The following is a 72,089-nucleotide window of genomic DNA, read 5'->3' on the forward strand; positions in this document are numbered from 1 at the left end:
AATCAAGCATCTTGGGGTTACCTGAAATAGGTCAAAGTATATATTTTAAATGTTCTAATTTATTTAATCTTTATTTAACTAGGCAAGATGAACTTAACAACATCGACATAGACACAAGTTACCTGCTATATTTGGGGAAAAGGATTAACACAGAGAGAACTTGGCAAAATACAATGCATGCTTCTGTAGTAAGAGTAGGTATATACAGTATCATCGGTAACAATTGTGTAGAAGCCACCTAGTTAATAAAATACTGGGGCTTGCGGTCATTAGTTACATTTCAACCACAGCGATTGCCCAATTGAGAGGCAACAGAGTTCACCCGCAAATGCAGGTACACCGGAAATAATAACTAAACCAACGAATGAGAAATGGTGGAAGCTACCAGAACGAAGAGACATTTTTTTCCGAATAAACGTGGTGAAAAACGTAATTACATAGCTCACTCCCTACCCGGTATCTAATTCTACTGTTATTCGACTCTACATGCGTTGTTTGTTGGCAACCTTGTTATTTACGAAGTTTTTGGAACGTTCCACAAATTATACCCACCCAAAACAACATTTACGAGACAGACCGCACCCTGAAGAATAATTGGTTTTGCTATGGACAAACATTACAAATAAACTTCGTGGTAAGTTGATGCCTATTCGGCTTCTAGTTAGGTGAATAGATCGTGCTGCGATCTGTCGTCCAACAACATCATCATCATCATATTTAACTGCCATGACCAACAAAATGTCTGATAACGACATTTGATTTTGTCGTAGCAATAGAGTTGCTACATTTAGCCAATAAACAATTTTGCTATAACTTTGTCGGGCGATTTAGGAAGGAATATCGCCATAACTTCTAACGGCCTAAGACGTACAATTTCCCATCAAAATAATAATTATTGTGAGCTAATGTGACTCAAAGGAATGTTTATATGTTGCAAGAGAAAAAAATACGCCATTATTAAACTTAAAAAACGTTAGGCTAAATTGGCAATTGTGCCGTTATGTGGCAGATGGTAAGACTACAAACCGTTATAAATGGTAGATTTGCATAGATTGACTTTTCCTTTCAATAGGCATAGGCTAGACATAATGACTAAACTATGTTTTTGTGTGTATTTATAATTCAACGTTACCATGGTTTGGTTAGCTATCTGAAGGTAGCATATAGCCCCTCTCGTTGCCAACTAATTTTCAGGGTAAATTGTTGGAGGCAGGTTGATTTGTTGCTAAAAGTTGCTCAATTACGTTGTGATGTCATTGCGTGATAACGTAAAACTGCCTCATTACGTAGAATACACAATACCGTTACTCAAATTGACTGGCCATCTCGGCGAAAAATATGATTTGACATTTGTTTAGGTACAGATTCCCACTCTTTTGTGTATTTCTGACTGTACAATTTTGATTGGGACATGTTGTAAGTTATGTTCAAGTGCTGCATGTTAGCGTTTGAGTCACCTTTCAAAAGTTGCTAAAAGTTCCAAATACATTTTAAAAGTAGCTAAATTTGTTGCTAGGTGCTGTTTGAAAAAAATGTTGCCAGGGTAGTCTGAAAAGTTGCTCAATTGGCATCACTGTTCAGATAGGCTACAGTACTGCCCTCCCAAGCAAAAAAGCAGTAACTGCTCATAGAGTGGAACTGAGAAAAATGGCTTCAAAGTTTAATTGTCCAGCCAAATGAATTCTAGGGAGATCATTGGAGAAGTAATGATCTGTTGCCTTACTATGAGTACATTTCTTATTCATGTTGACCCTGACCTCTGGCATGACATTTGACCCTTAAATGCCAGTTATTGCCTTCTTCCTTGGCATGATATGTTATAAATTGCAGGGTAAAACCAAAGCAAAGAGCAGTATCTGACATTTTAATTTGTTAGTTTACTATACTTCTCATCATGCTATTAATACAAGAGCAGTGTAATTACCGACAGTGTAACAGAGTTTAAACATCCTTTGCGTGTCTTTCACTAAGATACCAGTTGCATTTACATAGAGATGTAGGTAATGCGTCAGTCTCATTACATTCTGTGTTTGACAAGTAGCCCATGTCTGGTTATAAGAATACATGTGAAAAGCAGCACTGCAATTGTTTGAATTACATGAAATGATTACCTGTCTTGTAATATATAATGATGGAACATGATAGAAGTATGACATAGGGTAATACAAATGATAAGAAATGACCATGAGATTGTTAATAACATTTTATTTGTATTTTTTCAAATTACACTTTTGAATGAATAAAAAAAAAAAACAACATTAAGAATACATTTTAAACATATTTACATGTTTATATTCATAAGAGGACCCAAATGACATTTAGCTACAATTGATAAAATGCTGAATAGTTACATTTCATTTTTAAGTAAAACTTATTCAGTGCTCTTCCATATCACTCCTTATCCTCGGCATTCCAGAACTGCCTTCGATGTGCAGGCATCAGAGGACACCGCTTGGTGATTATGCCCATCTTCTTGGACTCTTCTGTCCCTCTATCCTGTGTACGTAGTGTCGAGGGTGTCTCTAGAGTGACTTTCTTCATGATGAAGTCAAGGCTTTCGGTGTCCAGTCATTAAAGTGGATAACAGGTTAGTTTTGACTATTGCGCTGATAAGACAGCACCATCTTTTTGAAGGTCCTAGATTTGTTAAACAACAGGTTTATATTTTTACTAAATTAATGCAACAGGTTGAGATGATTAGATTACCGGAATTACTGATTCCTTACACTGAGACATTGACTACATTTGCAACAGAAAAAAGTATTACATTTAGAGGTTACAGGAAACATCTAAGGCAAAACCACTATTCTATATGTTGTTGGACATTGGTCTAGCAATGATGCCAGGATAATTTTACATGGTTATGGAAAAAAGAGACCTGTCATATAAATGGGAGTTAATCGTTAGACTCGGTGGCGAGATACATGTTGCAGTGTCTGAGGGTAGCACATGCTAAATTAAGTGCAAATAAACATAAACGTTGGGACACATTAAAACAAATGATTTGAGGGAGTACAGTGGACTTATCAGGTTTTGTTTGTAGTTTAAAACTTTTCAGTTGCTGAATCGGTATAGTGAATGCTAACTAAATGTGTTGTTTTTTTTCAGGGAAAAGTGGGGTTTCATTTTCTCTTTGTAATGTTTCCTGGGGCTCTGGTCTTGGGGAGTGCAATGAGTGAGATTGAGGCCATAAACTACCAAATTAAAAGGCCTGGCTATTTTTGTTTGTTTTTAGCTTAGAGCTACCCCTTCTTTTTTAAATTTCCGCCTGAAGACACCCAAATCTAACAGCCTGTAGCTCAGGCACAGAACCAAGGATATGCATATTCTTGGTACCATTTGAAAGAAAACACTCAGAAGTTTGTGTAAATGTGAATTGAATGTAGGAGAATATAACACAATAGATCTGGTTTAGATAAAGCAATGAAAAAAAACATACGTTTTTTATTTTTTATTTTTGTATCATCTTTAAAATGAACAAGATAAAACAAACATTCAGATAGGATGATGGGGTCAATTTCAGTGAAATATATAAGAGGGCAACAGTACTTGTGCAAAGTTTCAGAATGATAACTTCCAAAATGAGTGTGCTTACATGACATTTATCATGAAGTCACCCAGGTGTCCCACACAAGTAGCCCAAATGTACCCAAGTGGCCAAATTGGTGAAGGTATACATTTTGAAACAAATAACTATATACAAAATACCAAAATGGTCTTCTTAAGGATCGGCGTCCCGTAAATCATGCAGCGTGTTATGTCAAGATCGCAGATTTTAGAGAAACAACTAATGTCGGTACATATAACTGTCTTATGTCGGCTGAAAGCTTAAATTCTTGTTAATATAACTGCACTGGCCAATTTACAGTAGCTATTACTGCGAAAAAATGCCATGCTATTGTTTGAGGAGAGCTCCTAACAACTAAACACTTTTTTTCACCACGATAGGTTTGATAAATTCACCTCTGAAGGTGAAATGTATATATAAAAATCGGCCGATTAATGGGTATCATCCTTTTTTGGTCCTCCAATAATTGGTATCGGCGTTGAAAAATCATAATCGGTCGACCTCTAGTCTTATGTCTATTTTCCTATGACGATATGGGTATACTTTTTTCTTTATGGAGTTATGGGTAGTGTTTCTATTTCTAGTTTGACCAGTAGTGTATTAATTATTATTATTTATTTTTTTACACATTACTCACATGGGAAGTTGTGTCAAAATGGGGCAGGTAACAGTCCTGAGGTTTTGGATTGAAGTTTACATGCCTGGAGTGATATGTGAAGGAGTGTATTGTTGTGTTAGTTGTTTTTTTTATACAAATCTAGCCAGATTAGGTCTGCTGGATTGTTGGGATTTCTCCCGATGGGTTATAGGTCTTCCTGAACCTGCGGTTCTGCGGTGAAGTTGACAGTGTGATGGGGAGTATAAGCCAATTTGAAAAAAATTGTTTCAATAGAATGTGTTATTGTCTTTACCATGTTATAGACATTGTTATTAAGAATAATTGGTAAAAGTCATAATTTATCATATAGTCGATGCTTGTCTGGATTTCCTGAATTAAAACTGAACTGAACTAAACTGTTCTGATTTGTTCTTTCCTGAGGTTATCATGAAAGGTGACATATCTGTCTTAATGCATGAAAGAGAAAGTTGGACCGAACAGTGTTTTTACCTCAAACCCCAACTAACCGGCTAAAGAAATGTTGTTCAATACGGCCCTGTCCGCACCACTTTACCGAGAGACCTGAGTCCTGAGCCAGCAACCTGTGTGCAACGTCCAATCGGATCAAATCAAATGTATTTGTCACATACACATGGTTAGCAGATGTTAATGGGAGTGTAGTGAAATGCTTGTGCTTCTAGTTCCGACCAAGAAGTAATATTTAAGAAGTAATATAACCTAACAATTCCACAACAACAAGTGTAAAGAAATGAATACGAATATGTACATAAAAATATATAAATGAGTGATGGCCGAACAGCATAGGCAAGATGCAGTAGATGGTATAGAGTACAGTATATACATATGAGATGAGTAATGTAGGGTATGATAACATTATATAAAGTGGCATTGTTTAAAGTGGCTAGTGATACATTTAATTATATCAAGATGGCAAGATGCAGTAGATGGTATAGTGTACAGTATATACATATGAGATGAGTAATGTAGGGTATTTATATCAAGTGGCTAGTGATAAATTGATTAAATCAATTTCCATTATTAAAGTGGCTGAAGCTGAGTCAGTATGTTGGCAGCAGCCACTCAATGTTAGTGATGGCTGTTTAACAGTCTGATGGCCTTGAGATAGAAGCTGTTTTTCAGTCTCTCGGTCCCCGCTTTGATGCACCTGTACTGACCTCGCCTTCTAGATGATAGCGGGGTGAACAGGCAGTGGCTCGGGTTGTTGTCGTCTTTGATCTTTCTGACCTTCCTGTGACATCGGGTGGTGTAGGTGTCCTGGAGGGCAGGTAGTTTGCATCCGGTGATGCGTTGTGCAGACCTCACTACCCTCTGGAGAGCCTTACGGTTATGGGTGGAGCAGCCGACGTACCTGGCGGAGATACAGCCCGACAGGATGCTCTCGATTGTTCATGTGTAAAGATTTGTGAGTGTTTTTGGTGAAAAACAGAATTTCTTCAGCCTCCTGAGGTTGAAGAGGCGCTGCTACGCCTTCTTCATCACGCTGTCTGTGTGGGTGGACCATTTCAGTTTGTCCGTGATGTGTACGCCGAGAAACTTAAAACTTTCCACCTTCTCCACCACTGTACCTTCCATGTGGATAGGGGGGTGCTCCCTCTGCTGTTTCCTGAAGTCCACAATCATCTCTTTTTGTTTGGTTGACGTTGAGTGTGAGGTTATTTTCCTGACACCACACTCCGAGGGCCCTCACCTCCTCCCTGTAGGCCGTTGTTGTTGTTGGTAATCAAGCCTACCACTGTAGTGTCGTCCGCAAACTTGATGATTGAGTTGGAGGCGTGCATGGCCACGCAGTCGTGGGTGAACAAGGAGGGCTCAGAACGCACCCTTGTGGGGCCCCAGTGTTGAGGATCAGCGGGGTGGAGATGTTCTTACCTACCCTCACCACCTGGGGGCGGCCCGTCAGGAAGTCCAGTACCCAGTTGCACAGGGCGGGGTCGATGTAGTCGATGAACAGCATTCTCACATAGGTATTAATCTTGTTTTCATTATACCAGAGAATCTTGTTTCTCATGGTCTGATGGTTTGCCTTTTAGCAAACTGCAAGCAGGCTGTTATTTGCCTTTTACTGAGGAGTGGCTTCCATCTGGCTCTCTACCATAAAGTCCTGATTGGTGGAGTGCTGCAGAGATGGTTGTCCTTCTGGAAGGTTCTCCTATCTCCACAGAGGAACTCTGGAGCTCTGTCAGAGTGACCATCGGGTTCTTGGTCACCTCCTTGACCAAGACCCTTCTCCCCCAATTGCTCAGTTTGGTCGGTGGGCCAGCTCTTGGAAGAGTCTTGGTGATTCCAAATTCCTTCCATTTAAGAATGATGGAGGCCACTGTGTTCTTGGGGACCTTCAGTGTAGCAGAAACGTTTTGGTACCCTCCCCAGATCTGTGCCATGACACAATCTTATCTTGGAGCTCTACGGACAATTCCTTTGACCTCATGGCTTGGTTTTTGCTCTGACATGCACTGTCAACTGTGGCACCTTACATAGACAGGTGTGTGCCTTTCCCAATTTGTTCAATCAATTGAATTTACCACAGGTGGACTCATCTCAAGGATGTTGTAGAACATGTTTCTACAGTTGTAGAACCATCTCAAGGATGATCAATGGAAACTGGATGCACCTGAGCTTATTTTTGAGTCTCGTAGCAAAGTGTCTGAATACTAATGTAAAATGATTGTGTTTTATTTTTTATAAATTAGCAAACATTTCTCAACCTGCTTTCCCTTTGTCATTATTCGTATTGTGTGTAGATTGGGGGGATATTTATTACATTTTAGGATAAGGCTGTAACACAATTATGAAAAAGTGAAGGGGTCTGAATACTTAACAAATGCACTGTATGTAACTTGTTAAGCACATTTTTCCTCCTGAATTTATTTAGGCTTGCCATAACAATACTTATTGACTTCAGACATTTCAGCTTTTCATTTTTAATTCATTTGTAAAACTGTCTAAACATAATTCCACTTTGACATTATGGGGTATTGTTTGTAGGCCAGTGACAAAACAAATTGGCATTTTATCAATTTTAAATTCAGGTGGTAACACAACAAAATGTGGGAAAAGTCCAGGGTTGTGAATAATTTCTGAAGGCACTTTTATACAGTATGTTGCCCTTAGAGTTGTGCAAAGTTATTAAAATCTTAATGAAAATGATTTATCCATGTATGATATTTCATTTTTTGGGGGGGACATTTTCTATACTTTCTTTCACTTTCAAAATGTGGAGTAGGTTGTGTAGATCTATAGGATAATTCTTTCCCTCAAATGTTGGAAAAAAATGGAAGGCAGCAAAATGTGAAAAGTGCAAGGGGGTGTAGAGCACAACAGTTGGGTATCAACAATTGCAACAACATTACATCAGAATGTAATATAATTCTATAATTCCATTTTTCCTAGTGACCCTTGCAATGAGAAGAGCAAAGCATGTCACGGAAGCTCTTCTATGCTGTGTGACTCTACTCGTCATCCACAGGAGTTCAGACAGTAGGTTTCCAATTTATGTCATAAAATCTCATACTATTGAGCTCAAGTTTTTTATTTTTTGACACAGGGCAGGCAATAACACACACCAAACACACACTCCCATCATTCTAGACCTTGTCCTTTTAGGAAACAAGGCACACACATCAGCTCAGTATGTTCACTATGTTTTGAGACGTGATGAACATGCACAAGCATCTGGAATGTCTTGAATATCTTACTCTTGAATAACGGTATGAACAGAATCAAGGTTTTTATCTTATTATTCGAATAGTATATTCACTACGTAGCTTCAGCCTGGACTGGGCACAGATCTGAATATGCTTTGGCCATCTCTGACTATGGCTGCCCAAATTGGATTAAGGTCCAATATGTTTTTGCAATAGTCGTACACAAATGTCTGCATCAATAGGAGATCATATTTCACAAGCACAGCTATATATAAACAATTCTTATTTGTGTATGTTTAGGTACCATTTCTGTAAATTATTATTGATATTTTTTAGTGTAAGCATCTATTCTACAGGTACATTTTTGAATGTTTTTTGAGCCTATGTTTTCTCAAGGTATACGGGTGATTGGAGGAAGCATGACTGTGGTACAGGGAGAGGACGTGGACTTATCCTGCAGACTGCTAGAGACAGATGAGGAGCTTGAACAGATAACATGGCAGAAAAGGACTCTGGAAGAACCAGAGAACCACAATTTCTTGCTTATTTATCCCAGTGGGGTTACTGACTTTATTTCACCGAATGGATTGGAAAATAGAGTCCAGTTTTTTGGGAACCAGACAGAAAAAATTGGTTCTATTCGAATAACTGCTGCCAGACTGTTGGATGAAGGCACCTTCACATGCGTCTTCAGTGTTTTCCCAAGTGGAGTATACAGTATAGAGATACCTCTTACTGTGCTAGGTAAGAACACTTCCTTCTTTGCCTCACTGTTTCTACTTTTGACAGAAAGAGTGTGAAATAGCAATACCAGAAAGTGGGTAGGGGTTCATTATTAAAGTGAAGTAAGAGCAGAGACCTCATCTACACATTTCTGTTCTTTGTTTTTTTTAACCAATATCCTCTTACTTACCACCGACGTTGTAACGAGAGCACATCAACTCTCAATATACTCAGTGGTCAGTTTATTAGGTACATCCATCAAGTACCTGGTCGAACCACCCTTTGCCTCCAAAACAGCCTGAAGTCTTCGGGGAATGGAAACGTTTCTCAATTGGTATCAAGGGACCTAACGTGTGCCAGCAAAAAATGCCCCACACCATTACACCACCGACACCAGCCTGTACCGTTGAAACCAGGCAGGATGGAGCCATGGACTCATGCTGCTTACACCAAATTCTGACTCTGCCATCAGCATGATGCAATAGGAACCGGGATTCGTCAGACCAGGTGATGTTTTTCCACTCCTCAATTGTCAAGTGTTGGTGATCGCGTGGCCGCTGTCACACACTTTGTAATCGGGTGTGGTCGTCTGCTACAGTACCCCATCCGTGACAAGGACTGATGAGTGGTGCGTTGTACTACGCCGTTATTTGCCTGTTTATGGCCCGCCTGTTAGCTTGTAGGATTCTTGCCATTCTCCTTCGACCTCTCATCAACGAGCTGTTTTCTCCCACTGGACTGCTATGGGCTGGATGTTTTTTGTTCGCCACCTTTTGCTGCGATTACAGCTGTAAGTCGCTTGGGGTATGTCTCTTATCAGTTTTGCACATCGAGAGACTGAAATGTTTTCCCCATTCCTCCTTGCAAAACAGCTCGAGCTCAGTGAGGTTGGATGGAGAGCATTTGTGAACAGCAGTTTTCAGTTCTTTCCACAGATTCTCGATTGGATTCAGGTCTGGACTTTGACTTGGCCATTCTAACACCTGGATATGTTTATTTTTGAACCATTCCATTGTAGATTTTGCTTTATGTTTTGGATCATTGTCTTGTTGGAAGACAAATCTCCGTCCCAGTCTCAGGTCTTTTGCAGACTCCATCAGGTTTTCTTCCAGAATGGTCCTGTATTTGGCTCCATCCATCTTCCCATCAATTTTAACCATCTTCCCTGTCCCTGCTGAAGAAAAGCAGGCCCAAACCATGATGCTGCCACCACCATGTTTGAGAGTGGGGATGGTGTGTTCAGGGTGATGAGCTGTGTTGCTTTTACGCCAAACATAACGTTTTGCATTGTTGCCAAAAAGTTGATGAAATTTTGGTTTCATCTGACCAGAACACCTTCTTCCACATGTTTGGTGTGTCTCCCAGGTGGCTTGTGGCAAACTTTAAACAACACTTTTTATGGATATCTTTAAGAAATGGCTTTCTTCTTGCCACTCTTCCATAAAGGCCAGATTTGTGCAATATACGACTGATTGTTGTCCTATGGACAGAGTCTCCCACCTCAGCTGTAGATCTCTGCAGTTCATCCAGAGTGATCATGGGCCTCTTGGCTGCATCTCTGATCAGTCTTCTCTTTGTATGAGCTGAAAATTTAGAGGGACGGCCAGGTCTTGGTAGATTTACAGTGGTCTGATACTCCTTCCATTTCAATATTATCACTTGCACAGTGCTCCTTGGGATGTTTAAAGCTTGGGAAATCTTTTTGTATCCAAATCCGGCTTTAAACTTCTTCACAACAGTATCTTGGACCTGCCTGGTGTGTTCCTTGTTCTTCATGATGCTCTCTGCGCTTTTAACGGACCTCTGAGACTATCACAGTGCAGGTGCATTTATACGGAGACTTGATTACACACAGGTGGATTGTATTTATCATCATTAGTCATTTAGGTCAACATTGGATCATTCAGAGATCCTCACTGAACTTCTGGAGAGAGTTTGCTGCACTGAAAGTAAAGGGGCTGAATAATTTTGCACGCCCAATTTTTCAGTTTTTGATTTGTTAAAAAAGTTTGAAATATCCAATAAATGTCGTTCCACTTCATGATTGTGTCCCACTTGTTGTTGATTCTTCACAAAAAAGTACCGTTTTATATCTTTATGTTTGAAGCCTGAAATGTGGCAAAAGGTCGCAAAGTTCAAGGGGGCCGAATACTTTCGCAAGGCACTATTAATATACAATTTTCAGATGTAAGTAGTATTTCTTCAAAAGTCTTAAGTTCAAAACTGTAAGGTGATGACACTTGTAATGCTCCCTATCTTATGATCAGAACCTTTTTATTTATTTTTATTGAACACATCTTGTACTCCCGAGTCATTCATGCAAAATCTTAAGTTTTCTATGAAATACCATGGGAACATTTTGTTTTGTCACCAATACAACAGATAACGATAGTCTCACTGCAAAAGATACAAGATACACATTACAAAACTGTTATTTTTGAAGTGCTGAATAGTAGATAGTAAATATAATATTCAATACAGTATTTGACTAACCTGTCATCCAAAACCGAATTTGCATACCAATTTCTTTCTATCACTTTGGTGCAATTTTCAGGTATAAACTATTAGCAAAAAAATCTAAACAGATCATCAAAATGGCTTATGTTGCAAAAGTCTATTTTTAATTGACAAACAAATACACAAAATCATTTGTTCACTGCACCAAATCACTCTTTCACTTAGAATACATTTTCAAGTATAAGTATCTGCTTTCACAATGCAACACTCACTTACTTTTGAAATGACTTGACATTTAACTATGACTGAATCCATCAGTTCAAAACTGATACCTACTGAATCAAAATTGTAGAAAGGTCAGTTTAGGTATAGAATTGCTGAATACAGTAGAATTCTATACTTTTAGATAAGATCCTATTTTATTTGACACAGTCTACACCTGTTGGTTACGAAGTAACAGTGAAATGCTTACTTACGGGCCCTTCCCAACAATACAGAGAAAAATAAAATAGATAAATAATAGAAAAGTGGTAACACGTAATAATGATAAAGACACAATGAGTAACAATAACTTGGCTATATTCACGGGGCACCAGTACCGAGTTGATGTGCAGGAGTATGAGGTCATTGAGACCGATATGTGCATATAAAGTGCATTTGGAAAGTATTCAGACCCCTTTAATTTTTCCACATTTTGTTAAGTTACAGCCTTATTCTAAAATGGATTCAATAGTTTTTTTTCACATTTACATAATTATTAAGACCTTTTACTCCCGAGTGACGCAGCGGTCTAATGCACTGCATCTCAGTGCAAGAGGCGACACCACAGTCCCTGGTTCGAATCCAGGCTGAATCCCATCCGGCTGTGATTGGGAGTCCCATAGGGCGGCGCACAATTGGGCCAGCATCGTCTCCTTTCCATCGCATTTTCAACTCTACTGATAGTTTTGTCAGAAAACTATTGTGTTAAAATGTACCTACTCTGGTCTTATCATTTGCGCTCTAGCTCGCAGATATTGTGAGGGATGTCTAGTGTGCATGATGAGATTATTATGGATAAGAGCGGGAATATTTGTAAAAAGGCAGACAAGCATCGATTATCATTTCACCAGAATAAGATCCTTGATATTTATTAGAAAGCAGCATCAAGCTCATCACCTTGCACTTTCACCACCCTGTGAAACTTAATATTTCCGGTGCCGGTACCTCACACCAGAGGGTGAGTTTAAACAGGATTTGCTGTACAGTAAATGTGTAGATACTAATGATGCTTATTGCAACATGAGCATTTGAATACGTTTCACATGACTGGCTGTGTGTTTGTTTTTTCACTGAAATTTACAACTAGTTCATATTTTCTGTTCTCTATTTGTTTGTTTGCGGGTCATAGTACCTCCAGTGATGAGTGTTACAGTCGATGTCCCTCCTGTCATTGGAGAGAATGAGGTTGTCTTGGCATCCTGTTTGGCTGCTGGTGCCAAGCCACAGGCAGAAGTGAGGTGGAACACGGATGCATTCGGCAGTTTGGTGAGGACGGTGACCAACTCCACCCAGCACGCCAACGGCACCACCACGGTTGTCAGCCACCTGCTCGGGGTGCCAACCAGAGCAGCCAATCAGCAGCAGGTTCCGTGTGTGGTCAACCAGTCTGCCCTGGCAACAGAGAGGACCCTGGCCTACACAATCAACATCAACTGTAAGTATGAACTCTCTGCCTTCACTGGCTGTGGGCCTAGTAGCACCTCTAACGTGTGTGTGTGGGTGTGTGTGGGTGGTAGGCCTCTACTCTACCCATGGAGCCTGTTCTGTGGCTTCTGCCCTGACCACATTTGGCAGGAGGTTAGGAAGTGCAACTCAGTTTCTACCTCTTTGTGGGCATTGTCTTCTCTTGAGAGCCAGGTCTGCCTACGGCTGCCTTTTTCAATAGCAAGGCTATGCTCACTGAGTCTGTACATAGTCAAGGCTTTCGCTAATTTGGGGTCAGTCACAGTGGTCAGGTATTCTGTCACTGTGTACTTCTTGTTTAGGGCCAAATATCATTCTAGTTTGCTCTGTTATTTTGTTAGTTCTTTCCAATGTGTCAAGTAGTTTTCTTTTAGTTTTCTCATGATTTAATTGTGTTGCTTTTTTGGATTTAGATATTTAGCGGATATCGGCCTAATTCTGCTCTGCATGCATATATGGTGTTTTATGTCGTACACTGAGGATATTTTTGCAGGATTCTGCATGCAGATTCTCAATTTGGTGTTTGTCCCATTTTGTGAATTCTTGGTTGGTGAGCGGACCACAGATCTCACAACCATGAAGGGCAATGGGTTCTACAACTGATTCAAGTATTTTTAGCCAGTTCCTAATTGGGATGTCGAATTTTATGTTCCTTTTAATGGCATAGATGGCCCTTCTTGCCTTGTCTCTCAGATCATTCACAGCTTTGTGGAAGTTACTTGTGGCGGTAATGTTTAAGCCGAGGTATGTATAGTTTTTTAGGTGTGTGTATAGATTGTGTATAGATTGTGGTGTCTGTATTTGTGGTCCTGGCAACTGGAACATTATTTTTGTCTTACTGAGATTCACTGTCAGGGCCCAGGTCTGACAGAATCTGTGCAGAACATATAGGTGATGCTCTAGGCCATCCTTGGTTGTGGACAAAAGCACCAGATCATCAGCAAACAGTAGACATTTAACTTCAGATTCTAGTAGGGTGAGCCCGGGTGCTGCAGACTGTGCTAGTGTCCTCACCAATTCCTTGATATACACAGTGCATTCGGAAAGTATTCAGACCCTGTTACTTTTTCCACATTTTGTTACGTTACAGCCTTATTCTATAATGTATACATTTTCCCCTAATCAATCTATACACAATACCCCATAATGAAAAAGGAAAAACAACTTTTTAGAAATGTTTGCAAATATACAAAAATAATTAAATATCACATTTACTTAAGTATTCAGATCCTTTACTCAGTACTTTCTTGAAGTACCTTTGGTATTGATTACAGCTGTTAAGTATTCTTGGATATGATGATACAACCTTGGCACACGTGTATTTTGGAGTTACTCCCATTCTTCTCTGCAGACCCTCTCAAGCTGTCAGGTTGGATGGGGAAGAGTCACTGCACAGCTATTTTCAGGTGTCTCCAGAGATGTTAGATCGGGTTCAAGTCCGGGCTCTGGCTTGGCCACTCAATGACATTCAGAGACTTGTCCCAAAGCCACTCCTGCGTTGTTTTGGCTGTTTTCTTAGGGTCGTTGTCCTGTAGGAAGGCGAACCTTCGCCCCAATCTGAGGCCCCGAGCGCTCTGGAGCAGGTTTTCATCAAGGATCCCTCTACTTTGCTCCCTTCATCTTTCCCCCGATCCTGACTAGTCATCCCCCCATCATAATGCTGCCACCACCATGCTTAACCATAGGGATGGTGCCAGGTTCCTCCAGACGTGATGCTTGACATTCAGGCCAAAGAGTTCAATCTTGGTTTCATCAGACCAGAGAATCTTGTTTCTCATGGTCTGAGAGTCCTTTAGGTGTCTTTTGGAAAACTCCAAGCGGGCTGTCATGTGCCTTTCACTGATGAGTGGCTTCTGTTTGGCCACTCTACCATAAAGGCCTGATTGGTGGAGTGCTGATGGTTGTCCTTCTGGAAGGTTCTAACATCTCCACAGAGGAACTCTAGAGCTCTGTAAGAGTGACCATCGGGTTTTTGGTCACCTCCCTGACCAAGGCCCTTCTCCCCCAATTGCTCAGTTTGGCTGGGTGGCCAGCTCTACGAAGAGTCTTGGTGGTTTCAAATTCCTTCTATTTAAGAATGATGGAGACCACTGTGTTCTTGCAGACCTTCAATACAGCAGGCATTTTTTTGCCCCTCCCCAGATCTGTGCCTCGACACAGTCCTGTCTCGGAGCTCTACGGATAATTCCTTCGATGTCATGGCTTGGTTTTTGCTCCGACTTGCACTGTCAACTGTGGGACCTTATATAGACAGGTATGTGCCTTAACAAATCATGTCCAATCAATTGGATTTACCACAGGTGGACTCCAATCAAGTTGTAGAAACATCTCAAGGATGATCAATGGAACAAGGATGCTCCTGAGCTCAATTTCAAGTCTCATAGCAACGGGTCTGAATACTTATGTACAGTTGAAATTGGAAGTTTACAACATCATTTGAGGTGTACCTGTGGATGTGGATGTATTTCAAGGCCTACCTTCAAACTCAGTGCCTCTTTACTTGACATCATGGGAAAATCAAAAGAAATCAGCCAAGACCTCAGAAAAATAATTGTAGACCTCCACAAGTCTGGTTCATCCTTGGGAGCAATTTCCAAATGCCTGAAGGTACCACGTTCATCTGTACAAACGATAGTACGCAAGTATAAACACCATTGGACCACGCGGCCGTCATACCGCTCAGGAAGGAGACGTGTTCTGTCTCCTAGAGATGAACATACTTTGGTGAGGAAAGTTCAAATCAATCCCAGAACAACAGCAAAGGACCTTGTGAAGATGCTGGAGGAAACAGGTACAAAAGTATCTATATCCACAGTAATACGAGTCCTATATCGACATAACCTGAAAGGCCGCTTAGCAAGTAAGAAGCTACTGCTCCAAAACCGCCATTAAAAAGCCAGACTACGGTTTGCAACTGCACATGGGGACAAATATCGTACTTTTTGGGGTAATGTCCTCTCGTCTGATGAAACAAAATAGAATTGTTTGGCCATAATGACCATCGTAATGTTGGTAAGATAAAGGGGGATGCTTGCAAGCCGAAGAACACCATCCCAACCATGAAGCACATGGGTGGCTGCATCATATTGTGGGGGTGCTTTGCTGCAGGAGGGACTGGTGCACTTCACACAATAGATGGCATCATGAGGGAAAAGTTAAACAATTAAAGGCAATGCTACCAAATACTAATTGAGTGTATGTAAACGTCTGACCCATTGGGAATGTGATGAAAGAAATCTTTCTCTCTACTATTATTCTGACATTTCACATTCTTAAAATAATGTGGTGATCCTAATTGACCTAAGACAGGGAATTTTTACTAGGATTAAATGTCAGGAATTGTGAAAAACTGAGTTTAAATGTATTTGTCTAAGGTGTATGTAAACTTTCAACTGTAAATAAGGCATCCCTGTCTCATCCCACGTCCCTGTGAAAAGAAATGTATGTGTTGCCAATTTTAAATGCACACTTGTTTGTGTACATGGGTTTTGTAATGTTGTATGTTTTTTCCCCCAACACCACTTTCCATCAATTTGCATAACAGACACTCATGCCTCTCTCTCTCCCTCTCCATAGATCCACCTCAGACAGTGAACATTACTCTTAGTGAGGGCACCCCAGCCACAGTGTTCCTATGTGTAGCAGACAGCAACCCAAAAGCCATCTACACCTGGACCAGGTAGCCTATGCTTTCACACAACTACAGTGCCTTTAGAAGGTATTCAGAAGCCTTGACTTATTCCACATCTTGTTGTTACAGCATGAATTCAAAATGGATTAAATGTATTTATGTTCTTCTGCACACAATACCCCATAATGATAAAGTGAAAACATGTATTTAGTCATTTTTGCAAATTTATTGAAAATGAAATGCATAAATATCTTAAGTTTTTCCACCCCTTAGTCAGTACATGTTAGAATCACCTCGGCAGTAATTAAAGCTGTGAGTCTTTCTGGGTTAAGTATCTAGGGCATTTGCCCATTATTGTTTATAAATTGTTTAAGCTCAAATTGGCTATTTATCATTGCTAGACAACTATTTTCACATTCTGGCCATAGATTTTCAAGTAGATTTAAGTCAAAACTTTAACTTGGCTTGTCTTCTTGGTAAGTAATTCTAGTGTAGATTTGCCTTGTGTTTGAGGTAATTGTGCTGCTGAAAGATGAATTAATCTCCCAGTGTTTGGTAGAAAGCAGACTGAACCAGGTTTTTACCTCTAGGATTTAGCCTGTGCTTAGCTCCATTCGGTTTCTTTTTTATCCAGTCCTTAACGATTACAAGCATACTCATAACATGATGCAGCCACAACTCTGCTTAAAAATACGGAGAGTGGTACTCAGTAATGTGTTGTATGTTTGGGGCAAATCCAATAACACTTTGTATACAGGACAAAAAGTGAATTGCTTTGCCACATTTCTTTAGGTATTACTTTAGTGCCTTATTGCAAACAGGATGCATGTTTTGGAATATTTGTATTCTGTATAGACTTCCTTCTTTTCACTCTGTCAATTAGGTTTGTATTGTGGAGTAACTACAATGTTGTTGATCCATCCATCCATCTCCTATCACAGACATTAAACTATGTAACTGTTGTAAAGTCCCCATTGTCCTCATGATGAAATCCTTGAGCGGTTTCCTCACTCTCCGGCAACGAAGTTAGGAAGGACACCTGTATCTTTAAAAAAATATATCAATAAATGGTGGGGGGGTAGATCATCTTTAATATTGAAGTTAAATTGAAGCTTCCATCAATATAATTGTCTAAATAATTTTCAATCCCCCATATATATATATTTTTTTGTATGTGTATATACATATATACTGTACATACAGTGTCAGTCGAAAGTTTGGACACATACTCATTCCAGGGTTTTTCTTTATTTGTACTATGTTCTGCATTGTCGAATAATAGTGAAGACATCAAAACTATGAAAAAACACAATGGAGTTGTGTAGTAACCAAATAAGTGTTAAACAAATCAAAATATATTTTAGATTTGAGGTAGCCAACCTTTGCCTTGGTGACAGCTTTGCACACACTTGCAATCCAATGTTTATTTTTTCATTTCATGCTGTTGGTGGTAAGTGCATTTGATTTAGTGGCCCTAGCGTTGAGAAGGCAAAGTGTTCCCATTTTGAACTATTTCATATGTTTGAAGGTAAAACTCTGCCTACCAAGCAAGTCCAGAGAGCAAATCAAGTGCACCTATAGGCGTACCGCTGACCATTCAGATCACTGTGTCTGCAGTTTTCTCATGCCTTAGACTGTAAAAAGAAGCCTCGAACGCACAGCAAAATTGATCATGTGAGATTTGAAAACTTTTAAACCCATGACTAGAGAGAGACTCAACGAATACAGCAAGGAGCTGCTGTTTTTGAGTATGGACATATTAAAGTTGTTATTCATTGACCCCGACATATACATTCCTTATACATGTAAAGTAATCAATATGTTTTAGCATGATAACGTGAATAACTATATTTCAAGCTAGAATACAACAGTCCCTCTTTTTTTAATAGTAGCTCCATACTGTTCAAAATTATATAAACTTTGAAATTACTTATAAATGAACAGAAGAGAAAACATGATTAATATTCTCAATTGATTTGTATGTTTACACCTCCAAGACTTATGGCCTCTGACTATGTAATATTCTTCCATGGCTTAAGGCCCTGGTCTCAAACTTATAATCACACTATACACACTCTTACCCCCCACCCCCCTACGTATCTGCCATTACCCTTCCTGTTGTACAACTGATAATGAATTTCAGCTGGAGCTTGTGCCTTTCTCTTCCTTCGGGTTCCTAAGAGAGTGATAGCAAAAGTCTTGAAATGAACAAGAAAACACAAAATATGACAAGTATTAGTAATGCCTTATACTATGCATATTCATATATAGCAAAAACCGAAGTGTGATACCATGACGATGCCCACCTTCCTTAGCCTGACTCTATACCTTCGGGATACTGTTCTGCTGGGGTCCACAAAAATGAAAGCCCTAAAATAAAATCACATCATCCAGTCTTCCCCGTCAGTTAGCAGGTGTTCCCACGCCATATCACCGTCACTTCTCCCTCTATTTGCGTACTATGTGCAGTCGACTAATATAATACTAATACAAACCCTTCCCCCTCCTGAGTCTAAGATGTGCAATGCATCTCTGTGGCTAGGCATTTGGTGTTATTGTCTCAGACCAAGTGCAGAACCTTTGGTACTCCCCCACACATCTCCTGGTCTTCCTATCAGTCAGGAGAAGCCTTGAAATTAGGAAGTGCACATTCTTCCAGCCTGACGCAGTCCACTAGTTTCAGAGATGGGCCCTCTCCGGCCACAAATACATTTGCACATAAATCATTCCATCTAACCCATAACACATTAACTACTACTGCTAGGCCCGGTGGTCACTCTGACAGAGCTCCAGAGTTTCTCTGTGGAGATGGGAGAACCTTCCAGAAGGACAACCATCTCTGCAGCACACCACCTTTATGGTAGAGTGGCCAGATGGAAGCCACTCCTCAGTAAAAGGCACATGACAGGCCACTTTGAGTTTTCCAAAAGGCAACTAAAGACATCTGACCATGAGAAACAACATTCTCTGGTCTGATGAAACCAAGATTGAACTCTTTGGCCTGAATGCCAAACTCCAGTCACGTCTGGAGGAAATCTGGCACCATCCCTACGGTGAAGCATGGTGGTGGCAGCTTCATGCTGTGGGGTTGTTGTTTAGCATCAGGGACTGGGAGACTAGTCAGGGTTGTGGCAAAGATGAACGGAGCAAAGTACAGAGAGATCTTGATGAAAACCTGATCCAGAGTGCTCAGGACCTCAGACTGGGGTGAAGGTTCACCTTCCAACAGGACAACAACCCTAAACACACAGCCAAGACAACGCAGGAGTGGCTTCGGGACAAGTCTCTGAATGTCTTTGAGTGGCCCAGCCAGAGCCCAGACTTTAACCTGATCGAACATCTCTGGAGAGACCTGAAAATGGCTGTGCTACAAACAATTACTCACAATATTAACTCCTGTAATTTCTCTAGAGGACCCCTCCTCCCATTCGCCAATTCTATAAAGCTATTTCAGAATAAGATGTAATAAAGTGTCTCACGAAATTAAAAATGCGCAAGGTTTTCTGAGCTCGCAAGGAGTGTTTTGTCGTGCCAATTGTAACTTGTTACCGAATCCATTTCCCTGGCATTTCGCATTTGAGTTCCCCAACCGTCGCAATGTAAAATTATTACTGGACCTATGGTCAGAGACATGGGTAGGAGTTGTATAACTTTCTATTCTGCCCGTTACCCTGCTAATCAAATTATTTTCTATTGTAAATTTTGCCAATTTGACGACGGCCAAATTCCGCTATGCGTTACTCCCAACTCCGGCCGCTTTCAGGAGTGCTTGCTGTTTCTCACTAGTCAGTGAAGAAAATGTCTACACAGCCGCACTTACCCCGGAATGAGTCAGTGCAGAGGGCTCAGGCACCACCATAAAGTTTCTTGCCATATTTGCCGCATTTGGTGACAAAGTTCAGTGGTTTTTCACTGCCGAATGTATTTGTTGTACATTCTCCGCTTGATATAAATTTTCTTTCTCTTGAATTCATTACTGGTTTCTGGGATATGGGTAACAGTGAGAAGAATTAGATTTCACTCTCAATGCCCTCCATTACTTTAAGACGTGAAGGTCAGTCAATACGGAAAGTTTCAAGAACTTTGAAAGTTGCTTCAAGTGCAGTTGAAAAAACCATCAAGTGCTGTGATGAAACTGGAGAATACAGGAGACCTAATGTCTTATCCTTTCTGGGATATGTGGGACGGTAGCGTCCCAACTGGCCAACATCCAGTGAAAATGCAGAGCGCCAAATTCAAATAAATTACTATAAAAATTAAACTTCCATGAAATCACACATTCAAATTAAAGCTACACTTGTTGTGAATCCAGCCAACACATCAGATTTCAAAAATGCTTTACGGTGAAAGCAAAAGATGCTATTATCTGAGGATAGCACCCAAACAAACAAACACAGACCATCATATTTCAACCCTACAGGCGCGACACAAAACGCAGAAATAAAGATATAATTCATACCTTACCTTTGACGAGCTTCTTCTGTTGGCACTCCAATATGTCCCATAAACATCACAAGTGGTCCTTTTGTTCGATTAATTCCGTCAATATATATCCAAAATGTCCATTTATTTTGCGCGTTTGATCCAGAAAAACACTGGTTCCAACTCGAGCAAAATGACTACAAAAGTTACCTGTAAGCTTTGTCCCAACATTTCAAACTACTTTTGTAATACAACTTTAGGTATTTTTACGTAAATAATCAATAAAATTGAAGACGGGATGATCTGTGTTCAAAACAAAGTGTAGCTATCTTTCAGGTCACGCGCCTCTAACAAAGAGTACAATTCTCTCTGCCCTCATTCTGAACATTTCTCAGAGGAAAAACCTCAACCAATTTCTAAAGACTGTTGACATCCAGTGGAAGATATAGGAACTGCAAGAAGGTCCCTTAGAAATCTGAATTCCCAATGAAAATCCATTGAAAAGAGTGACCTAAAAAAAAAAATCTGAATGGTTTGTCCTCGGGGTTTCGCCTGCCAAATAAGTTCTGTTATAGTCACAGACATGATTCAAACCGTTTTAGAAACTTCAGAGTGTTTTCTATCCAAATCTACTAATAATATGCATATCTTAGCATCTGGGCATGAGTAGAAGGCAGTTTAATTTGGGCACGCTTTTTATCCAAAATTTCAAATGCTGCCCCCTATCCTAGAGAAGTTATACCAGTGTCATGCCTCTACTATCACTGTTGTTGACAACACACACAACCAAAATTATTCACAGTTGTCTTCCTATTTCCACATAATCTGTTACTGTTCCCCACCCCAATAGTGCATAAACCAACCTCTATCCTTATTGATAATGATAATACACACATCACTTTTAAAAATGTTCCAATATTCTATCGCTTTTCCAACCATGGAGGAGGGTCTCCTCGAGAACTTATAGGCAAACTTCTATCGCCATCCACATTCCCACTCACTGACAATTCCCACTCACTGACAATGTACAATGTTTAATTTTTCAGAAATCTCCTGTTCTCCACCGTATGCACTTCCTTCCTTTGTCCTTCTACATGGACTACTACTCTACAACCTACCATACTAGTACACAAGCACGCCAATATATCCATAGACACACACGCACACTACGGCCTTACGGCCCACCTTACGGGTCTAGCAGGGAGCCTACCCCACTCTGGATTTACCCTCAGCAGGACCACCCTGTTCGGGACTTACCCTTCCAAGGACCTACCCTCCGCAGGGACTGTTCTGTTCGGGACAGACCCTTCTGGAATTTACCCTCCGCAGGGACTGTTCTGTTCGGGACTTACTCTAAATCTACGCCCAGTTATAACACACTGGGCTTACTGAATAAAAAAAATAACGGTATGGAGCTTAGCACAGGCAAAATTCTAGAGGAAGACCTGGTTCAGTTTGCTTTCCACCAGATACTAGGAGATGAATTCCCCTTTCAACAGGATAATAAGCTTAAACACAAGGCTAAATCTACACTGGAGTTTATTACCAAGAAGATTGTAAATGTTCCTGAGTGGCCGAGTTAGTTTTGACATTAAATCTACTTTCAATCTATGGCAAGACCTGAAAATGGTTGTGTAGCAATGAACAACAACCAATTTGACAGACCTTGAAGAATAATGGGCAAATGTTGCACAGTCCAGGTGTGGAAAGGTCTTAGAGACTAGCCCAGAAAGAATCACAGCTGTAGTCCTTGCCAAAGGTGCTTCTACAAAGTATTGACTGAGATTTCTGTTTCTCCTATTCAATAAATGTGCAAAAATTTCCCCAAACATGTTTTCACTTTGTCGTTATGGGGGTATGTAGATGGGTGAAAAAAAATGATTTAATCCATTTTGAATTCAGGCTGTAACACAACAAATGTGGAATAAGTCAAGCGGTATGAACACTTTCTGAAGGCACTAAAAAAACATTAATAAAACATTACTATAACAACTTTTTGTGTCACTGAAGGGCTGTACACTAACCAGAATGATTTACAGCAAACCATTTCACACTTGTCTAGATAGGTTCATCCTTCACATGGATGTGTGGTGGGTGATCATGATGGATAAGTCATCAGCTGATCATAGACAGTGATAGTGGAACAAACACACAATATGACATCCTATCTAACTAAATTAGGATTTAGTCATTTTAGTCATCTAGCTAGCGAACTACCTAAGTACAATAACAGTACAATAGTAGAACAACCATATCAGAGAACCTGATGGACTGAAGCATAGCTAGACATGGTAGCTAGCTATATTCAGAGATATTTTTCTACAGTATTCACAACATATTGACACAATTACAATATTTTATAGAATAACATTTCATTTCATCAATTACATCAATTACATCAATTACATGTGGAAAAAATGTATTTGTGTGAACATTAGCAAGCCGGTTAATGTGAATTCTCTCCTCGCCTTCCCTCTCCCCGCTGTTAGCTTTCAGTAATCATTGTCTAGCTGGCTAGGTTTAGGATATTTACTAGCCAAAACCAGTGACAAACTAAGCTATGCTATCGACATATGGCAGTACATAACTTGCTTATTTTGCCAGCCAGAAAGAAATGGCCACACATTCATTCAGAAACAGAGGGAGAGGATAGATAGCTAGCTAGAGCAATAGCTAATGCTACCTGCTGCCTCTTCAAGCAGCATTGCAACTAACATTATTCAGCGCTGCAAATACAGACCTTTTTAACCAAATTACTTAGTCTTTCAAGTGACATTATTGATAACATTGTCATAACCTATTTGACAATCACCTACTGGGGCAGTTAGGCTAATGGAGGATTTGCTCAGGGACATTTCATTGAAGTAAAAAAAAGTTGCGGAACATAAATCCCTAAACCTATTATCTATTTTTAGCTCATGTTGTCAAGTGTAAATGGCAGTTTTCAGAAATAAAATCTGTGATTGGACGGTAGTGTTAAGGCTTTAAACAATCAAACTTTATTCCGAAATTAGAACGCTCTGACTGGAAAGGGTTTTAAACATGAACTTCCTAGTGACCAACTGTCATTAAGTTACAGGACAATGCATAGTAACCTCTTAACAGTGCAGCTCTTCATTGTCACAAGAGCTTGCAAAGATTGTAGAACTGGGAGTGGACAAATGAGATGCTCAACCTTTTATCAACAAAGCTATAAAACACTTCCACTAACGGATGGCACAAATGCAACAGAATTGTTGCCCCGAAATATGAAAATGAGCCCATGCCAGCACATTGCCCCCATCAACATTTCAAACTGCAGTGAATGTAAGGTAAACACGTAATTTTCCAAAATAACACCTGATTTCAACTGTAAAAATACAATATTTTTTACTGCAACTCAGTAGCTTGTAACTTTCTGTCCAATGACAGGTAATATTTAAGTGTGTGCCATTAGCGCGTCTGAAGTATCCTATAAGTATAACTGTAGAACCTGTCATTTGTTCTACCTGTAACCAGAGGGTTCTACATGAGAGGGTTCTAAATGGAGTTCAAAAGGGTTCCCCTACCTACAGGTACAAAACAAAGGGTTCTATGTTGTGATGATAGGTTTGATACCGAAGCTCTGAGGCATGTGCCGAAATCACTAAGCAGCTAACTTCGAAGCAGTGTGCAGATGCATATCACTTTATCACAAGTACGCCAATGGCGTCCAAAGCTTAGTTTGAACACATGCTTTTTCAAAATGCAAGATCCCACTGATTTTCGCAATAGTTCCAGTGCTTTCATCGATTCCAAGCTGCTTTCAAACACCGACCTCTACTGGACACCGTACTTACAAATATTGTAAGGATTTTGTACATGTAGTTTCACCTGACCGGTAATTTAGCAGGTAGAGTAGGGTACTATGGAACATTCAGGGTTATGAGGGTATGAGGTTGAATCCCCTTGAAGGCACACTATTTTGAAAATTGTTATATTTATAAATATTTTGATTTATTTAGTATAGTATACCCTTCTGTCTGAAGCATCCTAAATAATGCCATATATTCCGTATATTCCATTCTGAATGCATATTGTGGGTGAATAAAAGTTCATTATTGGATATTGGATATTATATGCTGGTACACTGCTGACCAGTATTGAAAACACAACCAAGGCTGGTCACCAGTAAAAAGACTACCAAGCCTGGTCATGCGCCAAATGCAATCTTCGCTCTCTCTCTCTCATCTTCTATCCTATCAACTCTCCCTTCTGCTAAATCATTCTCCCTCCTGTCCCCTGATTCTGCCTATTCGACCCTACTCTCCTCCCAATCCGCATCCTATTGACTCACACTGTCTCCTTTCCTCCCTGCTGGCTCGGCCCTCCACTCCTGCTCCGTGGCTGAGTGACTCATTGTGATCTTACAGAACAGGGCTGTTGGCAGCTGTGCGAAAATGGAAGAAAACTACATTTCCATGGGACCGATCATCCTTTCACACCTCCTCTCTACCTTTTCGCTGCTTAACCTTTTTGGGATAGGGGGCAGCATTTTCACTTTTGGATGAATAGCGTGCCCAGAATGAACTGCCTCCTACTCTGTCCCAGATGCTTATATGTTCATATTATTATTAGTATTGGATAGAAAACACTCTGAAGTTTCTAAAACTGTTTGAATGATGTCTGTGAATATAACAGAACATCTCTCTCAGAACAAACTTCTTGACCATAACCAGTCAGGATTCAATACTTTGCCTCCCGAGTGGCGCAGTGGTCTAAGCAGTGCTAGCTGTGCTACTACAAATTCTGGGTTTGAGTCCAGGCTCTGCGACCGCGGCCGACTGCGACAAATGGGGCGGTGCACCATTGGACCAGCGTCGTCCAGGTTAGGGGAGGGTTTGGCCGGCAGGGATGTCCTTGTCCCATCGCGCACTAGCGACTCCTGTGGCGGGCCGGGCGTAGTGCATGCTGAAACGGTCGCCAGATGTACTGTGTTTCCTCCAACACATTGGTGCGTCTGGCTTCCGTGTTAAGTGAGCATTGTTAAGAAGCAGTGCGGCTTGGTTGGGTTGTGTTTCGGAGGATGTACGGCTCTCGACCTTCGCCTCTCCCGAGTCCGTATGGGAGAGTTGCAGCGATGAGACAAGACTGTAACTACCAATTGGATATCATGAAATTGGGGAGAAAAGGGGTAAAAAAAAAGAAATAAAGGATTCCATACTGGTCACTAAACAAAAACTGCTCTTCTCTGTGTCGCGGAGGCTCTCCGCACTGCCAAAGCTGACTCTCTCATCTGTTCTCACCCTCATTGATCTTTCGACTGCCTTTGACACCCTCTCAGGGCTGGGTGTCTAGGGCTCTGCATACATTTGGATTGCATCCTACCTGGCAGGCCGCTTCTACCAGGTGGCGTATAGATGATCTGTGTCTGCACCACATACTCTCACTACTAGTGTCCCCCAGGGCTCGGTTCTAGGCCCTCTTCTCTCTATACACCAAATCACTCGTCTCCGTCATATCCTAACATGGTCTCTCCTGTCATTGCTATGCGGATGACACATACTTTTTCCCTTCCCCCTTCTGACACCCAGGTAGCGACACGCATTTGGCAGATATCTCAGCTTGGAATTTCGTCCCACCGCCTCGACAAGACAGAGCTGATCTTCCTCCAGGGGAAGGCCTGCCCGCTCCAAGACCTCTCCATCACGATTAACAACTCCACGGTGTTCCCCTCCCAGAGTGCAAAGAACATTGGCATGATCCTGGAGAACACAAACACAACATCGTTCTCTGCGAATATCAAAGCAGTGACTTGCATCTGCAGGTTCATGCTCTACAACGTCCGTAGAACATCCTAATCCAGGCACTTGTCATTGCCCGTCTGGACTACAGCAACTCGCTGTTGGCTGGCCTCCCTGCTTGTGCCATCAAACCCCTGCAATTTATCCAGAAGGCTGCAACCCACCTGGTGTTCAACCCGCTCCTCCGCACACTCCACTGGCTTCCAGTCCAAGCTCGCATCCACTACAAGACCATGGTACTTGTCTATGGAGCAGCAACAGGAACTGCCCCTCCCTATCTTCAGGCTATGCTCAAACTGAGTGCCACAGAACTGATGTTACAGAAAAAAAACAAGATAAAAATCCAATCAGGAAGTGCCGCATTTTTTGAAACCGCCTCATGGCAATGACTCCTTATATGGCTGTGGAGGAGCTAGGAGTCAGCTTACGTTTTCCACGTTTTCCCCAAGGTGTCTGCAGCATTGTGACGTATTTGTAGGCATATCATTGGAAGGTTGACCGTAAGAGACTACATCTAGCAGGTGTTCGCTTGGTGTCCTCCGTCGCAATTATTGCGTAATCTCCAGCGGCAGTATTTTTCCGTTTGCCTCTGATGAGAAACCCACTGCCACGAATGATTTATCATCGAATAGATATGTGAAAAACACCTTGAGGATTGATTCTAAACAACGTTTGCCATGTTTCTGTTGATATTATGGAGCTAATTTGGAAAAAAGTTTGGCGTTGTAAGTGACTCCATTTGCCGGTCTTTTTCTTAGCCAAACGTGATGAACAAAACGGAGCTATTTCGTCTACACAAATAATCTTTTTGGAAAAAATGAACATTTGCTATCTAACTAAGAGTCTCGTCATTGAAAACATCCGAAGTTCTTCAAGGGTAAATGATTTTATTTGAATGCTTTTCTTGTTTTTGTGAAAATGTTGCCTGCTGAATGCTAAGCTTAATGCTATGCTAGGCTATCAGTACTCTTACACAAATGCTTGTGTAGCTTTGGTTGAAAAGCATATTTTGAAAATCTGAGATGACAGTGTTGTTAACAAAAGGCTAAGCTTGTGTTTCAATATATTTATTTCATTTAATTTGCAATTTCCATGAATAGGAAACGTTGCGTTATGCTAATGAGCTCGAGGCTATGATTACGCTCCCGGATACGGGTTTGGAGTCGCAAGAAGTTAATGAAGGAAACTCCAAAACTAAATCAGAGGACCGTCCATGAGCACAGTTATGGTCTGGCGTCTTGGGATAGCCCCTTTTCTGCTCTTCCGAATAAAACCCCACCCAGGTTTTCAATCACCAGAGCATGTTTCTCTTAATTACGAGAGGACAAAGGTTGCAAGCCAGCTAACTTCGATAACAAGAGGGCCAAGGTTTGAGACCAGACTGCTGAATCTTTTAACCATCCCACGTGATTAAACTCTTAGACTATCGATACCGACAGAATAAGAACAAGTCTTTGATATTAATTATGAGTCTGCAGCTAAGAATTCGGTATCATTGAACGCGAAGACCGACAACCGCCGAAACATCTATTCTATAATGAGAGACCAGAATGCTGAGACCAGACTTTCTTTTGAAGGAATTTCTTTTGAAGGAATTGGAGATTCCTTCATTAAACAGTACAAAATCACATTACACAATTTCACAAACTGTATCATCCTCACTCATTCACTCTCCAACAGAAACAAACTTCAACAGAGATCCCGACGACACACTGAGCGTAAATATATATATTGATTGCAATTGTTCCCGAATGAGTGAGCGTTCATGTGCAAAGGATTAGCATTTCAATTGTTATAATTATTGGGGCGGCAGGGTAGCCTAGTGGTTAGTGCGTTGGACTAGTAACCGGAAGGTTGCAAGTTCAAATCCCTGACCTGACAAGGTACAAATCTGTCATTCTGCCCCTGAACAGGCAGTTAACCCACTGTTCCTAGGGTGTCATTGAAAATAAGAATTTGTTCTTAAGCCTAGGGCTGAATACTGCCCCCTTTGGAGGAAGTGCGTGCCCATAGTAAACTGAAAATATTTTTCCCCAAAATTGCTAATATATGCATATAATAATTATTATTGAATAGAAAACACTCTAAAGTTTCTAAAACCATTTAAATTATGTCTGTATGTAAAGCAGAACTCTCAGGGCAGCCTTTCTTCCAAACACCCTCTTGGCAACAGAAAAGTTGGGTCAACTTTGACGTCATCGCCCCCACCCTTCCCAAGCAGCTACGGATCCAGGAACAGTTTCTATGTGTTCAGCGCGATGTCTGCTTTCAATTGGCACGTTCATTGTTTGAATTTCGCGCGCCCTCGTCCTTTGGCGGGCTAAATCGTTCGGGTCACTCTCAAATACATGCACTCTATTGCGCGCGGCCGATTTGGGGAACGTTCTTTTGTTTCGGTGGTGGTCTAATATAAATGTGTGCTATGTTTTCGCCGTAAAACATTTTAGAAATCTGACTTGCTGGGTAGATGAACAAGGTGTTTATCTTTCATTTGAGCTATTGGACTTGTTAATGTGTGGAGGTTAAATATTTCTAAGAATATTTTTTTGCATTTTGCGTTATGCTAATGAGCTTGAGCCGTAGTCACGATCCCGGATCCGGGATGGGTAGCATCAAGAGGTTCTGACTTGCCTAGTTAAATAAAAAAAAATTTATTTTTTTTATCACTCTGTTCAACAAGCCGGTTTAGCCCGCTGTGGCACATCCCCCTATCATTTCTTTGTAAACATATCTATTTTGTTTGTTTGTGTGATGCATTTCTATGAATTTCTTATTTAGTAAATAAATTATTTTAAGACAATTGATGTATGGATGACTCATAGTGAAGACTGGGTTCGTGCAGATAACCAACAATTTACGACGTTTGGAATGAGACTAACGTGAGGTAAAGAATAATTAATTAATCGGAAGACTAAGTGATCAGATATTAAAAGTTCAGTTTAATTGCAGAGTAATTTGATAAAGATTCATCTTCAGTTTAATGATGCCAAAGACACGACACCCCCTTACTAGCTCTGTGTTTACTGATAGCTACTTTATTGAGGAAAAATGTGCTTACTTTGACTGATATGTGGTTGTCCCACCTAGCTATTTTAGGATGAATACACTTAAGTTGCTCTGGATAAGAGCGTCTGCTAAATGGCTAAAATGTGAATGTCACCAGTGAAAACAAAGGCTTTTTACTAGCTAAAACACAACGAAGGCTGCTCACCAGCCTATGCTTGTCTGATGTCTTTTTCAGCAGGGTCAGGCCTTCTCCTCACCCTCTCTCTCTCTCTCTCCCCCCCAGAGTGGGCCAGCCATGGCCTCAGTCTGCAGTGAGAGCAGAGGGAAACACACTGCACCTCATCAGCCTCAGCTCTGAGCTGAATGGCCTCTACAGCTGTGAGGCCTCCAATCCTTACGGAAGAGCGACTGGCTCTCAATATGTGCATGTCACATCCTGTAAGAACACCTGAGAGAGAAGAAATAAAAAATACACACACACACATGCAGGCACACACACACAATTCATGATGGTTGCTTTACTGGCTGCTTATACTTGAATTGTTATATTAGGGACAATTATGTGAAATGTAATGTAGCATGTATGTATACCAAAGTTGAGCAAAATGCTCACTTATATTTCACTGCGTGTGTTAGTATCAGACGTATGGCCTCAAATCTTTTTCTACAGGGAGATTTAAAAACTAAGACTGTTATGGTGACCGTATTACCGGCACAACGGCGGTCACGAGTCATGATGGCAGTCAAATTCCATGTGACCGTTTAGTCACGGTAGTTAGGCTTCTCCAAGCTCTGATGCTGCTGGACATTATTAGCCTACCAAACTTGCTAACTGCCTGGTACTCAGCACTATTGTCCCTCTAATCACTCAAACATCAATGCAATTGTAATTAAAAATCGAATCAAACACTTCATGAGAGCCCTTGAGCTCATGTTGCAAGACATTTCTATTGGCTATGCAATTGCGTGAGAAAACAGTGATGGCCTGTATTAAAAAGAGGATCCCATCAGCTTTCTATAGGCTAGGCCTACTATATTTCTTTATGTGTCAACTTTCCTAATATTAAGCACATTGCGTATCTTTACTACAGGAGTATAGCCTACCTGGCTGGCATGAAAATGAATCACGGGAAAAGCGCCCTCCATTCGCATTCACTATTTAAGTGCATAGATTTTTTTTCCCCTGCCCCTGTTTCAATACAGGTGCATGATAATGGTCCATTCTAAATCAAAACAAATTTCATAGATGATTTAGTATATGTAAAGATGAGGTTAAATCAAGAATTGTCTGATGGGTGACAATATTAGCCTATCTTTTGTGAATGATGCCCAGCTTGTGTGCAGTAAGACACTCATTTTGCGACTTTTTCAAATCATAGTTGCACACCTCATGCAGCCTAGCCCATAGGCCTAAGGTTTGTATCACAACTAAAGTGGCAAAATAACTTCTTAAAATTAAGCGCATTAATCTGCTTTACAACTGGTGTAGAGCCTAACTGGCATACAGATTTTCACCTTAAAAATGCACCTTATAATTTGTTTTATTTTTTTCTGCCTTATAGGCAGATTTGCAAAGGAAAAGCCATATCTCAGACTGACAATTAAAAAGAAAATATTAAGATGTGCAAAGGAACACACACACTGGACAGAGGAACTCTGCCTAGAAGGCCAGCATCCCAGAGTCGCCTCTTCACTGTTGACATTGAGACTGGTGTTTTGTGGGTACTATTTAATGAAGCTGCCAGTTGAGGACTTGTGAGGCGTCTGTTTCTCAAACTAGACACTCTAATGTACTTGTCCTCTTGCTCAGTTCTGCACCGGGGCCTCCCGCTCCTCTTTCTATACTGGTTAGAGCCAGTTTGCCCTGTTCTGTGAAGGAAGTAGGACACAGCATTGTACGAGATCTTCAGTTTCTTGGCATTTCCTTTCATGGGGATAGCCTTCATTTCTCAGAACAAGAATAGACTGACGAGTTTCAGAAGAAAGCACTTTGTTTCTGGCTGTTTTGAACCTGTAATCAAATCAAAGTCTATTTGTCACGTGCGCTGAATACAACAGGTGTAGAACTTACAGTGAAATGCTTACTTACAGGCCCTAATCAACAGTGCAATTCTTAAGTAAAAAAATAGGTATTAGTTGACCAGTAAGTAAAGAAATAAAAAACAACAGTTAAAAGACAGTGAAAAATAACAGTAGCGAGGCTATATACGTTAGCGAGGCTTTACCAGTAGTGAGGCTATATACAGGCACCGGTTAGTCAGGCTAATTGAGGTAGTATGTACATTAATGTATAGTAAAAGTGACTATGCATATATGATAAACAGATAGCAGCAGCAGCAGTGTAAAAAGAGAGGTTGTTGGGGGGGAACACAATGAAAATAGTGCAGGTAGCCATTTGATTACCTTTTCAGGAGACTTATGGCGTGGGGGTAAAAGCTGTTAAGAAGCCTTTTGGTCCTAGACTTGGCACTCCGGTACCGCTTGCCATGTGGTAGTAGAGAGAACAGTCTATGACTGGGGTGGCTTTGTCGTGCCCTCTTCACGACTGTCTTGGTGTGTTTGGACCATTCTAGTTTGTTGGTGATGTGGACACCAAAGAACTTGAAGCTCTCAACCTGCTCCACTACAGCCCTGTCAATGAGAATGGGGGTGTGCTCGGCCCTCCTTTTCCTGTAGTCCATAATCATCTCCTTACTCTTAGTTACATTGAGGGAGAGGTTATTATTCTGGCACCACCCGGCGAGGTCTCTGACCTCCCTATAGGCTGTCTCTTCATTGTCGTCAGCAAACGTAATGATGGTGTTGGAGTCGTGCCTGGCCAGGCTGTCACAGGTGAACAGGGAGTACAGGAGGGGACTGAGCACGCACCCCTGAGGGGCTCCAGTGTTGAGGATCAGCGTGGCGGATGTGTTGCTACCTACCCTCACCACCTGGGGGCGGCCCGTCAACAAGTGCAGGATCCAGTTGCAGAGGGAGGTGTTTAGTCCCAGGATCCTTAGCTTAGTGATGAGCTTTGAGAGTACTATGGTGTTGAACGCTGAACTGTAATCAATGAATAGCATTCTCACGTAGGTGTTCCTTTTGTCCAGGTGGGAAAGGGCAGTGTGGAGTGCAATAAAGATTGCATCATCTGTGGATCTGTTTGGGTGGTATGCAATTTGGAGTGGGTCTAGGGTTTCAGGGATAATGGTGTTGATGTGAGCCATTACCAGCCTTTCAAAGAGATGGCCGCCTCGCTTCGCGTTCCTCGGAAACTATGCAGTTTTTTTACGTGTTATTTCTTACATTGGTACCCCAGGTAATCTTAGGTTTCATTACATACAGTCGGGAAGAACTACTGAATATAAGAGCAACTTCAACTCACCATCAGTACAACCAGGAATATGACTTTCCCGAAGCGGATCCTGTGTTCTGCCTTCCACCCAGGACAACGGAATGGATCCCAGCCTGCGACCCAAAACAAAGACGTTGTAAAAGAGGGAAACGTAGCGGTCTTCTGGTCAGGCTCCGGAGACGGGCACATCGCGCACCACTCCCTATCATACTACTCGCCAATGTCCAGTCTTTTGACAACAAGGTTGATGAAATCCGAGCAAGGGTAGCATTCCAGAGGAACATCAGAGACTGTAACGTTCTTTGCTTCACGGAAACATGGCTCACTCGAGAGACGCTAACGGAATCGGTGCAGCCAGCTGGTTTCTTCACGCATCTCACCGACAGAAACAAACATCTTTCTGGTAAGAAAAGGGGCAGGGGTGTATGCCTTATGATTAACAAGACGTTGTGTGACCACAACAATATACAGGAACTCAAGTCCTTCTGTTCACCTGACTTAGAATTCCTCACAATCAAATGTCGCCCGCATTATCTACCAAGGCAATTCTCTTCGATTATAATCAGAGCCGTATATATTCCCCCCCAAGCAGACTCATCGATGGCCCTGAAAGAACTTTATTTGACTCTTTGCAAACTGGAAACCACATATCCTGAGGCTGCATTCATTGTAGCTGGGGATTTTAACAAGGCTAATCTGAAAACAAGACTCCCTAAATTGTATCAGGATATGGATTGCGCAACCAGGGCTGGTAAAACCTTGGATCATTGCTATTCTAACTTCTGCGACGCATATAAGGCCCTCCCCCGCCCTCCTTTTGGAAGAGCTGACCACGACTCCATTTTGTTGCTTCCTGCCTACAGACAGAAACTAAAACAAGAAGCTCCCGCGCTCAGGTCTGTTCAACACTGGTCCGACCAATCTGATTCCACGCTTCAAGACTGCTTGGATCACGCGGACTGGGATATGTTCCGCATTGCGTCCAACAACAACATTGACAAATACGCTGATTCGGTGAGCGAGTTCATTAGACAGTGCATTGATGATGTCGTTCCCATAGCAACGATTAAAACATTCCCAAACCAGAAACCGTGGATTGATGGCAGCATTCGCGTGAAACTGAAAGCGCGAACCACTGCTTTTAACCAGGGAAAGGTGACCGGAAACATGACCGAATATAAACAGTGTAGCTATTCCCTCCGCAAGGCAATCAAACAAGCTAAGCATCAGTATGGAGACAAAGTAGAGTCACAATCAACGGCTCAGACACGAGGTATATGGCAGCGTCTACAGTCAATCACGGATTACAAAAAGAAAACCAGCCCCGTCACGGACCAGGGTGTCTTGCTCCTAGGCAGACTAAATAACTTTTTTGCCCGCTTTGAGGACAATACAGTGCCACTGACACGGCTCGCAACCAAAACCTGCGGACTCTCCTTCACTGCAGCCAACGTGAGGAAAACATTTAAATGTGTTCACCCTCGCAAGGCTGCAGGCCCAGACGGCTGTTCCCACATGCTTCAAGAGAGTTACCATTGTCCCTGTTCCCAAGAAAGCTAAGGTAACTGAGCTAAACGTCTACCGCCCCCTAGCACTCACTTCCGTCATCATGAAGTGCTTTGAGAGACTAGTCAAGGACCATATCACCTCCACCCTACCCGACACCCTAGACCCACTCCAATTTGCTTACCACCCAAATAAGTCCACAGACGATGCAATCTCAACCACACTGCACACTGCCCTAATCCATCTGGACAAGAGGAATACCTATGTGAGAATGCTGTTCATCGACTACAGCTCAGCATTTAACACCATAGTGCCCTCCAAACTCGTCATCAAGCTCGAGACCCTGGGTCTCCACCCCGCCCTGTGCAACTGGGTACTGGATTTCCTGACGGGCCGCCCCCAGGTGGTGAGGGTAGGAAACAACATCTCGACCCCGCTGATCCTCAACACTGGGGCCCCACAAGGGTGCGTTCTGAGCCCTCTCCTGTACTCCCTGTTCAACCATGACTGCGTGGCCATGCACGCCTCCAACTCAATCATCAAGTTTGCAGACGATACTACAGTGGTAGGCTTGATTACCAACAACAACGAGGCGGCCTACAGGGAGGAGGTGAGGGCCCTCGGAGTGTGGTGTCAGGAAAATAACCTCACACTCAACATCAACAAAACAAAGGAGATGATTGTGGACTTCAGGAAACAGCAGAGGGAGCACCCCCCTATCCACATCGACGGGACAGTAGTGGAGAGGGTAGTAAGCTTTAAGTCCCCGACGTACACATCACGGACAAACTGAATTGGTCCACCCACACAGACATCGTCGTGAAGAAGGTGCAGCAGCACCTCTTGAACCTCAGGAGGCTGTAGAAATTCAGCTTGTCACCAAAAGCACTCACAAACTTCTAAAAATGCACAATCGAGAGCATCCTGTCGGGCTGTATCACCGCCTGGTACGGCAACTGCTCCTCCCACAACCGTAAGGCTCTCCAGAGGGTAGTGAGGTCTGCACAACGCATCACCAAACTACCTGCCCTCCAGGACACCTACACCACCCGATGTCACAGGAAGGCCATAAAGATCATCAAGGACAACAACCACCCGAGCCACTGCCTGTTCACCCCGCTATCATCCAGAAGGCGAGGTCAGTACAGGTGCATCAAAGCAGGGACCGAGAGACTGAAAAACAGCTTCTATCTCAAGGCCATCAGACTGTTAAACAGCCACCACTAACATTGAGTGGCTGCTGCCAACACACTGACTCAACTCCCGCCACTTTAATAAGGGAATTGATGGAAATGTATGTAAAAATGTATCACTAGCCACTTTAAACAATGGTACTTAATATAATGTTTACATACCCTACATTACTCATCTCATATGTATATACTGTACTCGATACCATCTACTGCATCTTGCCTATGCCGTTCTGTACCATCACTCATTCATATATCTTTATGTACATATTCTTTATCCCTTTACACTTGTGTGTGTATAAGGTAGGAGTTTTGGAATTGTTAGGTTAGATTACTCGTTGGTTATTACTGCATTGTCGGAACTCGAAGCACAAGCATTTCGCTACACTCGCATTAACATCTGCTAACCATGTGTATGTGACAAATAAATTTGATTTGATCAAACCCACAAATGCTGATGCTCCAGATACTCAGCTAGTTTAAAGAAAGACAGTTTTATTGCTTCTTCAATCAGAACAACCGTTTTCAGCTGTGCTAACATAATTAGAAAAGGGTTTTCTAATTATCAATTAGCTTTTTAAAATTATAAACTTGGATTAGCCACCACAACGTGCCATTGGAACACAGGAGTGAGGGTTGCTGATAATGGGCCCCTGTACGCCTATGTCAATATTCCATAAAAAATCAGCCGTTTCCGGTTACAATAGTCATTTACAACATTAACAATGTCTATACTGTATTTCTGATCAATTTTATGTTATTTTAATGGATAAAAAATAAGGACACTTCTAAGTGACTCAACTTTTGAACGGTAGTGAATATACTGTATTTTATACCATCTATTGCACCTTGCCATTGCCTCTAGGCCATCGCTCATCCCTATACTTATATGTACATACTCTCATTCACCCCTTTAGATTTGTGTGTATTAGCTAGTTGTTGGGGAATTGTTAGATGACTTGTTAGATATTACTGCACAATCGGAACTGGATGCGCAAGCATTTCGCTACACTCACATTAAAATTTGCTAACAATGTGTATGTGACCAATAACATTTGATTTGATTGTTGTGACGGTATAGGCTATATTACATTGATTTAATAGACTTTTCTAAATGCTGATGATCCAAAGGTCTGCATCAGTGGCTTGTAGGCCATACCTGGGAACCAGGAAATGCTAAACGTGTTAATGCCAATTAACGTCAATTATCGTGAGACCGGCAGTTATTTGCTTGACAATCACAGGCTAAAGAAATTTCATGACCGCCACAGCCCTAGTCATGGTATACACTTTTAGCTTATTGCATATGTACACATATAACCTTCTAACATTATCTCTTTGCTTACTGGAAAGTGTTTGCATTAGCGCTACGTTGATTGCTAGGGCATGTATTGTAGTTGTAAATGCAGGCTGTTTGTATTAACTGTACCCCCCCCTCTCCTCACAGATACCTCTGCTGCCTGTTGGGTTCTACTTGTCATTATATTTCTGATTGTTGCTGCTGCTGCTGCTGGACTCGTATGGTACTGGTGGAAAAATGGAAAATGTCTTTGGTAACGTCAGCTTCTCAAAATCAAGCACTAAATTTTTCATAGTGAAAAATGTATTTATATTGAATTATCATACATTGATTTTGCTTTCAAATCCATGTTCTCTTTTTCTGGATAATATCCCAGGAGTTCATTCATGGACGATCACCAGTTCGAGGCACAATCACAGGTATGTGACTATGTTACAGGCCACCATTGTTGTGTGACTAACCTACCTCAGCCACTTTTTGCTCTGTAATAATTCTGTTAAAATGTCTAATGACAAGGTTGAGGAAGAGGAAGCTGAGATATAAACCAAGAGGGCAGATAAGGAAGAAGTATCATAAGGTAGGGTACATATCCTTTTATTCTTTCTTTTTGAAAACACATTTGAAATATTATTCCCCTAAAAAAATGTATAGGTCTATTGTGTTAGCTTGAAGAAGTCGCCAGACAGGCTGAGAGCAAATGCCAGTCTTAGACGTGTAGGCCTGGCCCTAATTTATGTGTTCTCTGTCACTTGGAGCTGCATTGCAAATGGTCCATGAACACAAGGAAAGGACAATTCCCAAGGACTAGTCAGCCCTTCCCCTTTTGAGGGTCCAACATGTATCTCTGTTACAGTATCCAGAAGACTGACTATTGAATGTGTGATAGATACCAAAAATGGATACTATGGAATTATTCTAAAACTTCTTCACTGAGGATAACTTTAATGTTGTGTGTGTGTGTGTGTGTGTGTGTATATATATGTATATGTAGATATATATATATATATGTATGTGTGTGTGTGTGTGTGTATATGTATATATATATATATGTGTGTGTGTATATGTATATAATATATATATATATGTGTGTGTGTGTGTGTGTGTATATACACAGTGGGGCAAAAAAGTATTTAGTCAGCCACCAATTGTGCAAGTTCTCCCACTTAAAAAGATGAGAGAGGCCTGTAATTTTCATCATATGTACACTTCAGCTATGACAGACGAAATCAGAGAAAAAATCCAGAAAATCACATTGTAGGATTTTTAATGAATTTATTTGCAAATTATGGTGGAAAATAAGTATTTGGTCACCTACAAACAAGCAAGATTTCTGGTTCTCACAGACCTGTAACTTCTTCTTTAAGAGGCTCCTCTGTCCTCCACTCTCGTTACCTGTATTAATGGCACCTGTTTGAACTTGTTATCAGTATAAAAGACACCTGTCCACAACCTCAAACAGTCACACCCCAAACTCCACTATGGCCAAGACCAAAGAGCTGTCAAAGGACACCAGAAACAAAATTGTAGACCTGCACCAGGCTGGGAAGACTGAATCTGCAATAGGTAAACAGCTTGGTTTGAAGAAATCAACTGTGGGAGCAATTATTCGGAATAATCTCCCTCGATCTGGGGCTCCACGCAAGATCTCACCCCGTGGGGTCAAAATGCTCACAAGAACGGTGAGCAAAAATCCCAGAACCACACGGGGGGACCTAGTGAATGACCTGCAGAGAGCTGGGACAAAGTAACAAAGCCTACCGTGAGTAACACACTACGCCGCCAGGGACTCAAATCCTGCAGTGCCAGACGTGTCCCCCTGCTTAAGCCAGTACATGTCCAGGCCCGTCTGAAGTTTGCTAGAGAGCATTTGGATGATCCAGAAGAAGATTGGGAGAATGTCATATGGTCAGATGAAACCAAAATATAACTTTTTGGTGAAAACTCAACTCGTCGTGTTTGGAGGACAAAGAATGCTGAGTTGCATCCAAAGAACACCATACCTACTGTCAAGCACGGGGGTGGAAACATCATGCTTTGGGGCTGTTTTTCTGCAAAGGGACCAGGAACTTTTGTTATTGACCAAATACTTATTTTCCACCATAATTTGCAAATAAATTCATTAAAAATTCAATTGTGATTTTCTGGATTTTTTTTCTCATTTTGTCTGTCATAGTTGAAGTGTACCTATGATGAAAATTACAGGCCTCCCTCATCTTTTTGAGTAGGAGAACTTGCACAATTGGTGGCTGACTAAATACGTTTTTGCTCCACTGTATATCCACACACATATACACACATATATATATATATATTATTTGCATTCAGAAATGCAAGCTGCCTCATTTTCGAGGGGCTGATGGGTTTTCTTCTCTCTAATTATTTGTCTCATTTTCAAGAAAGGACACTCGGAAGGAACGGATGTGGCCACTATGCAGAGTCTCCCTCCAAATAGGATCGGACCGCTATTATGGCATCTGCTGAGGGATTCCTTCATGCTGCATCCCCGGTTGCTCTCTCGTCAATCAGCATCCAAACAGAAGACGTTTGTGGCACTACTGCTGGTGCTTCTGCTCTGTCTGATCCCTCTTTTTCCTGTTGCCCTTGTGCCTGAGCCAGCTGACTGCTGGGGCTGTCCCTCCCTGCTGCTGAGGTTGTTCTTTGAAGAGCCTCATCACTCGCTCTGGCATCACTGAAGGATAACTTCTTAAACCTGGGGTTTAAGTGCAGCAGTTTCTGATAGCACGTGATTATATTCCATTATGTGGAACTTTCTGTCCATTGAGGAACATAGGGTGTCCATCAACTCTGTCACATGTCCTGTGTTTACATTTGCTTATCTCTGGCAGCTGGCTGTGATTCACTACAGACCCTTACACAAGAGTATTTTAAGAAGGCTAATCTGAAAACAAGACTCCCTAAATTCTATCAGCATATCGATTGTACTAGCAGGGCTGGTAAAACCCTGGATCATAGTTATTCTAACTTCCGCGATGCATATAAGGCCCTCCCCAGCCCTCCTTTCGGAAGAGCTGACCACGACTCCATTTTGTTGCTTCCATCCTACAGACAGAAACTAAAACAAGAAGCTCCCGCGCTCAGGTCTGTTCAACTCTGGTCCGACCAATCTGATTCCACGCTTCAAGACTGCTTCGATCACGTGGACTGGGATATGTTCCGCATTGCGTCCAACAACAACATTGACGAATACGCTGATTTGGTGAGCGAGTTCATTAGAAAGTGCATCGGCGATGCTATACCCACAGCAACGATTAAAACATTCCCAAACCAGAAACCGTGGATTGATGGCAGCATTCGCATGAAACTGAAAGCGTGAACCACTGCTTTTAACCAGGGCAAGGTGACCGGAAACATGACCGAATACAAACAGTGTAGCTATTCCCTCCGCAAGGCAATCAAACAAGCTAAGCATCAGTATAGAGACAAAGTAGAGTCGCAATTCAACGGCTCAGACACAAGAGGTATGTGGCACGGATTACAAAAAGAAAACCAGCCCAGTCTGCTGTTCCCACATGCTTCAAGAGGGCCACCATTGTTCCTGTTCCCAAGCAAGCTAAGGTAACTGAGCTAAACGACTACCGCCCCCTAGCACTCACTTCCGTCATCATGAAGTGCTTTGAGAGACTAGTCAAGGACCATATCACCTCCACCCTACCTGACACCCTAGACCCACTCCAATTTGCTTACCGCCCAAATAGGTCCACAGACGATGCAATCGCAACCACACTGCACACGGCCCTAATCCATCTGGACAAGAGGAATACCTATGTGAGAATGCTGTTCATCGACTACAGCTCAGCATTTAACACCATAGTACCCTCCAAACTCGTCATCAAGCTCGAGGCGCTGGGTCTCGACCCCGCATTGTGCAACTGGTTACTGTAGGGTAGGTAACATCATCTCCACCCCTCTGATCCTCAACACTGGGGCCCCACAAGGGTGCGTTCTGAGCCCTCTCCTGTACTCCCTGTTCACCCACGACTGCATGGCCATGCACGCCTCCAACTCAATCATCAAGTTTGCGGACGACACTACAGTGGTAGGCTTGATTACCAGCAACAACGAGGCGGCCTACAGGGAGGAGGTGAGGGCCCTCGGAGTGTGGTGTCAGGAAAATAACCTCACACTCAACGTCAACCAAACAAAGGAGATGATTATGGACTTCAGGAAACAGCAGAGGGAACACCCCCCTATCCACATCGACGGTACAATGGTGGACAGGGTGGAACGTTTTAAGTTCCTCTGCGTACACATCACGGACAAACTGAATTGGTCCACCCACACAGACAGCGTTGTGAAGAAGGCGCAGTAGAGCCTCTTCAACCTCGGGAGGCTGAAGAAATTCGGCTTGTCACCAAAAGCACTCACAAACTTCTACAGATGCACAATCAAGAGCATCCTGTCGGGCTGTATCACCGCCTGGTACGGATTTGCTCCTCCCACAACCGTAAGGCTCTCCAGAGGGTAGTGAGGTCTGCACAACGCATCACCAAACTACCTGCCCTCCATGACACCTACACCACCCGATGTCACAGGAAGGCCATAAAGATCATCAAGGACAACAACCACCCGAGCCACTGCCTGTTCACCCCGCTATCATCTAGAAGGCGAGGTCAGTACAGGTGCATCAAAGCAGGGACCGAGAGACTGAAAAACAGCTTCTATCTCAAGGCCATCAGACTGTTAAACAGCCACCACTAACATTGAGTGGCTGCTGCCAACACACTGACTCAACTCCCGCCACTTTAATAAGGGAATTGATGGAAATATATGTAAAAATGTATCACTAGCCACTTTAAACAATGGTACTTAATATAATGTTTACATACCCTACATTACTCAACTCATATGTATATGTATATACTGTACTCATTTAAACTGCTGCATCTTGCTACATCTACTGCATCTTGCCATGTTTATGTAGTACATGTATCACTAGCCACTTTAAACTATGCCACTATTTTTATATACCCTACATTACTCATTTCATATGTATATACTGTACTCTATACCATCTACTGCATCTTGCCTTGACATTCAAAATGCAGATATTAGGGCATCCTGTCAGGACATCCTGTTCTCATGCCTTAGAGTGCATGTTAATTTATGCATATAGTGCATCTATTCCTTTGAAGCTGTCATGCTTTAGTTGGTGTTTATTTAACAAGATAGAGCATCTGTATATGTTAAAGCATGTGCATGCAGTTGATCTATCCTGGGGGGGGGGGTATATATGTCTCTGCAGGGGTGTTTGAAACCATGTTTTTTTATCTAAACAATTCAACAACAGGAGGCCATATATACATAACGATACCCAAACAACAGGTGATTTTTCCTATGTTGGGGATCAAAGGAGAGCTGCTCTCCAGGGGGTGGCAGTCACAGTCAATCATGCCAGCCCCTTTTTAAAAGGCTAATTGTACTCTTTAAGTTGGGCCCTTTACTTATGACTTAAACACATTCATTTTCTACCCCACAATTAATGCAGTGCGATAAATCAGGTGTTTCTTTGTGGTCTTAAACAAATCTACTGTGAAACAAAGTGTACACTTTACACACATTTATTGACTTTTTTTTAAAGACCACAGTAACATGTCAGATATAGTAGAAATGCTACAAAATCTGCTAGTTCGAATGTATTTTCCAAACGCCTGTCTGGATGTGAACTACTTTGTGCTTATAAAACTTATGGAACGGGGCTTGTGTGGAATATCGTGCGAGCAAGAGAGCCTGTCATGACGGCGATGAATTGGAAACGGCAGGATGTCAGGGGTAAACCTATAACCGGGCCCTTTATCTGTAAGAAAGGAATAGTACAATTGTTTAATTAATTATAACATGTTTTAAAAGGTCTGTACTAAAGATTTAGAATTAAATACAGAGTATTAAAGCGGTATCTCACCTTTAACGAACGGACTCAGAGCGAAAAGACAATCTCACAGCCTGTCCCGGAGAAAAAAGCTTTCAGGAAAGGCGTGTGTGTGTGCGTGTGCCGGCGTGTATGTGTGTGTTTCAAAACAAAGGGTGTGTGTTCATCAATGCCCTTGCATTTACACTTAAGGCTCTCTCTCTGTCTAGATATCTGTCTAGCCCCGTCAAAAAGGGTTGAAACAATATAGGCCCTTTCGATTCATTAGCACACATGCCTTTCAAATCCGTATTTGGGGGCTCAAAAGTCCAAACCCACAGCTGGAATATAACATGTCTAGAACAACCCCTGGTGTTAAAAACATTTATTTTATGGCCTCCTGGGTGGCACAGTGGTCTAAGGCACTGCATCGCAGTGTGCCACCAGAGACTCTGGGTTCGAGCCCAGGCTCTGTGGCAGCTGGCCGCGACCGGGAGGTCCATGGGGTGACGCACAATTGGCCTAGCGTCGTCCGGGTTAGGGAGGGTTTGGCCGGTAGGGATGTCCTTGTCTCATCGCGCACTAGCGACTCCCATGGCGGGCCGGGCGCAGTGCACGCTGACCAGCTGTTTCCTCCGACACATTGGTGCGGCTGGCTTCATCGCTGTATTAATTAGCAGCTTGGTTGAGTTGTGTTTGGCTCTCGTGGATGCATGGCTCTCGACCATTGTCTCTCCCGAGCCCATACGGGAGTTGTAGCGATGAGACAATTGGATACCACAAAATGGGGAAGAATTTATTTTATTTATTTTTTCTAATAATATATATATATTTTTAAACATTGTTATTTCTAACCAGCACCGATACTAACGGTACCCCCACCCCGGTCTGTAAATTTACAGCGGTTTCCCCCTGAGGTGCTGTGAAGCAAAAGGCAATACAGCCAGCATAGATCAGGTCTAGACATCCCCTCCTGTTGTTCTCTAAACATTCGTGGTACAATAGGTCCATTTTTGCATACAGAATGGCGCCCCGGAAAACAGTCAAACAAACCCCCGGGCTGTAAAGTCATTACATACTATCTCTCGGTCACGACAGAGGTCCTGATGAAACAGACTGTATTCTACCCATCTGTACGAACGGCTTTAACGTAACTACAAACCCTGGACAACAGCCCAGAAGAGCGGAAGACCGAACAGCTAAAAGATCTGTGAATCATTCCTCATGGAGCTTTTTGAAGGTGAGTTAGTGAAAATATTATATTAGATTTGGATGCGTTTGGTATTTTTTCTGGCAATTGTTGGGATATTACAATTTGATATTGTTCTAACATTAAACAGACGTGTTTTTTACAGATTTTCAAAAATGGGTGGACAACGATTTTTCAGGAATGTATTTAGGCCAAAATGCATGTATTTTTACAAGTTAAAGTGTTAATATTTAGTTTAAATACATGTTAATGTTATCTAACGTCTGTAGGTTATCCAACATTGAGCCAACTGCTCTCGGGGATAAATGCCTTGGATCATCCAACATCAGCTTTTATAACTATTCGTGGTGAGGCTTCAGAAGAACAACTGGAGGACACCGAATTTTACGAGATATCTATATGTCAACTGTATGTATTTTTTATGATAAAATGTATAACCAACACCGAAGGCCCTACACCACAAGAGGACATGGTCGAGACGGCAGGGGTACCCCGGAACATAACAAGTAAAACATTGAAGTCGGATAATTTCCCCGCTTTAAATTACATTTCGGAGGTCGTTGATTTGCGGTTGTTTGAAATGGACAGACAGACAACATGATAAGGACAACTCCGAGATAGAAACAATATTCAGTCAAGATATTCTAAAACTGGAGGACAACGATTTTTACGATATATCGCTGTCAATTGTACGTATTTTTTATGATCAAATGTGTAGATGTTTTGTATAAATATAGTTGAATATTGTAGAAAAGCCCAAGGACGTTGGTGGAAACGTCCTTTAATTCGAGGCCTCATACTCAGCGGTGCCAGGGAATGCCTTAATTAGGTCGGGTGGAAATGTATGACAGATCTCATCCCATAAAATGAGTAGTCCAATCTAGTAGCCATAGTCCAATCTCGCTGCTTTCTCTTCCGTCTAATCCAGAAGTTCGGTGCGTCCATGAATCCTTGTTAGTCACCCAAATCGGTTACCTTTCATTGGAACTTTCTGTTGCCATCAGTTATTGATTTATAGTTATTACCGCTGTAATGGTTTTCTTCTGGGAAAAGAGGGGCGGACCAAAATGCAGCGTGGTTAGTTTTGTGCATCTTTAATAAAGATGAAAGTACAACAATCTACAAAACAAGAAACGTGAAAAAACCAAAACAGTCCTATCTGGTGCCACGAACACAAAGACAGGAACAATCACCCACAAAACCCAACACAAAACAGGCTACCTAAATATGGTTCCCAATCAGAGACAATGACTAACACCTGCCTCTGATTGAGAACCATATCAGGCCAAACATAGAAATAGACAAACCAGACACACAACATAGAATGCCCACCCAGCTCACGTCCTGACCAACACTAAAGCAAGGAAAACACACACGAACGATGGTCAGAACGTGACAGTATCCCCCCCCAAGGTGCGGACTCCGAACGCACAACCTAAACCAATAGGGGAGGGTCTGGGTGGGCATCTGTCCGCTGTGGCGGCTCTGGCGCTGGACGTGGACCCCACTCCATAATTGTCTTAGTCCACCTCCTTAGCGTCCCTTGAGTGGCGACCCTCGCTGCTAACCTTGGCCTAGGAACCCTAACAACGGGAAGCTTGGGACTGAGGGGAAGCTCAGGACTGAGAGGAAGCTCAGGACTAAGAGGAAGCTCAGGAAGGTTGATGAATCTAGCAGATCCTGGCTGGCTGGTGGTTCCGGCAGATCCTGGCTGACTGGCGGTTCCGGCAGATCCTGGCTGACTGGCGGTTCCGGCAGATCCTGGCTGACTGGCGGATCCTGGCTGAATGGCGGGTCCTGGCTGACTGGCGGATCTGGAAGATCCTGGCGGATCCTGGCTGACTGGCAGTTCTGGCGGATCCTGGCTGACTGGCAGTTCTGGCGGATTCTGGCTGACTGGCAGCCTGACGGCTCTGGCAGATCCTGGCTGACTGGCGGACTGGCGGATCCTGGCTGACTGGCGGATCCTGGCTGACTGGCGGATCCTGGCTGACTGGCGGATCCTGGCTGACTGGCGGATCCTGGCTGAATGGCGGATCCTGGCTGACTGGCGGATCCTGGCTGACTGGCGGATCCTGGCTGAATGGCGGATCTAACTGATCCTGGCAGACTGGTGGCTCTGGCGGATCCTGGCAGACTGGCGGCACTGGTGGCTCCTGGCTGACTGGCAGCTCCTGGCTGACTGGCAGCTCCTGGCTGACTGGCAGCTCCTGGCTGACTGGCGGCTCCTGGCTGACTGGCGGCGCTGGGCAGACTGGCGGCACTGGCGGCGCTGGGCAGACGGGTGGCTCAGGCGGCGCTGGGCAGACTGGCGACACTGGCGGCTCCTGGCTGACTGGCGGCTCCTGGCTGACTGGCGGCTCCTGGCTGACTGGCGGCTCCTGGCTGACTGGCGGCTCCTGGCTGACTGGCGGCTCCTGGCAGACTGGCGGCGCTGGGCAGACTTGCGGCACTGGCGGCGCTGGGCAGACTGGCGGCGCTGGGCAGACGGGCGGCTCAGGCGGCGCTGGGCAGACTGGCGACACTGGCGGCTCCTGGCTGACTGGCGGCGCTGGGCAGACTGGCGGCGCTGGGCAGACTGGCGGCGCTGGGCAGACGGGTAGCTCAGGCGGCGCTGGGCAGACTGGCGACACTGGCGGCTCCTGGCTGACTGGCGGCTCCTGGCTGACTGGCGGCGCTGGGCAGACTGGCGGCACTGGCGGCGCTGGGCAGACTGGCGGCACTGGGCAGACTGGCGGCGCTGGGCAGACTGGCGGCGCTGGGCAGACTGGCGGCGCTGGGCAGACTGGCGGCACTGGGCAGACTGGCGGCACTGGGCAGACTGGCGGCACTGGACAGGCGGGAGCGCCTGTGTTGATGGGACGGAGAGACAGCCTGGTGCGGGGTGCCTGCACTGGTGGTACCGTGCTGGGGACACACACCTCAGGGCGAATGCCTTGCATACTACGCCAAATCAACTGCTCTCTCTCTTCACACTCCCCCAATTCTATTAACACCTCCTCGAGTGTCTCCTCATCTCCCATCCGTTCACTCTCCTCCATTCTGTCCAATAACTCCTCGACCTTCTCAGACTCAGCCCTCAGCTTTGCCGATAGCTCCGATAACATCCATGGCTCCTTACGGTAAACAGGGGGAGTTGGCTCAGGTCTGGCTCCTGACTCTGCCACACTCTCCCTGTGCCTCCCCCCAATACATTTTTGGGGGTGCCTCTCGGGCTTCCAGCCGCTCTGCCGTGCTAGCTCCTCATAATGCCGCCTCTCTGCCTCTCCACTCCTCCATACAGACCTTCTCCAGATCCTTCAGATTTCGGGGCTGTCGCTGGGCAATACGGACTTTCAGCTCCCTCCAAAGATTTTCTATTGGGTTCAGGTTTGGAGACTGGCTAGGCCACTCCAGGACCTTGAGATGCTTCAACACCCTGCATTATCACATTCATGCATGCAAACACTCACTGACACTACTGATTACACACACCAATGTATATTGTACTTAGTTTACTTTATTTAATAAATATATGTTTTGTTACTCCTTATCTCCACGTTGTCTCCCTTTTGTTACGGGCTTTGAGCCGGCTCGTGACAAATGGCGGCTCATCCGGGATATTTGAACGTATTGGTTTGGGAGAACGTGGCGGTACGTGTTTGGTTTGCATATTTTGTTTGAGTTTGATAGGCCCAGTATTGGTTGCCTTTGTTGTTTGGTTTGTGTGCTGCGTTGGAGAGAGTATAATGGTTAGTTTCCAGGCCCTGCCCAGCCAGGAAACTCTTGTTCTACTTTCTGTTGGGACATCAGTCTGAGGAGGTGAGTAATCTGTGTACCTCAGTGGGAGATTTGGATAGGGTAGTGGAACTTGCTACCCTGAGCTAGAGCCTTTTTCCCCTGATAGGCTTAGCGACGTGTTTCATTTTTGGAATATGTTGGGCATGGTTAATGTTTGTTATTTTTGTATGGTGTCTGTGGCCTGAGCAGTTGTCTCGGGGGCACATCCGTGGCTTGGTGGAATTTGCCACCATGCTGGGGAGTTCTATTTTCTTGCCAGCAGGCTACAATGCGTAAATACCCACCGCAAAACCGCACGAAGACTAGGGTTGAGTTATTGTAGGTTTTGGGGAAGCTCTGTATCTCATCTCTCTTCTGTGGTGCTCAGGGTGATTTGTCATTTCTCTGGTTGTGGTCTGATGTGCTCAGCAGAGGGGTTGAGCGAGAATATTTACTTATGACTATGGAGTCTTATGTGGACGTGTTCATTCGCTTTCCATCAGAGGAACTGTTAGAATTATGTACTAAAGAACAGCTGTTGAAGATCGCTGAACACTACAAGGTTGAATGATTGAAATTAGTGAAATTCTGTTATTTCGGGAAGTGACTATGAATTGTTGGGAAGTGACTATGAATCGCTGGGAAGTGACTATGAATCGTTGGGAAGTGACTATGAATCGTTGGGAAGTGACTATGAATTGTTGGGAAGTGACTATGAATCGCTGGGAAGTGACTATGAATCGTTGGGAAGTGACTGAATCGTTGGGAGTTGTTGTAAAAATTAAGGACCCTGATGTTCTTTTCGTTGGAGTTTGTAGCTGATGCGGTCTTTTGTGCCATGTTCCTGAATGTTTACGTGACTGACCATTGTTTGGTGTTGTCATGTTCTATCTTTCCTGTCTTTCCCTCCTGGTCTTGTGTTCTTCTTTCCTCTTAAACGTTGCTTCCTGTGCGCAAAGGTTGCTGAGGTCTGGGGAGGAGGAGGTTGGCTGGGGAAAGTGGAAGTGTGAAAACGTAACCCCTCATAAATTTGGGGGGGGGGAAATGTGATGACCCTCCCACTCTGTCTGCGGTATTCTCTCTTTGTTCTTTTTTCCTCATTAGGATGCCGGTGGGCGGAGTTGGGAGGGTCTTCAGCTACATGGGATAAATACACCACTTCCCCATTCATGGAGGAGACTCTCTCCATGCAGACACCTTTATAGATTTTGTTGTGTATCTTGGTGGTTTTTGGTTGTTTGCGTTGGCACCGTTCAACACCCTGCATTATCTCATTCATGCATGCAAACACTCACTGACACTACTGATTACACACACCATTGTATATTGTACTTAGTTTACTTTATTTAATAAATATATGTTTTGTTACTCCTTATCTCCACGTTGTCTCCCTTTTGTTACAAGCTTTGAGCCGGTTTGTGACAGTTTACATAGAGTTCAATGAAGTTCTTTCATGGCCGTCGAGGTGTCTGCTTGGGGGAGGGATATACACGGCTGTGATTATAATCGAAGAGAATTCTCTTGGTAGATAATGCAGTCGGCATTTGATTGAATTCTAGGTCCGGTGAACAAAAGGACTTGAGTTCCTGTATGTTGTTATGATCACACCACGACTCGTTAATCATAAGGCATACACCCCCGCCCTTCTTCTTACCAGAGAGATGTTTGTTTCTGTCGGCGCGATGCGTGAAGAAACTGGGTGGCTGTACCGACTCTGATAACGTATCCCGAGTGAGCCAAGTTTCCATGAAACAAAGAACGTTACAATCTCTTATGTCTCTCTGAAGGCAACCCTTTCTCGAATTTCATATACAGTACCTTGTTGTCAAGAGACTGGACATTGGCGGATAGTACACTTGGGGGCAGTGAGAGATGTGCCCATCTACGGAGCCTGACCAGAAAACCGCTCTGTCATGCCCCTTCTGCGGCGCCGTTGTTTTGGATCGCCTACTGGGATCCGATCCATTGTCCTGGGTGGTGGTCCAAACAGAGGATCCACTTCGGGAAAGTCGTATTCCTGGTCATAATGTTGATAAGTTGACATCGCTTTATATCCAATAGTTCTTCCCAGCTGTATGTAATAAGACTTAAGATTTCCTGGGGTAACAGTGTAAGAAATAATACATAAAAAAACAAAATACTGCGTAGTTTCCTAGGAACGCGAAGCGACCATCTCTGTCAGCGCCATCCCGGCGCCATCATTGGTTATACCCACGTGGGTGATTGAAAGATGAACTGACTTCGGTCGGTCGCCGTGGTAACTATGAAAGTTAGATGCCAATCAACATATAAAGTCCAAATAAGAAAAAGCCTGGAAGAAGGAGAGATGACTAGAAACTATTTGTTTGACCGTTTTATGTGTGAATACATTTTTGGAGTAGAGGACCTTGTGCATATCAGGTAAAATAACATCTCAACGTTTATATCCTAGGACAAATTAGCTAGCAACAGCAAGCTAGCTAAATAGAACAAATTAGCTAGCAACTGCAAGCTAGCTAGCTAAATTTACATAAATGTTTAGTGCTTTGCGACCTGTCCCCAAATTAATATAATTGGTTCAGAGTTTGTTTTAATTATTTCAACCTACGTGTCTTGATCGCATTTGGTGTGGGGGGACAAAATCAATTTGCGCACGATGGCGCACACACGTGAGCGGTTTGGGTACATTGTGAGGGTTTCGTTTTTCTTGGAATAGAAACACCATAATATTAATCAAATTATTTAAGCTAAATTTCTTAAAATCTATGCCATATACTATGTTCTTTCAAAAAAAGGTTTTAAATTCTCTAGTACAGCCAATATTGAAGGCTATCAAATATTTCTCAAAGATGCCCTCTGGTGGTCAAACTAACACTAACTAGCATTAATAGTAACAATGGCTGACAATTAAATAACGTGCCATAGAATTCTGCAGCAGCCCGCAAGGTGTGCTGCAGTATGACACAACTTTTAAAGGAAGAACCACTGTATATACAGGGGGTAGAGGTTAGTTGAGGTCATTTGTACATGTGGGGGGTGGTCAGTCAATCTAAATAGTCCAGCTGGCCATTTCATTAATTGTTCAGCAGTCTTATGACTTGGGGGTAGAAGCTGTTAAGGAACCTTTTGCACCTAGACTTAACACTGGTACCGCTTGCCGTGCGGTAGCAGAGAGAACAGTCTATGACTTGGGTGACTGGAGTCTTTAACCATTTTTGGGCCTTCCTCAGACATCACCTAGTATATAGGTCCTGGATGGTAGGAAGCTTGGCCCCAGTGATGTTTTGGGCCATACACATTACCCTCTGTAGCAACTTACAGTCGGATGCCGAGCAGTTGCCATACCAGGCTGTGATGCAACCGGTCAGGATACTCTCTGGTGCAGCTGGAGAACTTTTTGAGGATCTGGTGATCCATGCTAAATCTTTTCAGTCTTCTGAGGGGGAAAAGGTGTTGTCTTTTAGAAATTAGTAGGGCTCTTTTTTATTTTTCAGAGGTACTGAATTAGGTAGGAGGATTTAGAAATGTTGTGAACTGTGATTAACCACACACTCCAGCACAATAGGTAGCGGCATGTACCTTTAACTTTGGTTTACGGACCGCCATTATATCATAGAAGAAGAAGAAACTCATCTTGTCTCCTCTTATCTTTGGTTGACATGAAAAAACAAACATGGCGGAGCACACAAACTATGGCCTAGCACACAAACTATGGCGGAGCACTATGGCGGAGCACACAAACTATGGCGGAGCACTATGGCGGAGCACACAAACTATGGCCTAGCACACAAACTATGGCGGAGCACTATGGCGGAGCACTATGGCGGAGCACACAAACTATGGCCTAGCACACAAACTATGGCGGAGCACTATGGCGGAGCACACAAACTATGGCGGAGCATCCGTCGTCGGATTACTTCCGATTTTTTGAAAGTGTTTTACTCAATTATTTTGATCAATGGTGAGCTCACCGTGATGTGACGAAATTACAAATTTTTGTTAGCTAATGCATATTATGGTTTCTGTCAGCAGAGAGTTCGCTAAATATGACCGCTAGGACTAATGTAGCCTCCATATTCCGGTTTGGATGATTGGTCATGCTGTCGCCACTTCTGTGAATGTCTGAACACTGCATCTGTTAATATGTGCATGTGAGTAATTCAAGTCAGAGAGTTAGATAAGATGCTAGCATAATCCTTTACTCAAGTATTACATGGTACAGGTCACGACATCCTAGTCAGACACTCATAATGCACCTGTTTATCTATCCTAGATAAGTGCCCCGCTAGCGCCATCTCTGGGTTGGCATTATGCCCATTATCTCAACATTTTCCTTTTCATATAAATTAGCTTGAGCACTTCCTACCATTGTTAAAACCACAGTGAAAATACCTATTTACATTATCAATACCTTTTTCCATTTGTCTTTAAAAAACAAACATAATATTAAATAATTAAGGGACTGTAGGGGCAGTCTTATGTTAGCCCTTGTCCTAGTGTGGTGCACTTTTAGCATATTGGGCACCTCTGGGAGCCTCAGGGCCTCTCCTTCCTCTTCCACATCCTCCTAAAATTGTGGAGGCACAGTCGGCAGAGATAACTGCCCTGGTGGGGTCTTCCCTGTCTCCTCATTATGTGTCCTGCCCACACCATCCAGAGGATATTCAGTCTTCCCACGTGGCCCTCCTATGTTCTCCTGAACTGGGTGTATGTTGGCCCTTTACTTACACTTCATATGACCTTGCACTGATATGCCCTATGCATGTGCCAAGACTCCATGTGGCAGCCCTGGCGTGAGGTGACAGGAGCACTCTGACAGCTTGGTCTTGTTTTATTACAGGTAGAGTTTTTGCATTTTTGTTTTTACTTCTCCTGATGTGCACACTTGTGTGCCTAAACATCCCTAATGACCTTTGGTGCGAGGAGCTTTGGAGTTGTTGACAACAGAGAGCGAGCGCATCTAGACATTAAGCGCTGTACTGGACTGCTGCCGAAGCCCTCTGTGGGAGTATTTCTCCATGTCAAAATGGCTTGCCACACATCTGTGCCTTGCTACATAGCCTTTGTGAGGTGTCTTTGCTATTTTCACTGCTGTCTCCACCTTAGTCTGACTGTGGTAGGGTGAGGAGGTCACATGATGGAACTCCCAGGCTTTTGCAAAAAAAAGCAAAGTCTTGACTCCTGAACTGGAACCCATTATCCGTAACTACACCACTGTCAGGTAAGCAATATCTGCTGAACTGATGCTTAGAACAGTAGATGATCAAATCAAAGTTTATTCGTCACGTGTGCCAAATACAAACTTACAGTGAAATGCTTACTTACAGGCTCTAACCAATAGTGCAAAAAGTTATTAGGTGAACAACAGGTAAGTAAAGAAATAAAAACAACAGTTAAAAGGCAGTGAAAAATAAAAGTAGCGAAGCTACATACAGACACCGGTTAGTTGGGCTGATTGAGGTAGTATGCATATGTAGATAGATATGGTTAAACAGACTCTGCATATATGATGAACAGAGAGTATCAGTAGCGTAAAAGAGGTGTTGGTGGGTGGCGGGACACAATGCAGATAGCCCGGTTAGCCAATGTGCGGGAGCACTGGTTGGTTGGCCCAATTGAGGTAGAATGTACATGAATGTATAGTTAAAGTGACTATGCAAATATGATAAACAGAGAATAGCAGCAGCGTAAAAAGAGGGGTTGGTTGGGGGGGGGGGGACACAATGCAAATAGTCCCGGTAGCCATTTGATTACCTGTTCAGGAGTCTTATGGCTTGGGGGTAAAAACTGTTGAGAAGCCTTTTTGTCCTAGACTTGGCACTCCGGTACCGCTTGCCATGCGGTAGTAGAGGGAACAGTCTATGACTGGGGTGGCTGGGGTCTTTGACCATTTATAAGCGTCTGTTGTGTCAATCACTTTCTCCACCTCCCAAAAATCTGAATAGTAGTCCACTATAATCAGAAAAGGAATGTTCTTGACTGTGAACAGATCCATTCCCACTTTAGACTAAGGACGTGCTGGTATATCATGTGGCTGCAGCATTTCCTTTTGCTGCTTAGGTAGAATAGCATTACATATGCTGCACACAGCCACAAAATGTTTAATTCCTTGGGTCATGTTGGGCCAGAATACAAAGTCACTGGCTTCAACCCCCGAGTGCCCTGCAAAGATACAAGAGAGAATCATCAGGCGCAGAGTTTCTAGCACTACCACTCTGTCGCCTTTGTAGACAACCTCTTCCTGCATTGTGAGTTTGTCTCTTTATGTCCAGTAGTCCTTCACCAGGATGGGCGTACTCTTTCTTGTGTCCGACCAGCCTCTTAGGATAAGAGACTGAAGCGTTCGAGAAGTCTTGTCCTCTGCTGAATGAGCTTTGATAGCATCCTGTGTCTGCGGGGAGATGTGAACCATGTTACTGATCAACACATCTTCAAACTCAGCCTGTAGAGCATATACAGTTTCATTTCTCCAATTTTGCAGGTGACTAGTTGTTGGTAGTGCTACCCTGGAGAAGAAATCTACAATGTGAAGCTCTATTCCTTGTATACTACCTGTAGTTGATAAGACTGAAGCTTTAGGATAATCATTCTTAGTCGCTTTGGGGCAGACAGAAGAGGTTAATTTGAAGATAACCTTAAGTGGCTTGTGATCAGTGTGCACCGTGATAAAGTCCCTACCATTTTAAGGTATTGATCAAAACGGTCACAGGCGAACACTATGGCTAGGCACTCCTTTTCAATTTGGGCATATCCATATCCTCAATGTCATTGACAATTCTTTGACAAGTCTTTGACCATTTTTAGGGCCTTCCTCTGACACCGCCTGGTATAGAGGAAACTTGTCCCCAGTTATGTACTGGGCCGTACACACTACCCTCTGTAGTTCCTTGCAGGCGGAGGCCGAGCACTTGCCATACCAGGCGGTGATGCAACCTGTCAGGATGCTCTCGATGGAGCAGCTGTAAAACCTTTTGAGGATCTGAGGACCCATGACAAATCTTTTCAGTCTCCTGAGGGGGAATAGGTTTTGTCGTGCCCTCTTCATGACTGTCTTGGTGTTCTTGGACCATGTTAATTTGTTGGTGATGTGGATGTGAAGGAACTTGACGCTCTCAACCTGCTCCATTACAGACCCTTTTGATGAGAATGGGGGCTGCTCAGTCCTCCTTTTCCTGTAGTTCACAATAATCTCCTTTGTCTTAATTACGTTGAGGGAGAGGTTGTTGTCCTTGCACCACACGGTCAGGTGTCTGACCTCCTCCCTATAGGCTGTCATGTCATCAGCAAATGTAATAATGGTGTTGGAGTCGTGCCTGGCCATGCAGTCATGAGTGAACAGGGAGTACAGGAGGGGACTGAGCACGCACCCCTGAGGGGCCCCCGTGTTAAGAATCAGTGTGGCGGATGTGTTGTTACCTCCCCTTACCACCTCGGTGCAGCCCATCAGGAAGTCCAGGATCCAGTTGCAGAGAGAGGTGTTTAGTCCCAGGGTCCTTATCTTAGTGATGAGCTTTGAGGGCACTTTGGTGTTGAACGCTGAGCTGTAGTCAATGAATAGCGTTCTCACATACTGTAAGTGTTCATTTTGTCCAGGTGTGAAAGGGCAGTGTGGAGTGCAATAGAGATTGCATCATCTGTTGATGGTGCGTTATGCAGATTGGAGTGGGTCTAGGATTTCTGGCATAATGGTGTTGATGTGAGCCGTGACCAGCCTTTCAAAGCAGCTCTACCCTTTAGCTCAGTGCAAATGTTCCCTGTAATCCATGGCTTCTGGTTGAGGTATGTATGTACGGTCACTGTTGGGACAACGTCCTCTGCACTTATTTATAAAGTCAGTGACAGATGTGGTCCCAGAACATATTACAGTCTGTGCTAGCAAAACAGTCCTGTAGTTTAGCATCTGCTTCATCTGACCATTTTTTTATAGACCGAGTTACTGGTGCTTCCTACTTTAATTTTTGCTTGTAAGCAGGATTCAGGAGGATAAATGTATGGTCAGATTTGCCAAATAAAGGGTGAGGGAGAGTTTTGTATGTGTCTCTGTGTGTGGAGTAAAGGTGGTCTAGAATTATTTTCCCTCTGTTTGCACATTTAACATGCTGATAGAAATGAGGTAAGACTGATTTAAGTTCCCCGGCCACTAGGAGCACCGCCTCTAGATGAGCGTTTTCCTGTTTGCTTATGTCTGTATACAGCTCATTGAGTGCGGTTTTAGTGCTAGCATCGGTCTGGGGTGGTATGTAGACAGCTACGAAAAATACAGATAACTCTCTAGGTAGATAGTATGCTCTACATCTTGTCATGAGATACTCTACCTCAGGCGAGCAAAACCTCGAGACTTCCTTAGATATTGTGAACCAGCTGTTGTTTACATATATGCATAGGCCCCCGCCCCGTGTTTTACCAGAGGCTGCTGTTTATCCTGCTGATAGAGTGTATCTTGCCAGCTGTACGTTCTTAATGTCGTCGTTCAGCCACGACTCAGTGAAACATCAGATATTACAGTTTTTAATGTCCCGTTGGTAGGATATACATGCTTTCAGTTCGTCCCATTTATTTTCCAGCGATTGAACGTTAGCTAGCAGGATGGAAGGCAAAAGCAGATTAGCCACTCGTCGCCTGATCTTCACAAGGCACCCTGATCTTTTTCAGTGAAATCTCAGTTTCCTTCTCTAGCGAATGACGGGGATCTGGGCCTGGTCGGGTGTCTGTAGTATATCCCTCCCGTCCGACTCATTGGAGAAGAACTCTTCGTCCAATTTGAAGTGAGTAATCACAGTTCTGATGTCCAGAAGCTCTTTTCGGTCCTACGAGATGATAGCAGCAACATTATGTGCAAAACAAGTTACGAACAACGCGAAAAAACAAAATAGCACGGTTGGTTAAGAGCCAATAAGACGGCAGCCATCCCCTGCGGCGCCATCATGGTTCTTCTTAGCTAGCAGTCATCATCATGAACCAAGTCGACAATCTGCTGGCAAATCCTTTTTAATCCTTGTTATATGAAGACAAATAATGAAGAGAAATTATAGATAAAACGTATCGGTGCTCATCGGCCATTGTACTTAAACATTACACAACAAGTTGGAAATTCCAAATTCAACAATGAGTTGTTTGGAAGGAATCAGTGACAGTGGCTAACTGCAATTATAGCAAAGCAATCACTAGCCTGCTATTCAATGTGACTGTGTGGTCCCAAATCTGGGAATAATGGTCTCTTTTCCAAGTTTAAAATGCTCAACATTCAACATTTGCCATGCTGTCGATGAAGCATGATTTGTGCCGCACTCAAAACAACTGTTAACTCAGAACTGTGAAAACCTGACTTCAGTGAGTTCAAGACAACTGGGAAGTCGGGACTAAACAAGCTCAAATCCAACTCTGAATTTTAAATCCGGCCTCTTTCTAGAGCTACGACCTCAAGATCAATGATGTCATCATGATTTGACCTTGTTCCCAGTTCTTTTGAAAACAACATAAATCCAGAGAACTTGGATGACAAAATCTGCCTACGAAGGACCACCTCGCCCCCTTCCTGTTCAAGTGAGCACAGCACAACATGGTGATTCCAAAAATGTCTTGTATTTTTCTGCATAAATAATGTAATATGCCAGGGAGATATGTATACTGTAGCTAAGAAAGTAATACTAAGAGTATGTTGTGTAGTAAGATTTTAGAAGCCCATGTGCCTCACTCTAATAATTTGGTCTATTGGTGGTGCGCATGTAGCCTATAACCTGTTTTAGATAAATGTAATCATCGAATATTTTAAGAGCTATTATTGTCTGCTTATATGCCCCTTTTATTTATCCTACGGTTCTGACTTGGTTTTCAGGGAGAACACTGTAAGAACGGCCCATGTTCTATATTCTGTTGCTGTACATTTCAAATGGGATAAACAAATATTGACTACGTCCGTCCTAGCTCGCTCATTAATGTCTTAATCGAAATTACGTATGGCCTCTTATCCGCTTGTCGTCCCCTTATGCCATAGTTTGTACAGCTCAATTGTCATTAGAAACCACATTTGTTTCAGCAAGTCAGCCATATCAGCTATGTTTTTTTAAAGGTAGCAAATGAAGCTGAATTAACTGTTTCGCTGCCAGACAAGCCTCCGCTGATAGCCAGGTGTAGCAGTGGTAAGGTGTTGGGACTGCTGTTTGGACAGCTTTATGTAGACCTTAACAGTTTGTGGGCACCTTTTGTCACCATTATCTTGCAATTAATGTCTTTTTTAGTGTTGTGGCTTTGCTGGCATAGATCCCACTTCTTCTTTTTTTGACCCACCAAGATTTACATTCTAAAATTGTGACTATAAATGTGATTGTTTCAAGTTGATAATAGCACAGAGGCCCTAGGTCTGATGCTGAGGCAGCGATGACACAGCAATGACACCTAAGAAAAAGTCATGAGATGTGAAATTTGAGAAATCACACAACACCCACACTCTCGTTCTGGCACACATGCACACATGCACACACACACACACACACACACACACACACACACACACACACACACACACACACACAACATAAGCTTTGTATGTATAGTAGTACAGCCCAGTTCAAACACAGGTGTGACTTAGCAGGGCTTCCTTCCTCTGTTCCATTTAGGTTTTTAGGGTGCATCATGAGAGTTTTCTGAGTATTTTAGCATACAGTGGGGCAAAAAAGTATTTAATCAGCCACCAATTGTGCAAGTTCTCCCACTTTAAAAAAAATCCAGAAAATCACATTGTAGGATTTTTTATGAATTTATTTGCAAATTATGGTGGAAAATAAGTATTTGGTCAATAACAAAAGTTTATCTCAATACTTTATACCCTTTGTTGGCAATGACAGAGGTCAAACGTTTTCTGTAAGTCTTCACAAGGTTTTCACACACTGTTGCTGGTATTTTGGCCCATTCCTCCATGCAGATCTCCTCTAGAGCAGTGATGTTTTGGGGCTGTTGCTGGGCAACACAGACTTTCAACTCCCTCCAAAAATGTTCTATGGGGTTGAGATCTGGAGACTGGCTAGGCCACTCCAGGACCTTGAAATGCTTCTTACGAAGCCACTCCTTCGTTGCCCGGGCGGTGTGTTTGGGATCATTGTCATGCTGAAAGACCCAGCCACGTTTCATCTTCAATGCCCTTGCTGATGGAAGGAGGTTTTCACTCAAAATCTCACGATACATGGCCCCATTCATTCTTTCCTTTACACGAATCAGTCGTCCTGGTCCCTTTGCAGAAAAACAGCCCCAAAGCATGTTTCCACCCCCATGCTTCACAGTAGGTATGGTGTTCTTTGGATGCAACTCAGCATTCTTTGTCCTCCAAACACGACGAGTTGAGTTTTTACCAAAAAGTTATATTTTGGTTTCATTTGACCATATGACATTCTCCCAATCTTCTGGATCTTTCAAATGCTCTCTAGCAAACTTCAGACGGGCCTGGACATGTACTGGCTTAAGCAGGGGGACATGTCTGGCACTGCAGGATTTGAGTCCCTGGCGGCGTAGTGTGTTACTGATGGTAGGCTTTGTTACTTTGGTCCCAGCTCTCTGCAGGTCATTCACTAGGTCCCCCCGTGTGGTTCTGGGATTTTTGCTCACCGTTCTTGTGATAATTTTGACCCCACGGGGTGAGATCTTGCGTGGAGCCCCAGATCGAGGGAGATTATCAGTGGTCTTGTATGTCTTCCATTTCCTAATAATTGCTCCCACAGTTGATTTCTTCAAACCAAGCTGCTTACCTATTGCAGATTCAGTCTTCCCAGCCTGGTGCAGGTCTACAATTTTGTTTCTGGTGTCCTTTGACAGCTCTTTGTCTTGGCCATAGTGGAGTTTGGAGTGTGACTGTTTGAGGTTGTGGACAGGTGTCTTTGATACTGATAACAAGTTCAAACAGGTGCCATTAATACAGGTAATGAGTGGAGGACAGAGGAGCCTCTTAAAGAAGAAGTTACAGGTCTGTGAGAGCCAGAAATCTTGCTTGTTTGTAGGTGACCAAATACGTATTTTCCACCATCATTTGCAAATAAATTAATAAAAAATCCTACAATGTGATTTTCTGGATTTTTTTTCTCATTTTGTCTGTCATAGTTGAAGTGTACCTATGATGAAAATTACAGGCCTCTCATCTTTTTAAGTGGGAGAACTTGCACAATTGGGGGCTGACTAAATACTTTTTTTGCCCCACTGTATATTGACTCTTACAAAGTAAGGTGTATATTGAACCTGAGACCTGGAGTGAGTTTGCTCTATACATGTCAGTGGTCAGTCACTTTTTATATATTCATCAATCTCTTGTACTGATGTATCAAAGTAACCTGATAACCAGTAGTTAGCAGTCGGCAGGGCTTATTGCTTTGTATTAGTAAAGCTGTTTCAAACGTAAATGACTGAGTCACTATCTTTGCCAACAGGGGGCAGTAAATACTCACTAACACTTGATACACGGTTAACCATGTACATTCAGAATTCTCTGGTAAGTAATGTACTGTGGCAATAGGCTGCAAAGCATCAGATGTCAGCAAAATGTTTGTGTGAGTGTGTTTGTATAGTGTGTGGGGGGTGTGAAAGAGAGAGAGTAGTTTGAAGAGAAACACTGACGCAACACTTCTTGCCCACGTGTGACCTTTTATTGCCTTGGTTCACTGTCCAAAAGATCATACAGCCACACAACTAGGAAGACTAGAAGTTAGTAAAAAGTTATCTTTTCTTTCCAAAGATTAGTCAAATGTTCTTACAAACAATTAAGCAAGGGGAACTGTTTGAAACACAAAACACACATGTACCAGTTATATGAATTTACCATACATGAGAACCAGAACACATTTTGGAATATATTTCAGTGTTGAAATGTGCTAAACTATTCTGCATTTGTGAAAAGCCTGTTGTCTCATTCACAAGGTTGTCAAAGCATTGGCTTATGGGAAGCAAATGAGTGGCTAGGGGTCACAAAGGGGTCAAAGCTGCCTTTCTGTCAGAGTTTGTCTAGAGCCGTTTGATCATACCCCCAAAACCAACACTGGAAGTGTGTGTGCGTGTGCATGCACACGTGTATGCATGTGTGAGTGTGTGCTTGTGGCTTTTCTGCACCATTTGATCTGTGCCACTGGATAAACCCACTGCTGCATTGACCAATGCTTTGCTTTAAGGCACAGCACTGACTGAGAAGCAAATACAGTTATTTGCAGACAAACTTTACATTTCCCTAACAAATTAAGGGGGTGTTTGCATGTACAAAGGATTATTTGAAAGCTAAGGGGAAAAAAATAGAATTTAAGACATGACATTCACATAGTTCCCAGAGCAATGGAAGTGCTTTAACCTTTACAAAGACATCTGAGAATTTACATTTACAGATAAAGCACATACAATTATACATTGGAAAGCAAAATAGCCAAGCAATCTAAATAAAGCAGAGAGAGCAAGAGAGAAAAATATAGAAATATTAAATTAAATACACATAAGTCATACTTTAAGGCATCCCTTTCAAGGGGAATTGTTTTTTTGTTTTAATTTAAAAAGTACTTGTAAGAGAGAATTCTGCTCTCTAACAACTTTTTAAACATGTAAAAAATAAAAACATCTCTGGGACAGCGATAAGAAAGGTCAAAGTTCTGCAAAGCAAGTCTTTGGTAATTATGGAAATAATGATTCAATTTTGATAAGCACTTAATTTTCCCTACCGAATCAGTGACTTGAGCAGCATTATGATGTTTCTTGACTGTTTTCTAGTAATTTAGCTAGACATAATATCATAACTTAAACTGTCTCAACATTATGTTTGCTATTAGACATCAGATAGGATGATAGTTTATGTACAATGAGATTCACCATTTATTGTTTTTCTTTCAAAATTTTGTAAACAAGTATTTAATATTTGTACAGGGGCAAGGAACATCAAGGGCAGATAAAATCAAGTAAAACTATTTTTCCCCCACAACAATGTCAAGGAAGCTTGTTTTTCATATGTGAGAGTGGTTTCTTTTATTGTCTGTGGCTCCACAATACTTTGTGCTGATCGTGCGTGATCTTTATCGCTCTGAGGCCTGTTTGTACAGCGGGAAAAGAGAGGATTTGGCCTGAGGTTGTTACTATGGGCCAGTCTGTGATCGGGCAAAACCAGCACTCCTCTCTTTTCACAGACAGACATCATTATAACAGTTCACACTTCTGCATTATATAGGCAACGAAATATATAAGCAATCCAAAAGATGAGCTGTAGAATCACATTGAAAAGAGACATTCAACATGTGGTATTTTTTGGGTTTGTTTTTCTCCACTACCCAGCTTTTTGGCTGTACAACGCTGCATATAAACATGAAAGGGAGAGATATGTTCTTGTACATAGATGCAAATCTCCCTTCAATTGAAAGAAATGTAAATCTAAGCATAATTGAGTTGATATGAGGGTTATATTGGCCTTGCACAGAGTTCTCTAGGAAATGTGTGCCAAAATGATGCTATTTTTTATTCCAAAAAAATGACTATCAACTTAGTGTTGAAGAGTCAGTCATAAGTTTGTAAATTTTGTTCCATGATTTTTCTGTGCAAGGACTTGGTGTATAAGAGCCCTTCTACCTGCAACATGTTTGCAACTACATAATTGCAGTCTGTCACCGACTGTATGGGAATGAAAGTGCTTGTCTGCCTACGGTGATGTTACTGCCTTGCAGACAGGAATATATGCTCAATCTCTTCCCCTACCCATTCAAGCCCACCAGAATATGTAAACATTAGTGAACTTTCATTGGTTATTGTTAAAGTAAAAATATTTTCCCCTTTCTGCATGTTTGTCCTTTCTACATTTTTTACATAAGAACACGCTTAATGAAAAAAATCTATCCCTCCTCTTGTTAACCACTACTTTTTATAATATTCACTTATCTCACAAACAAGCTCAGATCTTCCTTTGCCTTGTTGAATGATGTTGCCCACGTCATAAGGGTAATGTGTAACTTGTGATTGAATCTATCCCTGTTGGATTTACATGTGTTTCCCTTGGTTAAGCCCTGCTGTTTTAAATGTGTGTTGTCTAGAGTTAGGTGTATGTTCTCCTGTGTTCGATGTGTGTGTGTGTGTGTGTGTGTGTGTGTGTGTGTGTGTGTGTGCGTGTGTGCGTGCGTGTTTTCTCTCACAGGTTCATACGGTGAGATCGTCTGACCTGGCCCTGCTGCTGGCTTTGCTCAATCTGCTCAGTGGTCTGGTGTCTTCTATCGTATCCATCACCTCCATCTCCGCCTCGGTTGGAGGTCCCCCTTCCCCGTCCACCACCACCGCCTCCTCCACCACCACAACTTCCTTCACCGCATCATCCTGCTCCACATCCTCTTCCACCACAACCTCCTCCACCACAACCTCCGCCACCACCTCCTTCTCCCTCTCCTCTTCATCCTCCTCCCTCTGCTCTTCTTCTTTCTCTTCCTCCCTTTCCACCACACCATCCACCACATCCTCCTCCACCACATCCTCCACCACAACCTCCTCCACCACCTCCTTCTCCCTCTCCCCTTCATCCTCCTCCATCTGCTTTTCTTTCTCTTCCTCCCTTTCCACCACACCATCCACCACATCCTTCTCCACCACCACCTCCACCACTCCATCAACCACCACCTCCTCCACCACTCCATCCACCACATCCTGCTCCACCACCTCCTCCACTACTTCCTCCTCTTCTTTGTCCTCCTCCACCACCTCCTGCTGCTCCTGCTCCTCCTCCTCTTGGTGTAGTGGTTGTGTGTCCTCCCCTATCTCGGTGGTCTGGGCATAGGAGGGCAGGGTCTCATTGTACACCTTAGAAATGTCCTCCGTGTGCCTCAGTTCTTCCGCCTTCTCCTCCATGCACTGGAAGGGGGGGGCCAGGGGGGTTAACCTCCCTGCCTCCATGCACGTCTCTGCCAGAGGATAGAGGTGGGTCACGGACGGGGCTTTCTCCTCCTCCAGCAGCCTGTAGCCTTTGGCCCTCTGGATGGAAGGCACGGCCAGGGGGGGCAGGCTCTTGAGGATCCCCCCTGGGGGGGGCATGGGGTTCAGGCCTTCACCCTGGGCTTGCCCCGGGGTTGGCTTCCAGAAGACGAAGCGGATCTTCTTCAAGCCCAGATGGCTGATCTCCACAAAGTTGAGGAAGAGCGAGACGCAAGCCACGGCCAACATGAAAATGATGAAGACTGTCTTCTCTGTTGGCCGGGACACAAAGCAGTCTACGGTGTTGGGGCAGGGCCAGCGGCTGCACTTGTACAGCGGCAGGATGCGGAAGCCGTACAGAAAGTACTGGCCCACTACGAAACCCACTTCGAACAGCGTCTTGAAGATGATGTGGCAGATGTAGGTCCTCAGCAGGGTGCCCTCCAGCCTGAACTTCTTGCTGCCCTTGGTGCTGGTCTCCTTGGTGGTGCGCACGCTGCCCTGGTCAGGCGCTAGTGGCAGCCGCTCTTCACTCAGCTCCTGTTGGCGACTCAGCTCGGCCTCCTCGCGCTCCTTGCGTTTCTCCTCCATGTGGACGTGGTGCACGGCATGGCCCACGTAGACCAGAGATGGCGTGGACACAAAGATGATCTGCAGAACCCACAGGCGGATGTGGGAGATGGGGAACGCCTCGTCGTAACACACATTCTCGCAACCGGGCTGCTGCGTGTTGCAAACGTAGTCTGACTGCTCGTCGCCCCACACAAACTCTGCCGCCGTACCCAGGATGAGGATGCGGAAGATGAAGAGGACCGTGAGCCACACCCGGCCGATCACCGTTGAGTGCTCATTCACTTCCTCTAAAATATTACCCAGAAAGCTCCAGTCACCCATGATCGGTCCGTAGCGCTGTAGATAGAATGAAGTGGTGGACGCAGGGGGATAGAGAGGGTGGGGGAAATAGAGAGACAGAGAGAGGTTTTAAAAACAGCCCCGTGGAAAGCAGAGGAACTTCCAAAATTCCTGTCCCTCACCACACGGTTATTGCAATGTCTTTGTTCAGCTAAAAAGCTGTTGCATGACAAAATCTGAATAATGGCGAAAGAACAGCGATCTGTCGAGTTAAAGTCCCTCTGCATAGCCTATCACTAAAGCACCGTTCCACTAGTCACCAAATCAACCCTCCATGAAAACTAGCAATAACACATTCATAACCCACATATTTACATCTGTAAGGTATGATATTTGGTTTAATGTGAACAAATAGTTAACTTGCCACAGATGCGGCTCCGGAGAAGTTGTAGTGTCCTGTCCTGTTCTCTTGGCACTCGGCGGGTAAAAGTAGACTTCTGCCCTCTTTCCCACCTAAAGCCCTGTCCTTGTTGCCCCACTGAGCAGATGTGAATGAATCGGCTCTGAGGGTTGGTTTTTAGTTTGCTGCAATATTTAAGCTTGGAGCCAGACAGCCTTTATTCGCCGGGCGATGCGTGGTGACGGAGGAGACAATAGGATCAACAGACCCAGAGTGGGATGTATGGGAGCAGGCCTGAGGCTCCCAAAGCAACATGGACACCACAGAGCCAGGGCACCGAGTACATCCCCTCTGCAGCTCTCCTCAATACAGCCCTACACACACACGCACGCACACGTGCACACACACACACACAGAGAACCACAGCAGCTGACTGGCGACTGTCCTACTATCGGCCTGCAGAGACCGAGTCAGGCTTTAACACTATGAGAAGTGGGGGGATGGGGGTGAATTTCCTCGTGGACCTGCACTTGGTTTTTGGTTGTTGTCATTTCATCCATGGTCATATTGTCATTGCTATTAATTGTGAATGGTAGCTTAATTTTATAGTCTTCTACGGAGAGAAAGTATTTTCTGTAGATGTACTCTTTTGTAAATAACTTAAATTGCAACCATTCATATTCTCATACAATTCACAGTATATGATATGTGTCATGCATTCGGGTTGATTAGGCTATAAATGATAAGTAGGCTAGATGGTAAGCAAGACAACAGTACTGTAATGAGAATTCACAGTTTTCATCTACATTACTTTGGTGACTAGTTTATGACTAAGAACTGAGTAAGGATCATTTCATGTGTATGTTCGATACATGCCACAGTTAGTAAGTGTCACAGGTTTGAATGATCTGTTCAGAATGTGAAGAATTTCAGCTATTGATTGAAATGATATGTAGCAAGGACTCTATTTTGGAAAACATCTTTCCAGGAACAGGTAAGGCAAAAATGTCAATGCTTTATGGCTCGCTTTTATCTTTCTATCTACAGTAAGACTCATCTACAACATAATTACATTATATGCTAATAAAAAAATATTTGAGCACTTTAACAGATGTGTAGCAGATTTGTCAAATTAAATTATATTTTTTCATGAATTACTTCAAATTAAGGGTTTATAACATTTGAAAACCCTCCAACATTCTCTACATTGTATTTACCTCAACCCAGTGCCTGGCACAGGAAGATAAATGAAATTCAAATACAATACATACACAATTGCATTGAGCTTCAAACTGTTAAACTCAAACACCCATCATTCATATATAACAAGGCAACTTTTCTCACACTCTATGCCAGTGTTTCCCTGACCCTGTTAACATGGCCATAATTCAGGAGCCTAGCATTAGAGCAGGAGACAAGAACAGGATGGCAGTTAGAGGCCAGAGCTTCATCATTCTGGAGGTGACACAGCCGGTCGCAGTGGCATGTTTATCACCTGTCATACACACATACACATTCTCATACTTACATTCTGGAATACAATGCATGACTTGTCTGTGGCTAATATAGATGTACAGTGGGGAGAACAAGTATTTGATACACTGCCAATTTTGCAGGTTTTCCTACTTACAAAGCATGTAGACGTCTGTCATTTTTATCATAGGTACACTTCAACTGTGAGAGATGGAATCTAAAACAAAAATCCAGAAAATCACATTGTATGATTTTTAAGTTTTGTCTTGGCCAGGTCGCAGTTGCAAATGAGAACTTGTTCTCAACTAGCCTACCTGGTTAAATAAAGGTGAAATAAAAATAAATAAATAAAAGTAATTAATTTGCATTTTATTGCATGACATAAGTATTTGATCACCTACCAACCAGTAAAAATTCCGGCTCTCACAGACCTGTTAGTTTTTCTTTAAGAAGCCCTCCTGTTCTCCACTCATTACCTGTATTAACTGCACCTGTTTGAACTCGTTACCTGTATAAAAGACACCTGTCCACACACTCAATCAAACAGACTCTAACCTCTCCACACTGGCCAAGACCAGGGAGCTGTGTAAGGACATCAGGGATAACATTGTAGACCTGCACAAGGCTGGGATGGGCTACAGGACAATAGGTTGATAAAGTCAAACTTAGGTCCCAAAAAAATCCCCAAAAATGGGGCAAAACATGTGACCTACTAAACTGGTTTATTATTATAGAATTTTGAATTTTTGGTGAGAGCTTGGTGAGAAGGCAACAACTGTTGGCGCAATTATTAGAAAATGGAAGAAGTTCAAGATGACGGTCAATCACCCTCGGTCTGGGGCTCCATGCAAGATCTCACCTCGTGGGGCATCAATGATCATGAGGAAGGTGAGGGATCAGCCCAGAACTACACGGCAGGACCTGGTCAATGACCTGAAGAGAGCTGGGACCACAGTCTCAAAGAAAACCATTAGTAACACACTACACCGTCATGGATTAAAATCCTGCAGCGCACGCAAGGTCCCCCTGCTCAAGCCAGCGCATGAAGTTTGCCAATGACCATCTGTATGACCCAGATGAGGAATGGCAGAAGGTCATGTGGTCTGATGAGACAAAAATAGAGCTTTTTGGTCTAAACTCCACTCGCCGTGTTTGGAGGAAGAAGGATGAGTACAACCCCAAGAACACCATCCCAACCGTGAAGCATAGAGGTGGAAACATCATTCTTTGGGGATGCTTTTCTGCAAAGGGGACAGAACGACTGCACCGTATTGAGGGGAGGATGGATGGGGCCATGTATCGCGAGATCTTGGCCAACAACCTCCTTCCTTCAGTAAGAGCATTGGAGATAGGTCGTGTCTGGGTCTTCCAGCATGACAACGACCCGAAACACACAGCCAGGGCAACTAAGGAGTGGCTCCGTAAGAAGCATCTCAAGGTCCTGGAGTGACCTAGCCAGTCTCCAGACCTGAACCCAATATAAAATCTTTGGAGAGAGCTGAAAGTCCCGAAACCTGAAGGATCTGGAGGAGATCTGTATGGAGGAGTGAGCCAAAATCCCTGCTGCAGTGTATGCAAACCTGGTCAAGAACTACAGGAAACGTATGATTTCTGTAATTGCAAACAAAGGTTTCTGTACCAAATATTAAGTTCTGCTTTTCTGACGTATCAAATACTTATGTCATGCAATAAAATGCAAATTAATTACTTAAAAATCATACAATGTGATTTACTAGATTTTTGTTTTAGATTCCGTCTCTCACAATTGAAGTGTACCTATGATAAAAATTACAGACCTCTACATGCTTTGTAAGTAGGAAAACCTGCAAAATCGGCAGTGTATCAAATACTTGTTCTCCCCACTGTATATTACTGCCAGAAACATGAGCATTTTCAGTTGAGTGCCATTATATTGATCATAAATGTAAAACGGTCAAAAAAGATGAGTGACTACAATACTACTGTATACTATATAACACCTGCATATTTGAACTTTGAACAGTCCTACTTCTCACCAAGCCAATACTTGAGATGGCAGATACATTCAAACCACACTCAGACGTGGGAAAGGTTTATTTGAATAAATGAATTGTTTGTGTGTTATCTAAACTGTTATTGTGTGTTATCTAAACTAATATTGTGCTCCAGAGGAAACCATTGGTGCAGTGCTAAAACGGAAGGGGAAAGAATTATGTCGCAGTCAACAGGCGATGTTTTATGCAACCTATACAGAACTTTTATTTAGATTTACACTTTAAGTCTCCCCTCCACGATCTCATTCTCATGACCCAGGGTTGGTTCATGTACTCAATAGGAGATTTATGCACAAACTATTCATTTAGGGCATAGTTCTTCTATTGAAATTGACCAGATACTGTACGGACTACCACACGCCTATAAGGACAGTTAGAATTGATACCTTTAATACATCATTAGATTAAAAAAACAATAGTTCCATGCTGGTCATTTATGAACTTTTGAACATCTTGGCCATGTTCTGTTATAATCTCCACCCGGCACAGCCAGAAGAGGACTGGCCACCCCTCATAGCCTGTTTCCTCTCCAGGTTTCTTCCTAGATTTTGGCCTTTCTAGGCAGTTTTTCCTAGCCACCGTGCTTCTACACCTGCATTGCTTGCTGTTTGGGGTTTTAGGCTGGGTTTCTGTACAGCACTTTGAGATATCAGCTGATGTACGAAGGGCTTTATAAATACATTTGATTTGATTTGATTCTTTGGGATTTAAATGGATTATTACCAGTGGACGCAAGCCACGGCACCTTTCTACACCACTAAAATCTCATGTCTCATTTTAACCGTCCCCTGGGATTTCCACCAACCAGTAAGTGATCACGCTCTCATTGGGTTTTGGACTGGACCCAACAATCTGGGTCTTCAGACTCTGGGGTGTCATTGAGTTGGGTATTTGGTCTCAAAATCTCGATACCAAGAGCAAACTGCTGGGAACAGCAGTACAGCAGTTAACCCGAGTGTTTTTGACCTAGGAATTTACTATATGTTTATTACTGCAAGATTAATGCAGGACAAAACCAAGAGATAATGAATCCTGGTCTTCCTTCATCACACAGAACAAGTCATATTACTTATAAGTGGTATTACTAATGGCTCAGTTGATGAGACTTCCGGAACTTCAGGTGTCAAGTTAGTGGGTGTGTTTTAGGAAATTGTTTTCTGTGCTTCCAGAATTAAGAGGCAGTTTGTGATGTGCCTGCCACTCATCCTCAAATGTGAATATCAGAGAAAAGCAAAAGGTCAGCAAAAGGTTATGAAACACATTTCCTCTCCACCAAGGCCAGGGGAGTAACCCCCTAGAGGAAACGCAGCAGAAAGCACAGGTGTGGTGGTGGCAAGTTGACATTTTCCGAGCCGGTGGACCCATGGTGAAGGATGTATCCTCTGAGAAGGCTGGGGCACTGGGGGACTCCCTTTAAAGCGCTGTGTGTTGGTTTGGTGGACGCTGGCATGCTAAGCCCTGCCATGGGCCCGTGAATGGTGCTGGGATTTCACACAAAGACATGATGTCATGATGGAGGGTGTGGACTCTATTGAGCATGTGCGGTGAGGCGTGAGGCCAGATTAGATTCCTGTGGCAGGGCACTAACCGGCCACTAATCAGAATGCTAACACGCTAACAAACCTATCGTACAGCGATCTGCCTACGGCGCGATGGCGCCACTCGCTTCCTGCTCCCAACATAGCCATTGGAAAAGAGGGAGCGAAAAGGAGAGAGAGACGGACAGAGAGACTAAAAGTTATGGTAAAAACTAATATACAGTAAGAACAAAAATACAGTAAGGACAGTACAGTAAGCAGGGTAAATACATAATGGTTGTCATCATGTTATGAGGAGTTTATGTGGAATAGACTAACATTTCCCCCTCCCTTTTTACCCACAAACACACCGACACACCACACAGACAAAAAAAAGACCACTCAGGTATCTATGGTTACTACAGTAGCTTCCATCATTGGTCATTGACCTTGCTGCAACAATACCATTACATAAACCTACATCTCTCCCAATGACTCCAGTGACAGAAATTAGTAGAGAAAAAAAGACTGAAAACCCAGGGCTAGATCCTGTGAGCTTGTTGTGGTCCTAAGATACTCACACACTTGAATACTTGATTAGAATCCATAGTGGAACACTATGCATGTAGCCACCCACACATTTCATACAGTACATGGCAGGTGATGTATAGGTTATTTGTAAGGGAAGGTTTTCATAAAGCATCCTATTTTCCATTCAGATATACTGTATAGGCTATATATATGGAATTGTTCAATCTGAACACACACATACAGTGGCGATTTTAGCATGTAAATCTTGGTGGTTCAAACTAAAAGCAAAATGTTTTTGATGCATGCCAGCAAAGCCACTACACAATGCAACACAAACGGTGCCTACAAACTCTTAGGGCCTAGATAAAGCTGTCCCAACAGCAGAGTCCCAACAGCAGTCCCAACACCTTACCACTGCTACACCTGGCTATCAGCAGAGCCTTGTCTGGCAGTTCATTCAGCCTCATTTACTGCATTTTAAAAAACATAGCTGATATGGCTGACTTGCCTAAACAAATGTGGTTTCTAGTGACAATTGAAATGTACAAACTACGGCATAACAGGGCGACGAGTGGATAAAAGGCAATCCGTAATTTCGATTAAGATATTAATGATCAAGCTAGGACGGGCATACATTACATTTTTGGACTCACCTTGTTGTGCTGTGCTCACTTGAACAGGAAGGTGGTGTGGCGTGGCGGTCCTTCGTGGACACATTTTATCATCAAAGTCTGTCATTCTCTGGATTTATGGTGCTTTCAAGACAACTGGGAACTCTTAAAAATAACAAGGTCAAATCATGACATCAGTAATCTTCAGGTCGGAGCTCTAGAAAGAGGCCCTAGTTCCCGACTTGGAATTCTCAGTTGGATGACTGTTCAAAACGTATTTTCCCAGTCGGAGCTAGTTTTTTTCCAGAGTTCCCAGTTGTCCTGAAGATATCCCAGTTCCGAGATTCCACTTGTTTTGAACATGGTAGAAGTCATTCTGGATTGACAGCATGGCCAGTGTTGAATGTTTATCCTTTTAAGCTCGGAAAAGAGACCCTTAAACCCAGACTTGAACCACACACAATGAATATCAGTCTAGTGATTGTTTGCAATGCTTGCTAAACATTGCAAAGCAATCACTAGACTGATATTTAGTGGAGTTGGTGTGTGGTCCAAGCCACTGATTCCTTCCAAACCACTCATTGTTGAATTTGCAATTTCAAACGTGTTGTGTAATGTTTATGTCCAATGGCCGATGAGCACTGGAGCAGGGTTTTGGCCGATGAGCACTGGAAAATTTTATCTATAATTTCTCTTCATATGATAAGGATTGAAAAGGATTTTCCAGTAGATTGTTAACTTGATTCATGATGATGACTGCTAGCTTGCTAGCTAAGATTTTGAAAGTATGATGTTGACATGATCAGTCCAATTAAATCTACGGTAGGTATAACGTGATTTGACTTAATTTCATCTGTGGGCCAATGACATTGAGCATTCTTGGATGGGCCCTTCTAATGTAACTCTATGGCAGCACCCAATGGGCTTCAATTTTCGAGCTCTCCCTGAAGATTTTGCGGTGATGTAGTGTCCGCATGAGTGACCGAACACTGAGCCAGTCAAGGCGCAACTAGAGAACATTACCAACCCCTACTATATTTTCCGCTGGCTGCC

The 72,089-nt window shown here is 43.0% G+C and overlaps 2 protein-coding genes across 4 annotated transcripts; one reads left to right on the plus strand and one right to left on the minus strand.

The window, feature by feature from the left end:
* Positions 1 to 289: 289 nt before the first annotated feature.
* Positions 290 to 39,918, plus strand: LOC112225433 (nectin-3). Of its 3 annotated transcripts, XM_024389400.2 has the most exons (10): positions 292 to 634; positions 7,599 to 7,685; positions 8,249 to 8,596; positions 12,423 to 12,728; positions 16,334 to 16,436; positions 29,862 to 30,016; positions 37,056 to 37,161; positions 37,285 to 37,327; positions 37,425 to 37,485; positions 39,305 to 39,916. In XM_024389400.2, the coding sequence occupies exons 2-9, from the start codon at positions 7,610 to 7,612 to the stop codon at positions 37,449 to 37,451; spliced, it is 1,164 nt and encodes a 387-aa protein (XP_024245168.1). In that variant the 5' UTR covers positions 292 to 634; positions 7,599 to 7,609; the 3' UTR covers positions 37,452 to 37,485; positions 39,305 to 39,916. The 3 variants fall into 3 exon arrangements, with proteins under 3 accessions (XP_024245169.1, XP_024245170.1, XP_024245168.1); XM_024389401.2 differs by lacking the exon at positions 8,249 to 8,596 and having other exon boundaries at positions 290 to 634; positions 39,305 to 39,918; XM_024389402.2 differs by lacking the exons at positions 7,599 to 7,685; positions 8,249 to 8,596 and having other exon boundaries at positions 290 to 634; positions 39,305 to 39,918.
* A 20,408-nt stretch (positions 39,919 to 60,326) lies between these two features.
* LOC112225435 (gap junction alpha-8 protein-like) lies at positions 60,327 to 65,042 on the minus strand. The gene is made up of 3 exons (XM_042306937.1): positions 64,896 to 65,042; positions 63,365 to 64,528; positions 60,327 to 62,995 (listed from the first exon to the last, which is right to left on the minus strand). Exons 2-3 carry the CDS (start codon positions 64,511 to 64,513, stop codon positions 62,858 to 62,860), a joined length of 1,287 nt encoding a protein of 428 aa, XP_042162871.1. The 5' UTR covers positions 64,514 to 64,528; positions 64,896 to 65,042; the 3' UTR covers positions 60,327 to 62,857.
* Between the last annotated feature and the right edge of the window lie 7,047 nt (positions 65,043 to 72,089).

The sequence above is a fragment of the Oncorhynchus tshawytscha genome, linkage group LG26 (assembly GCF_018296145.1).
Source record: "Oncorhynchus tshawytscha isolate Ot180627B linkage group LG26, Otsh_v2.0, whole genome shotgun sequence".
Taxonomy (NCBI): domain Eukaryota; kingdom Metazoa; phylum Chordata; class Actinopteri; order Salmoniformes; family Salmonidae; genus Oncorhynchus; species Oncorhynchus tshawytscha.

Excerpts from the sequence above, each read along its gene's own strand:
- LOC112225433 (XM_024389400.2), top strand. The coding sequence starts at position 7,610 with ATGAGAAGAGCAAAGCATGTCACGGAAGCTCTTCTATGCTGTGTGACT. Across the intron at positions 8,597-12,422 it reads GATACCTCTTACTGTGCTAG|TACCTCCAGTGATGAGTGTT; the intron begins GTAAGAACACTT and ends TGCGGGTCATAG. Across the intron at positions 30,017-37,055 it reads ATATGTGCATGTCACATCCT|ATACCTCTGCTGCCTGTTGG; the intron begins GTAAGAACACCT and ends CTCTCCTCACAG.
- LOC112225435 (XM_042306937.1), bottom strand. The coding sequence starts at position 64,513 with ATGGGTGACTGGAGCTTTCTGGGTAATATTTTAGAGGAAGTGAATGAG. Across the intron at positions 62,996-63,364 it reads AGGAAGTAGTGGAGGAGGTG|GCGGTGGTGGTGGACGGGGA; the intron begins GTGGAGCAGGAT and ends GTGGTGGAGGAG.